Source organism: Quercus lobata, chromosome 3 (genome assembly GCF_001633185.2).
Source record: "Quercus lobata isolate SW786 chromosome 3, ValleyOak3.0 Primary Assembly, whole genome shotgun sequence".
NCBI lineage: Eukaryota > Viridiplantae > Streptophyta > Magnoliopsida > Fagales > Fagaceae > Quercus > Quercus lobata.
In genome coordinates, this window is record NC_044906.1 from 33,199,277 (window position 1) to 33,271,365 (window position 72,089).

Genomic DNA, 72,089 nt, shown 5'->3' on the forward strand with positions numbered 1-72,089 from the left:
GGCAACACATAACCAGTAGAAGAATCCAAGATATTAGAATGTAAAAGTGCAGTAGGAGTACTTACCTCAGGGACATTCTCAAGAGGAGGAGGGTCTTCAGGTACTAAGGAGTGAGGGGACTGAGGGTACTCAGTATTTTCTGGTTCTTCATTTTCAGCTTCTTCATTTTCGGGTTCTTCATTTCTCAACTCAACATATTCAATCTCTGGTGGTACCTCGTCTGGTTCAACCTCTCTATTTCTAGTTCCATGCTCACCCACGAGGGCCATCAACCAATTCGACTCTTCTACTTGAGTCTCCCCCTGAAGGGAAGAATTGGATGCCGGTGAAGGATAGAAATTCTCGGACTCAAGAAATGTAACGTCCATGGTGATATAGGTGCGGTTGGTAGTGGGGTTATAGCACCGGAAGCCTTTTTTATGTAAACCATATCCCAAAAATAAGCACCGAACGGCACATGGGTCCAGTTTGGTACGTTGATTTTTGTGGAGGTGGACAAAAGCAACACACCCAAAAATTCTAGGAGGAAGTATCAATATTGAAGGAAGGGATATATGAGTAGAGAGGACTTGTAAGGGGGTTCTGAAGTGTAAAATTTTAGATGGCATACGGTTGATTAAGTACACGGCAGTAGCCACAGCATCCCCCCAATGGCAACTTGGCACCATTGCTCCAAGGAGTAGGGCACGAGATGTTTCCAAAATATGTCGATTTTTCCTCTCGGCAACACCATTTTGTTGTGGTGTTTGAGAGCATGAGGTCTCATGGAGGAGGCCATGTTGTTGGAAATAGGCCTGAAATCTTTGGTTGATGAATTCGCCACCATTATCGGAACGAAGAATTTTTATCTTGGAAGAGAATTGAGTTTGAACCATGGCATGAAATGCTTGAAAAATGGTGAAAACTTCATCTTTGGTTTTTAAATGATAGAGCCATGTCATTCTAGTACAATCGTCGACAAAAATTACAAACCAACGATGACCAGAGGAAGTAGTTATCGGGGATGGTCCCCACACATCGGAGTGTATCAATGCAAATGGAGTACTAGTATTAGTTTTATTCAAGCTAACTGGATAGGGAACTCGTTGGCTTTTAGCCTTGATACATGTATCACATTTAAAGTCAACATTCTGTAAACGGGCAAATAAAGATGGGAGTAGATGCCGAAGATAGCCAAATGATGGGTGCCCCAAGCGCCTATGCCATAGCCAAATCTGCCGTTCGTGGTTATTAGTTTGATGGTGCGTGTGATTTGCTTTGCCAGGGCTGAAGTCATCAAGGTAGTACAGTCCCCCTCTCTTAGTACCACGCCCAATAATCTCCTTGCTGAGAACATCCTGAAGAAGACAAAAAGTAGAGTATATTAGTACGACACAATTAAGTTCTTCAGTAACTTGACTCACAGACATCAACTTGTTGGAGAGAGATGGAACAAGAAGTGTGTAAGCTAGAGAGAGAGAGGGAGACAGAGGCACGGTTCCAGCCCCTGTGACTGGGTAAGTTGCCCCGTTAGCATTGGCAATGCAAGTCCTCCGTGGCTGAGTTGTGTTGGAGAAGTCATTTGGATCAAATGTCATATGATCTGTCGCTCCGGAGTCGATAATCCAGGCACCATCATTCCAAGTAGTAGAGCTGCAAAAAACTTGACCACAATTACCTTGATCTGAGGTTGAGGTAGAAGGTTCAGCCACGAGAATAAGAGATAGTTGAGGTTCAACTGCGGCCACCGCTGCTCGACCCAGGACGTCTTCAGTTGCAGGAGAATCTCTTTTCTTTCGGGCTTGTAATTCGTGCCACCAGTCTGGGTAGCCATGTAATTTGAAACAGGTTTCTCGAGCATGCTTTGTACTCCCATAGTGAGTGCACTTATTCCCACCAGAATGACCTTTGGATCGCGAGGAGGACCCAGACTTGAACAAAGTTTGTGACTGGCCAGGTTTCACGCCTTTGATGGCCATAACAGCACCACTAGCCACTGTTTCTGCTCCCGATATCATCACAGATTGTCTGAGATCTTCCCTTCGAATGTGAGCATATGCCTGCTCAATTGGGGAAAGGTTTCAGGCGAAGAACATCGCTCCGAACATGATCCAATCGATCATCTAGTCTGTCAAGAAAAGTGTATACACGCTCTTCCTGTAAAATGGAGTTGTAGCTTTGTATGTCAATTGCACATTTCATTGGATTCGGTCGACGAAAATCGATCTCTCGCCACAAACCCTGTAGATCGTTATAGTATTTTTCTATAGATCCGCCTGCTTGTTTCATTCGAGATACACGACGTCTGAGCTCGTATACCTGCGAGGTGTCAGTTCCATCGAAGTATGTTGTGGCAGCAGAATCCCATACCTGCTTAGCCGTTGGGTAGCGAATAAAGTTCACGACCAAGGAGTGGTCCATGGAGTTGATCAACCAGCCTTTCACCATGGCATTCTCAGTGCGCCACTTACGAAAGGAGGGGTCGGTTTCAGGTGGTTGGGGGTAGTCTCCATTGATGTATCCCAGTCTGTCTTTTCCTGAGACGTACATCTCAACAACCTGGGACCATAATCCATAGTTGGAACCATCCAACTTGATGCTGATTGGAACCATCGGGGAATCAGTGATGGGAGAGGAAGAGGTTTGGACCCTTGACAAAACCTCTGTCATTTTTGATGTCAGATTATCAAGGACGGTTTCGGTGGAGTCAGCCATGGAGGCCGAGCAAAGTCTTGACCCTTACCTGATCAAAACACAGGGAACCCAAGATCATGCTCTGATACCATGTCAAACGTAACACCTTTTTTCCTCTGTATCAATTCCATAAAACAGAGTACAAGATATAGAGATACAAGTAACTATTTTAGGAAGCTAATCTTCGTCTATACAATATTTACGGCTACAATCATGTTTATCCCTTGAGTGAAGGGATTCCTAAATCTAAGATTTCCATAACTGGCTAATTGCGGGACTCACGCCAACAGATTCTACCTGGTTTAGAATAGCAAATTTAGATTAATAAAATCTAATCAGCAGCCAATCTAATAACTGTATTTAAAAAAAAAAAATTTAAATTATGTTGTTTATCTTTCATAACACCAGAAGAAGTTAACATAACAAACGTTATTTTGCATAACACTACACCAGCAGCCAATCTAATTCTATAATCTAGGTGCAAAATCACATTACAATATAAAAACTGTATATGCAAACTGTTAACTAGCTCTACTTCAAAGCCTGTATATGCTATATATGGATAAACAAATAAATGCAAACTGTTACAACTTACGAGTAACTCAGTATACAACAAATAAGATCTATGCCGACTAAATGTTTTGTTGCCAATTACATTTGGCGACAAACATTTTCTTTGCCTGTGTTGTCGCCTAATGTTTGTCGTCCATTGTTCTAGCGACAAAGGCAACAAAAACTTTCGTCGTCAATAAGTTTGATTATTAAATAATAATAACATGCAAGACAGTAATTTTATCATCTAATATTTGTTTCACCTAATGTTATAATGGAAAAACAACCTTCAATGTTATCAGCCCTTTTTCTTTTCAGTCAACCTAGTATACAGAAAACTAATAATAAAAAAACTTGCTCTAACTACAGTAACTATAAAAACACAGCATTTATCCTGTTTGCAAAGAAGCTTGCAACTACAGAATTTCCATAATTTGATCACAACAATTTCGTTGTAGATTCACAGCAGTATCACAACTGCCTCTCTATAATCAAACACAACCACAATACAATCTGAATCACCAGAAATACTTGTTGCATTACAATAAAGTTTTCAAAAGCATCAAACACAAGTCACATGCCATTAAATTTCTGATTGTTCAAAAAACTTAAGTTGTTAGAAAATTGTGAATTTTATCATTTTTAACCATAATTCTAACCTAAGTTGCCTTAATATTTTTTTAGAATTCTTAGATCTCTCTCTCTGATTTTTGTATGAAATAAACATTTGGCTGTTGTGACTGTTGGAGTCTTTGGGCGGGTATCTTCACTATTCCACAAATTGGAGACGGTGTCATTTTGAGAGTTAATTCACTGTTATGAGTCTTATGATCGTTGGGCATGACATCATCTTGAGGTGGGCACTCAGCTCTTAAATTTGCAAAAGAACATCGTCTGGTTTTATGCATGTTAATTTAATTACTATTTTTCCTTTTATTTTTCTTTGAATAATAATTTAAAATGATCTTTGGTAATTTACTGTAAAGTAGTAGCCAAAACTCTGAAACTATATCGCTTTTAGGGGTCACTAGTAGTGCAATTTTGCAAAACTAATAGGAGGATTGAATTGAATAAAGTTGAAAGTTAGAAAATTGAATTAAATAAAATTGAAATTAAAGCACTTAATTGAATTTTAGGTTAATTAAGTTATGGTGTCCAAAATATACATATTTGTAGAAAATGCTTCTGTAGTATAAAAATTTTAAGCCAATATTTTATAACGATGATATAGAAAGTATATTGACTTTCAAAAACTTACACAACACCACAAATGAGAGCTTCTATTGTGTATGTATATGTGTATATATATTCTAGAAAATGCTTTTATTGTGCGTGTTTGTATATATTTTAGAAAATGCTAAAATCGAATGCTTTTATAGAGCCAATATAAAAATTGAAAGCTTTTATTGTGCATGTGTATGTATATGTGTATATATTCTAGAAAATGCTAAAACTAATAGCAATTTTACTGCTACGAATTTACATATTATGGTAGTAATGAATGAGATTGTTGTCTATTTATAATATAATAAATAAATGTTTCAATTAGTTACGAATTATACATTGGATATTATAAATTTTACTGCATATAACCTTTGAAAAATTATGTTTTTAACATTTAAACACAACGCAAAAAGTGGGTTCTAGTTAGCTCAAATGATAAAATCTATGATGGTTGAATAAGACATCTGAAATTTAATCTCTATCTACACCAAAAACCAACTGGTGTTTCGCTCTGATAATTAAGAGTTATCATCAAAAGCGAAAGCCATAGATTGAAACTCTCCCAAAAAAATAAAAACACAATGCAAAAAAGTTATTAAGGAATTTATTTATTATGTTGATATCAATGATATGGCAGAAATTACATTTATTATCAGGTTTAATTTTTTGTAATAAAAACTTGGTAGTAGTTTTAATATTTTTGGTGTGCCTTTGTGTTAGAAAATCTTTTTCTCTCCCTTTTGTGTGTGTGTTTGTTTCTAAAAATATATATATATATATATATTTTTTAAATTTTGTTATTAATAATTGTTTATGGGAGAAAAGTAATGTATTGATTTATAAGACTTTGAAATTTATGATACTTAATGTCAAGCATATATATTCAAGGAAAAAAATAATGTCAAACAAAAGATATATAGATGTTGATGTATAGCAAAGTAGAAAAGGCAACAATCATGCATGTACGTGACTTAGGATCCAAGCGTTAGTATTTGTTTAAACGTCACACAGGACCCCAATCGAAGATTCTAATTTCTCTTTTTCGCCCGGGAGGATTCTAATTTCTACGGAGGTTAGTTTGATTTGTTCACATGGTGATTTAGGTCAACCTGCTAATCAAAAGCCAATTAATTCAAATTTGTGGAAAAAAAAAATTCAAAATTGGGTACTGGACTTTGTAATTTGGTAGACCTGGTAAATATTGACTAGATCAATTTAACGCAAGGGAAAGGCATTCAAATTGTCAAACTACAAACATTTAATAAGGGAAAAAAATTATTAGAAATACTATATAGAGCACTCTAAGAGCATTCACATCAAAGAATGCTAAAAAAATATAGCATTTAGCATCTCAAAACACTACTTTATCTATTTTAACATCACATTTTATAATACACCTAACATCAAAAGTTTTATATTTTTTACCATTTCAATAATATATATATATATGAAAGTATGAATAAAAATAATTATATATATATATATATATATATAATTATTTTTATTCATACTTTCATCTCATTTCTTCCATTACCCACAAACCTACTACAAAACCCAACCCACTGCCACTGCCGCCAGCCACCACCGCCCACACCGACACCCACACCCACCACCACCCACAACCTCAATCCCAAACCACCAAAATCAGACAAAAACAAACTCAAAACCAAAACACAAACCCATCTCTCCCTCTCTTCTCTGAACCAAAATCATCAACAAAGTCACCTTTTTTCTTCTCAACCCAGCAAACTCATGACCACTAGCCACCATCACCCACCCACTTGCCACAGCTGTAAATCCTAACCCAAAATCAACCCGCCACTAACCACCATCACTACAAACCACACCCACCTACTATCAACCACTACAAACCAAAACCCACTCACCCACCCACATGCCATCATCGTAAACCCTAACCCAAAATCAACCCACCATTAGCCACCACCACCACAAACCATACCCACCCACCATCAACCACCATAACCCAAAACCCACTCACCCACCCACCACCTGCCACCACTATGAACCCCATCCACAACCGCCATAAATCAATCCATTGAAAAAAAAAAAACATAACCACCACCGTGACTACCACCTATCCACCACCGCCATAGTGCCCACAAGCCAAAATCAAACCAATAACCACCACAAAATCCAACCTTTCAAACCCAAATCAACCAAAAATCATACACACAATAGGAAAAGAGAGATATTTTCCGCCATAGCAAAAGAAGTAGAAAAAAGATAGAAGAAAGGGAAAGGAAGAAGATGATACAGAGAAGAGATAGAGAGAAGATGAGAGGGAGAAGTGAAGTGAGACACGGAGAGGGAGAAAAGCAAAAGAAAGATAAAAAAAAGAGATGGGAATAACTTAATATTGTTTTATTATAACAGCTACAGTGAGATGCTAGATATAACAGCTCACTGTAGCTCAGTGTAAAAATATTTGAAGTATGAGATCTTTGATGTAATGAGTGTTTTTGTGTGTTGGTGCTAAATTTAGCTTTTTAGCATTTTTAGCATCCTTAATGGGAATGCTCTAAGCACAAGACTCTTCTCTGTATTCAGGTTCAATCATGGCTCTCTCCAACATACCAGCTTCTTGCTTTTCTGAAACTCAAAAAATCCAATCTCTTCTCTTCTTCTTTTTGTTGCTACTTCCCCTTGCAATCTCAATTTCCTTCCACTTCACTAGTTCTAGCAAAGATAACATTAGCCTTCAACATGATGCACGCATAGACCCGATAGACCCACAAGGTCGTATCCAGCTCACAGTGCCAAACACCTTCAGTGCTGGTCGTGCTTTATATAATAAAGCAATGCACCTTTTGGATAATAGCACAGGGAGGTGTATAGTTATAGACTTCACTACTCGCCTTTCCTTCATTATTGAAAATACTACTACTACTCCCCCAGCTGATGGGCTTGCCTTCTTCATCACACCATCTGATTATAAGTTTTCTGATGGTCACTAATGATAAAAAAAATCAGCAGTTGAGTTCCTTGTCGTAATGGATGGACAAAGCTGTAATTGGGGTCGTCTCTGTTGGAGGAAAACCTACAAAAAATGAATTGGGTGGAAGAGTAACACGCTAGTGTGGCGTTAGCCAAACCACCTCCGATACTTAAGTCAGTAAGGGAGAAAGATTTTAGAGAGAATTGACTGGAGAGTGATTTTTGTAGAATATTTTGTGTGTACCTTTCAATTCTGTTGCTCTTTCTTTTATAGTTGTATGCCTCATAAATGGGCAATGAATTGCTATATTTATGCCCAACGACTAGTACGTTACAAAATCTTTGTCTAGAGTTCACAGCTCATTCTCTAACCGTTGCTTTGTCCGTTATGCTTTGTTATCAATGAGCGTAATAAATGCGTAACATCGTCTCTTGGTTAGTGACAGTTTCAGCTTAGTGACGACCGTAACTTTCTGACTCATCAGTTGCTCCCTTGTTTGAATTTTCGTTTGTTTAGATGAGATGAGAACACATTCGTCTGACGCTTCGTATTCAGTGTACTATGCATTTATGATGAGTTGATGTTTGACCAGTTGAGTGCCATGTGTACGGTCAGGATGCGTTCGACATGCAGACATTTCTCGGTTTTCATGCGTATGTTTTGTTCACTTATTTCACATTTTTCCCTCCTACTTCCTTTCCTTTGTAATCTTTCTTTGTTCAGTTTTCATTTTAGGGTTTATCTCTCCTTCAAGCTTCCTTTCTCTATTCTGTGTTCCCTGGTAAGTTCTTCATGCTCTTGTTTCTTTTTTTGTTCTTCCATGGTAGATTACTCTTCTGTTAGGGTTGATTGTCCTTCAGTAGCCTTTCTTTTTTCCCACTTAGGTTGTTTGCTTAAGGCTATAAAGGGAGAGTGTCTCAAATGGGCCAGCCTTTTCATGGAAAATTCTGCAAAAAAACAATCTGCATGAGCTTCGATCGATCAAGTCTAATTTTTGATTGATCAAGCCAAGCAGATTTACACAGTAAATCCTACAGTACACTCGATTCCAACTTTACACTTAAACATATTTTGAGCAAGTCTAAAACAAGACTAAACGTTTTGATCATGGTTTGTCAACATTACAAATTGAAGTTCTAATACATTTAAACCTAAAATCTTAGAACCCAACAAACTCCCCCTTTGGCAATCCGTGACAAAACACAAACTAGATAAAGTGCTCAAAGTTACAAAAATAGCTCATTACAAAAGCATTGCCCAGCAAAACAAATTCAACCTAACTACTATCTATCAGTTGCAAGTGTAAACAGCAGCACGACTGAATCAACCTGTATATTCCTGTAACACTTAACAAACACATAAACGCATGTGTGGAAAATACAAGTAAAACAAAAATAACTTCTTGATTTCACATAACATAAAAACAAAGACATATATCATGAATAACCTCATAAATATAAATCAATAAACAATGTGAAACAAGAAACATATATAAATACATCAAAGTATCTCCCCCTATCATAGACAACTCAAATAAAACACAATACATCACGAGCCAAAAAAAAAAAAAAATACAAATAAATGATGAAGCACCTATATACAATCTAAAGCTCCACAACTCCAAGACAACAATAACAAAAAAAAATCTGCCCCTATCAACAAAATCTCCTCTACATATGTACTCCCCCTTTTTGTGACGAATTGCCAAAGGGCACTCACTTATCATCAAAAGGAGGTAATGGAGGTGACCATCTAAAACTTGTCAAATTTGCTCTCAAAGTCTGAAGCTTGGTAAGCACGTCCATCAATAGCTGACCATGAGCCGCCTGAACGGTCATGACAGTGTCCAAATCACGATGAATGCTAGAAACATCCGAAGCAGAAGGTGGAGGAGCAGCAACACGGTCGGATCAACGTAAGCATCTGCAGCCGGATCACCTGAAGTAGAAGGAGGAGGAGGTGCACCTAAAGAGGAAGAATCTACTCTAGGATGTTTAGAGCTAGCTCACATTTGAGCAGCCCTCTGCCTAAGGAAGGTGGCACCTATAGGAGCTATAATATGAACAGGCTCAGACGTTGAAAACTCATCTAATCCTAGATGTAACAAAATCTGATGAATAAAAAGGGGAAAGAAAAGACCATGAGCAGTAGAACTACTCCTATAAACCTCAATCAAAGAACGAATGAAAAGATGAGGAAAACTCATAGAAGCGTCCGTGACAAGTGCATACAAAAATGCACATCTCTCCAAAGGAATGGTGTGCAGATGAGAGATAAGCCAGATGGAATGGCAAGAAATCCGGAAAAAGAGATAATGAATCTTGGTCAACTCATGAGAGGTGATCCGAGGATCAAAACCCCACTGGATAAAAGTCTCAGTAAGATATGACATAATGTCATCAAAGGGAGGAGACTCATCGTAAGGATAAATAGGATGCTGGACCAGTGGTATCCTAAGAGCATCGGCCACTACCGAAGGAGTAATGGTGTACTCTTCACCCGGTATCCAACTTCTCACCAGAGTGTTGGAATCATAGGAGTGGACAGAGAGGTTCGAGTAGAACTCTCTGATCAAGGCAGTCGGAGGGGGATGTGAAATGTCCAACAAAGGAAGCCAACCCCTACGCTCAAAGTTTCTCTGAATCTCACCATCTAACTCATCTAACACAACCTTCCTCTCAACCCATACATTCCTACGAATGTTCAGCTTCTCATAAGTTTCCTGGTTTTTCTCACTAAGGAACCTTTCACTATTAAAGGTGGGGATAGAAGAAGAGGAGGATTTCCCATTAGCTCTAGTCTTCCTATACATGATGCTAAAGATCATAAAGGAAAGACAGATTAGAGACAAAAAAGACAAAAACAAGAAAAACCCAAGGGCAAACTACAAGTTAGAACAGAAATAATATAGAAAATCACAATCTATACGATGCATGAACAATATCTACACATGATGCATGCTCTAATGTAGTGAGAATAAGTTCAATTGCACTTTAAAACCACAAAATTGGCTTGAGCATAGAGTTTATATCAAAAACCCCAAATTTTGAAAACCCACTTTCAAAAAACTCAACAAATTGACCAATTGATCATTGCACAAGTTAGATAACAGAATATAATGATCAAATCAATCAAACAAACAAGCCAATTTCATCAATTAATGCTCAATTGAACAAAATCCCCAATTCGGGTAGTTTCAACCCCTAGAAAAATCAAATTTTCCCAATTCATCAAATTGATCAAATTAAATCACAAAGATCATGTTAATATCATCCCATAACAAAATCCCATTGATCAATTTAGAAAGAAAAGATTGAAATCACCAAAATCCCCAAATTTTCGTAGGTTCAAAATTTCCCCAAAATGCATGAAAAATATGCATGAAACATGAAAATAAATGAAAAAGGAGGGGCAAAAGAGTCTTACTGGCCTTAGAAGACAAAAACCTTGCAAAAAGTTTGAAGGAAAACGACAAAAAATTTCTTTGAATCTTTGACCGGTTGAAGAGAGAGAGAAAGAGTTTTTGAAAATGTTTGAATAGTGATAAAACATGTGAAAACTCAAGATTTTAAAAAACTCTCTATGCGATTTTCGATTGATCGAAAATTGCATTCAATCGATCCAGAAGCAATCGAGCAGCGATCGAACCAGGCAGATTCAAAACAAAATTTTAATTGCAATTTTGATAGGTCGAAAAACAGGTTCGATCGATAAAAAATCTGGAAAAAATAATTTTTTGAAAAACAGAGCAATTTTATGCAAAAACTCCTCAAAGCATAGTATTTTATGAAGAGAATGCATGAGTATGAGATGAAATGCTTTTCAAAAACACTTGTATTGAACCCAGATCTCCCAAAAATAAGACTTTCAATCAATTTTCCTTAAATTCACAAACTTCAAACACATTTGGCATTAAAATCAAGGAATTTTTAATCTTGGATGGCCAAAACAAGATCACACACAATAACATGTACAAAGTTTAGCAAAGAGTAACTTGTGTAGTGTGTGCAACTAGTAAAAACTTGAGATACATGTGAGATGATATGTGAATAGTGATCAAGCACAATTTCTACAAAATTCATCACATAAGTTTGAAAGAGACTATCATCTAAAGAGTTACATCACATAACTCTCACATCTCCTAAAAAACAAGCTTGCAATCATGTAAGTTTATTGATTTGCCTCATATTGTACACACCAATTTTATTTGATCAGAAACTTATTAAAAATAGCCAAAATAATGTACACACTAATTTTAAATGATTGAATTAATTAGAGTCCAATAATGTACACACCGATTTTAGCATTTAAATTGAGGCGACACCTTATGTTCTTTTTGTGCATGTGTTACACTTTCTCGAGCACAAAATCTTATGATATGCACTAAGATGTTCATGATTGGTTAGTAAACAGTGGTGAGATGGTTATTTATACCTTGCTCAATAAGTTCAAGTCCAACAATCAAAGGCATGTGACTTCATGATCAAAACAAAGTGATCAAAAACTATAAACATCTTCCCACACAACATGCACTACAAAGATCAAACTAGTAAAGTGAAATAAATAAGCTCAGCTAAGATAAACATGGTACATAGACTTGTTATGTAAAAATAAAGTGGCTAACCTTGATTTCAAATCCAAGAAAAATAATTCAAAGCACATTTTGCTTTCCTTTTCCCTTTTTTTTTTTTTTTTTTTTTTTTTTTTTAATTGAAAAGAAATAACAAAAACAACCTAGAATGAAGTGCATGAATGTTATGCAATGCAAATCCTAGAAAAACAAAGAGACCAAAAGCAACAAAGAGTAAATTAGATCAAAGTGAGGTGGAGTAATAAGAGAGTGACCGTGTTCCATGACAACAAAGGTCAAGGATCAACTCTTAGATCAAAGGATCTAAACACTAGAGCTAACCCGCTCTGATACCACTTGTACGTTTTTAGACCCCTTAAACACAACCGGATTAGCCTAGTCATTTAGCCAAGTGATTAACTTAGGTAAATTATGCAGATCTAGGTTAACATAGATAAATCATATCATTGAACAGTGCAGAAAATAAAGAACACAATGATATGATAATTCAGGAAAACCAAACCGGTAAAAAACCTGGGGAGGATTTAACCTAGTTATCCTCAAGGTAAAACAGATCCACTATGAAAGAATTGAAATTTACACAATAGCGACTTAGACTACTAACATCCTATTGCTACCTCGAGTAGGAAACTTACTACCACGACCACGTGACAGTTTCGAGTCCATGAATTACTTCTTTCTCAGATCCACAGCAAGTATAAGCACTCCCACATATGTATCTTTAAGCTCTTAATGCAGCAACTGAATGATCATCAAGCTCTTGACATAAATCTTGATTCTTGATAACCCTAAGTATATATGAAGGCAAACACTTCTAGATCTCACAAGAGATTCACATACACAGCATAAATAACAATTACAACAACATAAAAACGTGGCTAGGGTTTTCCTTTTTATACCTAGGGCAAAACATAAAACCCTATACGTCAAACGGGTTTAGACTGAGTTGGAAAATTCTGCAGAAAAACAATCTGTACGAGCTTTGATCGATCAAGTCTAAATTTCGATAGATCGAGCCCGGCAGATTTACACAGTAAATCCTGCTGTACACTCGATTCAAATTTTACACTTAAACATACTTTGAACAAGTCTAAAACAAGGCTAAACGTTTTGATCATGGTTTGCCAACATTACAAATTGAAGTTCTAATACATTTAAACCTAAAGTCTTAGAACTCAACGATTTTCAAATTTGAGGTTTTGTGTTTACAGGCCTCTACTAATAATAACCTCATCTATTTATCAAGTATAACATGCCATTTTGTTGCCTTTGCCAAAGATACTTGTCATTTCAAAAGCAAGGCTTGGAATTGATTAGGTATCGGTGCGAGTTTGAAAATTTGATTTTAGTTTTTATAAGTGAGTGTAACTTTAGAGAATAGACGAAAATGTAAAAAGGGCTTCTGTAATGACCAAAAAGTGGTGAACATCCTTGCAATATCAAAGACACCTTACTAAGAAAGAGAGATATTGCTTCGACCCTCACTAACCTAGGGGTTGGTCAACAAGGCTCCAATGGTTAAGTTACTAAACTAGAGGGTGAAGAATAGAGATAAAACTAGAAGAGTAACAAGATCTATGGTTCCATAGGATAGAGAAGCATCGGGGAAGTTCCTAATATCCCTATTAATATTCTCTAAATTTTAGCTTGGTTTGTATGCAGCCTGGCTTGTGCACAAAACTTTGAGGTGCATGCACAACCTATGCTGAAATCTACATTTCTTAACTTGAAATGGATATATCTCACTCATTTATATTCAAATTGGGTCAAATTTTTGTTCAATTTTGAAGCCCTGAATGTCTACTTTCCAATTAAAAAATTGTACTCAAAAATTTTTCGTGGTTCAAGAAATACTAGCAAAATGGTGAGAAAATGTCATTTTTCAGCATCATTTTCAAAGTAGTTTTGAATAGTTTTGAGTTTTGATTATCTTCAAACTATCAAGAATACTTCAATTTCCCTCAGTTGACATTTATCAAGCTTCTCTTTAGGGCGAGGCACTAAAGTATTACATTGATGTAGTCTTGATTCAATCACAAGATGTCCTCTACTTGGATTGGAAAGTAGATTGAAGGGTCTTTGGAACGAAATTGTGATGAATCTCTAGCCATGTGCTTGTTAGAGATTTCTTATTTTTTGAGTTATTCGTGTTCTTCATTTGTTCTTCAAATGTTCTTGCTCTTTGAAGATTTTGTCGTAGATGTTCTTTGGGACTTTAAAGCTTGAATTCAATGAAACTTCTATGGATCAAAATCTTTGAAGTTCTAGAGGTTTTGAAACTTGATTCTAGTAGAACTTTGAGACTTGGAAGAATGATTTGGATGAATGTTCTTTGCACTCAAGGATTTGTGTCAAAAGTTCTTCAGGACTTTAGAGGCTTGAATCTGTAGAGTTTCACTAATTTGTAGTCTCTTGGATTTTCTAGAGGCTTTTGAGCTTGATTGTAGTGAACTTTGAGATCTAGAAAGATGATTTGAAAGATTTTTGCTTTAAATGTTCTTCGTATTTGAAGGTTGAAGTTCTTTGGAAGCTTTAGAGCTTGATTCTAGCAGAGTTTCAAGACTTCTGGATGTGTTTGAGGTGTCTTGAGGAGATTTGAAGACAAGCTATTGGCTTTCATTGGCAACATGTGTCATGATTAAATGGAGGGACTTTATGTCTTGTTCTCTAAGGAAAACATAGCATTTTTTTTTTATTAGCCAAAGAATTCTAATTTAAAATAACACAAGACTGTTTTTAATTAGACTGCTTATATCATTTAAATTAACACGTGTTGACGTGTGATAGGCTCTTAAATATTCTTTGTAATTTTTATTTAAAAAGACTTGGAATATTTCCATTGGTATCTAAATAATGTCACCGAGACCCACCAAATAGCACATGACACTTTGTGATTGATTGCAAAAGTTCCATTACAAGGCCTATTTGATTTGAGTGCAGCATGCACACCTTGTGATTTTAATAACTCCAATAAAACACACTTTTGTGTATATAAGAGTGTGTTTGGTTAGAATGCTACTCATATAAAGGGATAAAATAATAATTTGCTACAAATCATTGTTTCATTCCTCCCATTTTTCTTTCCTAACAAGAAAAGGAAAGAAACAAAGAAACAACTATTATATCCTCTCAATTTTCTATCTTTCTACTCAAAAAAAAAAAAAAAGTATGGAAACTTAATCTTCTCCATCCTCTCATTTTCCATCATTCCACCAAACAGCCAAACAGGTGAACAATAACAGTGTGAAACGAATAATTAGATGGTTATACATCAAGATTAAAATGGATAAATTTTCATTCCGCCATCTAAGATTCTAAGTAAATTGTCCACAATAATTAGCGATTACAAGATAATCTACAATATGGCTGGCAAGAGGGTGCATAGGGTATATTTTTAACCTATACCTATGCTTCCATAGTTCCATTCCATGCCCTAGAAGATAGAATTTCCACGACCGGTCACATCTCTTACCATTTTTGCTTAAAAGTGAAAAACAAAATGTATTTTAATAATAGTGAAGGAAAAATTATTAAGTTATGTAGAATGATAAAAATTATCGGTTCATTGTGGACCTCCTCTTGGCAGTGGCACCCTTGCTTTGAAGCTTCCTCTCATACAAAGTCACTTGAGTCGACTTGTGTTTTTTTGTTCATGTGGTGTTGATCACTTTTTCTAACTTTATCAAAAGTATCTAACGCATAAAAGCTCTTTTAACAAAGGAAAAAACATGTGCACGAAGGTAGGTAGGAATAGGATGATAGAAATTACAGCTCCTTGTAGGGCTCATTTTGACACGCCTGCTTTGAAGCCTTCCCTTGTACAACGTTAATAGTAACGCAAACACAAACACAGAGAGAAAACAAAATGAATTTACATCTCTTAAATAGAAATCAAGGTCTAAAAGAAGACCACCACAAAAAAAGTAGATGCATCAGGACAAGATACACACAAAAAATAATAAATAAATAACCCGACAAGAAAGAAGAAGAAGAAAAAAGAAAGGGGTCTAAAAGAAGACTATAAAATAGTAAAATTAATCTACCATTTCTACCAAGATATGAATGAATCACGTGCTAATTAGGTACAATATATGGTCCCTAAATTCAAAGATGCGTGCATGATTATCTTTAACGAAAAATAATTCATAAACATATAATACAGGTCAGGTGTCCTAACTTTTCCTTTTCAAGATAATGAGATGCCACTTTTTTTTTTTTTTTTTTTTGGTGCTGAAAAGAAAGATTTTATTAAATAAAAAAATTACAAAGCATCCACTTATCATGCCCCGAACTTTGTTGTTTATAAGGATCTACCAAACTTTGTGTTTGTACAGATCTCTTAATCCTCCATTTAGTTGATGAGGTTGTGATATTCTTCTCCCTCTAATGAGGGTAAAGAGTTGGGGCTCTTGCTTTCATCCATCTACTTAATACTTCAATATTCTCTACTAGCTAGTAAAGATAACTCATATGGCACATGAAGATTTTTTTTTTTTTTTTTTTTTATTCTTTTAATTCATTTCTTCTAGCAAATCTTCAGTGTTTCGGTTTTGATTTGCTGTTGGTGTGTAGCTAATTGGTAAGAGAGTAACAAATAACCTTTTACCATCTATTACCATGAAATGTTTATGGGTTTGTTCCTTTAATTCTTTTGCTCTGTCAGACAAAAAAAAATAGGCTTTATATGTCCAATAATTTGATTCATGCACATAAGCTAATTTCTATAAATTAACCAGTCTATCTTCAGGAAATTTTCTACCTCTATTGCCTTTTAAGTACCAAATTTCCTTCTCAAAAAAAAAAAAAAAAAAGAGTTTTTCTCCATCCTACTAAACTGATTATCCAAAGGGTGAAATATTTTTCCCTAATTTAATTCTCTTGCTAAATAAGAGAGTAATGTTTTAGTCATGGCGGAGAATTATTGGCATTGACTTTGTGCTAGATCTTGAAAAAACACTTTTTAGTCTCATTCTTTTTTTCTTTTTTCATTTTTTGAGAAAAAGAGTAATTCCTCATTCTGAATCTTAATTATACCATTCTTCATGATTAATATTGATGGATATGAGTTTCGGTATTCATCTCGAAGATTAATATATTTGTGACTTTAAAATAAGATTTTTCTAATCCTTGTTCCTTGATTTCTTTTTTTTCTTTTTTTTTTTTCCTTTTGACTTGAAATTTATGATATTTCTAACGTCAAACATATAAAGATGTGGGGAATAGCAGTATAGAAAAGTAGAAAAAAAAGTAACAATAGTTCAAAAAAGAAAAAAAAGAAAAGGCAACAATCATTTAAATTTGTTTCAAGCCAGTGCGTCATGGGTTCATTCTAAGAAAATAAGATCTACCACTGGACGTGTGTGTGTCAGACTGTCAGTGTGTATTTGTGGTGCAACAACATAGAAGGGTTTGGTCCTGTGGCAAGAGGGTGTTGTGTCCGCCGGTCAATACCAAATTTAATTAAACGAAAATTGAAAGTTCAAATAGTGTGTAAAACACCAATGAACGATTAGACCTCCAAATATAAAATTACCAACACGAGCTTATAATTAAACAATATATGTGCGGAAAATGAAATATAAGTTATAACCAAATTGGTAACACACTCTAAACCAAAATTAATAACCAACACAGTAGTAATTAAAAGGTAAAGAGAAAGGGAAGAAGATGCAAACACAAAGATAACACGATGATGTGTTATCGAAGAGGAAATTGAAGTACTCGGCAAAAAACCTCTTCGCCACCCTCCAAGCGGTCAATAATCTACTAGAGAATGAAGTTGGGATACATGAATAGCAAAAGACCCTCCAATTCTAATCTACCCAATGCACCTAAACCCTCCAAGCTTCTTGCTCCAATAGGGTTATGCCGAACCTTATCTTCTCTAGCTTACCGAATCCCGCAATAGCCCATTGCATCAACCAAAATGAATTGGTCCCTTCTGAACTGCTTCCCAAGCACCAAAATACCTCTTCACTAATATGGGTATAGTGAGATAAAGATTTGACTAAATGTACCTCTCAAGGATATGTCAATGAAGAGGGTGAGGATAAAGAAATTTGGAGAATCAAATGATGAAGATTGTGAATGAGTCAATCTTGTTTTTCTCTAGGGTTTCTCTCTCAAAATTCTCTCTAGAAGTTTTCTACATTTCGTGGGTATAAGAGTATTTATAGTAAGGTGTATGAGGAATGCGAAAGGTTAGTTTTCAACAAACAGGGCATTCTGGAGACTCGAGCTCGCGACTGGAACGAGTCGCGAGTTTGAGTTGCGAGTTAACTGTCTGGCCAGACTAGAAATTTTGTCTTATAGTACTCCAGCTATCGAGACGCTTCAACTCCCCCTGCATGCTTCACACGTGTGCCATTCTAGTGACTTGCCAGTCATGAGATCCAACTGCGAGACTCCTTTGAATTGCACACATCTTGTGTTTTCTTCACACTCTTTCACACACTACCCTTACATAATTCCCACCTAAATACAGGGTATCTAATTGCTAAATTACAAGTAAATTTGGTACGAAATAAAGCTAACACATGATTGAATAAATTTAACCTTACAAAAATTTACCAATATACCCTTCAAACCCTAGGTATATAAACTTATTAGTTGTTTTGGTTTATTTTCTTTGACATATTGTGATTAATTATTTGTGGTATTGAGATATGATTTAGTTTTGAATGATTATTTGTGATACAATTACTCATTAGTTCTGAATTTTATATTAAAAATATTTATTTGTTTGTTTTTTCATTTTAAAAAAATCTAATAAACAAGTCAACACGATTGATCCGTTTAATAAATGAATTGTGTTAGGATTGAAGAATCTTGATCCATTTAATAAATATATCAAATTAGTGTTGACCTATATAGTCAGATATACCTCATGAGTTTACATGACACGAACTCAACAAACGAACACGAATTGTCACCCTAAATATAGTCATAATAACCAATTCAATAAATTCAAATTTGGGTGCTAGACTTTGTAATTGTTCTTTTTTTTTTTTTGAAAAAAAGATTGTAATTGAGTAATATTACAGTCATAACATTTTCATAATAATTTTACAATAACTCTTAGATAATAATTTATTATTAGTTTTCTTTGAACCATCAATTACATTAGTTTTTTACCTACCATTGGCATTATATAACTTTATACTTTATGTGGACCTAGCAAATATTGACTTAGGACAATTTAACGTGAGGCCATTCAATCATCAAACTACAAACATTTTTTTTTTCTGAAAAAAAAGAAAAAGAAAAATATATATATAAAGGATTAGAAATAGCACACGGCTCTTCCCTGTATTCAACTTCAGTCATGGCTCTCTCCAACAAACTACCTTCTTGCCATTTTCAAAGTCAAAAACTCCAATCTCTTCTCAAACAGCTTCTCTTCTTCTTCTTGTTGCTACTTCCCCTTGCAATGTCAATTTCCTTCAACTTCACTAGTTTCAACAAAGAAAACATTACCGTTAAACGTGATGCATCCATAAAACCAGATGGTACTATCCAGCTCGCAGAGCCCAGCTACTTTAGTGCTGGTCGTGCCTATTATAATAAACCAGTGCACCTTTGGGATAATAGCACAGGGAGGCTTACAGTTATGGACTTCACCACTCACTTCTACTTCATCATTCAACCTGTTAATAAAGGAGTGTCCGCTGATGGGATCGCCTTATTCATCGCACCATTTGATTATGAGTTTTCTGATAACCACAATTCAAGTGGCGCATTTCTTGGACTGTTTATTAATGAATCCGCTCTCGATGTCACTCAAAATCAAATTGTAGCAGTTGAGTTTGACACTTTCAAAAACACTGAATTTCGTGATCATCCAAGTGATAATCATGTAGGAATCGATGTCAATTCCATTGTCTCAAACACAAGTGTCACATGGCCATCTAGCATTAAGAATGGGTCAACAGTGTATGCATGGGTAAGTTATAACTCAAAAACTCAAAATCTTAGCGTGTTCCTTAATGATGCTGATAATCTAGTCTTTGGCGAGAATTCTAGCGTTTCAGTTATTGTTTGTTAAATATTAGCAACGCGATGTGTTATATCATGTTGTGTATGCTAGAATAGATGCGGAAGAGGAAGCATAGAAGAGGAACACTGAGAACACGAGGGTTACGTGGTTCAGCCTTGACGGCCTACATCCACGGAGGAATCCCTTAAGGGCTACATCTTTATTATGTATAAAAGTATAGTACAATAACTTCCTGTGTTACAATGAACCCTAACATGAGTATATATAGGCGACTAAACCCTAGACTAATAGTACAAGCAGGAATGGGTTGGGCCTATTACATTGGGCTAATATGTCTAATATATATCTCTAACACCCTCCCTCAAACTCTAGGCGGAAGCTTGATGAAGGCTTGAGATTGGATAAGCATGAGAAGATCACTTGGAGATGCCTTGAATAATGCCTTTGAAGAAACCACAATGAAGAATGTGCCAATTGACTAATTTCGGAGTCTCAAATGCAGAAATGGAGCCCAAAATCGGAATCTACGCGAAAAACTGAGCAAGATAAGCCCTTTTGGAAATTTTGACTTTTGATCAAAAGTCAACGCAAAAGTCAAAGTCAAAGTCAAAGTCAACTATTCCAGAGTCAAAGTCAACAGTCAAATTGCTCACGGGTCAGATCCGGGTGGTCCGGGTCGGGTCGATCCGGGTCAACGGTCAGCCAGGTGACGTGGTGCTGACGAGACGACACTGCTGACGTGGACGTGCTTGTGTGGCTGCTGACGTGGAGTGATGACGTCATCCGATGACGTCAGCTGTAGTTTCCGGCGTGTGTATGGCGCGTGAAGGCGTCGCCGGCGCGTGAAGCATATGCCAAAATCATGACGGCGCGTGAGGGCGCGTGTAATCTCGGATGCGGGCCGGAATCGCAGGTTTCGTAGATCGGCGGACAAGGAGGCCGATAGGGTGGCGCGTGAGCCCAGCAGACGATCTAGAAGTCAGGAATCAATGGCGGCGCGTGGGAGATTTTCCTTAGGCTTCTGTTGCGCGTGGAGGCGCGTGGCAAGGCTTCGGGTGACCGGATTTCTGGGTTTTGGTCGCGGGAGATCTTGGAGCACGTCTGTGGTGTTGGTTTCATCAGGCGAGGCTTTGATTTGCGCAGATCTGGTAGGGAGAGACGCTGATTGCTTGGGTTTGAAGATCTGGACACAGCAGTGAGAGCCATAGTGGCTGCGATATGCCGTGGTGTCTAGATCCAGCCGACAAGCATATGACTGTTGATGGCAGTGTGCACATAAGAATCTTCTTTGTCTGTTAGAGATATTTGTTTGATGCCAAGAACGAAGTTTGGCTCTGATACCATGTTAAATATTAGCAACGCGATGTGTTATATCATGTTGTGTATGCTAGAATAGATGCGGAAGAGGAAGCATAGAAGAGGAACACTGAGAACACGAGGGTTACGTGGTTCAGCCTTGACGGCCTACATCCACGGAGGAATCCCTTAAGGGCTACATCTTTATTATGTATAAAAGTATAGTACAATAACTTCTTGTGTTACAATGAACCCTAACATGAGTATATATAGGCGACTAAACCCTAGACTACTAGTACAAGCAGGAATGGGTTGGGCCTATTACATTGGGCTAATATGTCTAATATATATCTCTAACATTGTTAATTTGACAACAATTTTACCAGAATGGGTAGGTGTTGGTTTCTCCGCGAGTACAGGTAATTTTACAGAGACAAATTTAATATGTTCTTGGTCATTCAATTCAACTTTGGAAGTTGGGCTTACACAACCAAACAACAAGGGAGGTGGGAACAGGGAAAAAAAAATTGGGTTTGGGGATTGGGTTAGCTGTGAGGTTGGGTGTAGTGAGTTGTTCTTTAGATCTACTTTGGTTTATTTGTTGGAGAAAAAAGGCCGAGGGGAATGCAGAAAATTTTGATGTTGATGACTATATAGATGACGAATATGAAAAAGGAACTGGGCCAAGGAGGTTCATTTTCCGTGAACTTCTTCATGCAACAAACTACTTTGCTGAAGGAGGGAAGCTCGGGGCACTACAAAAAACATGACTTGTTTCAACCCACTTTTTCCAAGGGTTCACTGAAAATGATTGCAACAAACGCTAACAAACTGGCGCGTTAATTAAAATCTGACTAATCTTGTTACCATGGTCATTAAAACCCTTGAAATAAACTAAAAAACTAAAATCCCGTGTAATTGCTGCCTCCAAATTTTTACATTTTTCAACGAAATTCTAACACAACCCTTAATAAAAGATATCCAAATATTTCAACCCTCGAAATAAAGTCTCTGTGTCTCCCTCAAACTCAGAATTCAGAAAACCAATTTTCAAATAAAGTCTTTGCTCACTCTCTTAGAAAATTCTCTCTCTCTCTCTCTCTCTCTCTCTCTCTCTCACTTTCAAAAACTTTCATGGAGTCCAACAACAACAAAAACACAGAGACCATCAAATTGCTCTACAGTTATGGCGGGAAAATCCTCCCTCGCTACACTGATGGCACTCTTCATTACGCCGGTGGCCTGACACGGGTCCTCACCGTCGATCGCTCTATTTCTTTCACAGGTTTGTGTGCTCTTCCATTTTCAGATTCGATTTTTGTGAATTCGTTTGGTTTTTTGTGAATAATTAATCAAAAATTTTTTTTTTCTTGTTGTTCTTATTGAGTTAATAGTGAAGCTCGGAGAGTTTTGTGGCTCATCGGTGAATATTCGGTGTCAATTGCCGATCGGCAACTTGGAAACCCTAATTTCTATCACGTCTGACGATAGGTTGAGGCGCAATGGTCGACGATCCTATCTCCGACGAGGACCTGCCGTTGATAGTCAGAGCTTTCTCCTCCGCCCTTTTGTCCGATTACAGGTTTCTCTCTCTCTCTATTTGTTTCTCGAGAAAAAAAAATTGAATTTGGAAATTACCTAGTAGAACTTTGCAAAGAATTTTTTGGTATTCTCTCTTGTTTTCTCTCTCTCATTCTCTCCACTGATATTTCTCTTCCTCGCCAATAATATAATTTGGGGCTAGGGGTTGGATACTTTGGAAATGGAATTACATACCAGTCCTTTGGAATCTGAATTATGGTTTGAACATATTATATTGAAGAAATGCTTAAAAAGGAGTTGGTAAGTGTTAATGGTGTAGTATTTCACTAATATCAATTTAAGTATGGGTTGGATCTATGAGGTTTTTTTGTGTTGCTGTGTTTGTTAATTTTAGGTTTCCTGTGGAAACGAGCATTGGTTTATCAATAGTATCAATTTAATTTTTACTTGGTTTGGGTCATTGCAATTCAATGCTCTGTTCAGCTTCTTTACATTGCAGAGATTTTTTACACTCATTTTGTTTATAAAACTTACTAGAGCTTATGAAGTTTATAAATTCATTTTCAAGTTATGTAGCTTGGAATTGGCAATCTATTTTTCCCTTATATTTGTTATTGTTCTGTTCCATTGAATACAGAGCCTGCATTTTTGATAAGATGTTTATGTCTGACTTGAAAGTATTAACTCAGTGTAGTTATGGCATGGTGTCAATGCATCATATTGATGGATTATAAACTTGTAAAACTTCCTGTAGTGCTAGAAAATTCACCATTTGAGTATGTTGGTAACAGGAATAAGACCTTCCATCTGAGTTAAAATTTTGATTGCAGATATGGGCAATTTGACATTTAAATGATGACTTCCAAGTTTTCGTGAAGCATTCCTTTACCTTAACATTAAAATTAATTACTATGGATTAATGCCGTACAAAAATGTACTTACAAGTATGCGGTCAATGATACAAATGATTTTAATGTCTTTTACAATCATGCAAATTCTAATTACTTTTCTTCTATTATCTATTGTTTTAGCAGTGTGGAAATTCTAAAATTCCATTTGGTGTTTACAACTAGGTTTACCATCATGTTGCTACCAGGATCCCTGACACATCTGCTTTCCTTCGTGAATTGACTCTTAAATCCATGCTTACTCTGGCTCCTAAGGTTTGTGCATCATATTTTCTGGTTTTAGGACTCCTGTTTCCTTTGTTTTCTGTGTAATGGATTTATTGATAAAAACCAATGTTGATTTTGATGAGAGCCCTTTAATATATGAGGCATATACTATAGTAATTCTGGTAGTTAGTGTTGAATTTTTTGAGAAGGAATAATGAATTGCATTTAAAAAGTGCAGAAATAATAAGTGTTGATTTGTTACATTAGTCTAATTAGTTTGTTGAAGATTCGAAGCTGAGTTTTGGGACTAAGGCTTTGTTGCTGTACAAAACATGTTGTAGGTTTTGAACCCACAACTTCACTCTCCTTCCATTCTTGTGAGAGGTAGTGTCATTTGAATTATAGCTTATTGGCATACCTATTTTAATGACTCTTAGGCTTCTGTCTTTTTCTTGGTGGGGCACCATACAGTTTGGCCACCCTTTGCAAGCTGTCTTGCACCATGTCTTACAAGATGAATGTCCTCTAACTTGCTTGGTTCATGCCTAAATTAGAGTGGTTTGAATTAAGTTGAATTCACTTCAAGGATGAGAAAGAATACAGAGAAAGAAAGGTCAAGGAACTAAAAAGACATGATACTTTGTGATTTGATGGAGAATATGACCCTAAATGGAAGCCAAAATGGCAGAGGATGTTCAGTATTTCTTACCCATGCTCAACGAATTGTTGTTTCAAGCTAATTATTTGTGTTTTTTTAACTCCTTTCTAAATGGTGTTCCTATTTCACTTGTCATTGCAGCTTTCTCAACGTACTATTTCAGGGTCATTATTAAAGTATCTCTCAAAGTTGCAGGTAATAGTTTCAACCATTTGTTTGGAGAAGTGGAGCCTATAAAGAGCTGGTTATTCACTCATATTTTAGACTTCCTGTTTAATGACTTAAGTTGGTTTTATTGATCATTAAATGCCTATATTGATTTAGAGTACGTTTGGATTGCGCTAATTTCCAGCGCGTCTGTGTTTTTCCTTTTTTTTTTATCCACGCGTTTTTGAGACTTGCGGCTACTGTTCATGCACTGTTCAATGAACAGTAGCCACAAAGTTTGACTTTTCTAACTTTTTCCAACCAATTAGTGCACATCGTGTACTGTTCACAGACCCACAAATTAACTTTTTAGCAATTTTTTCATTAAAAATGGGTCCTACGATACTATTCACACATTTAAAAATTATTTTGCTATAGTGTTTTTCAGTTTTCAGATTTCAGTTGTATCCAAACGGACCCTTAGTTGTCGATGACTTCTTTTTCTTTTTCTTTTATGTTCAATAGGTTTCTCAGTTTTGTAAATCTTACAGGTTGATGAAGAGCTAGCAATCAGAACAAATACTACCATTTTACTTGGGAATATTGCAAGTCACCTAAATGAAGGGGTTAGTATCAGCAATTTCGGATTCTATTGATTCATTGGCATCCTGAGTAACTTGATATTCTTGTTTGATATGCTTGTTCTCAAATGTCATGCTTTCTTCCTTTTTTCATTATGGCCTAATTGGTCATCATAAGCATATTTTGCTAAATGTTCCTTTTGTGAGTTTCAACTGATGGGTTCATATCTACAATGCAAACAAGGAAGAGAGTTTTGATTAATGCATTTACTGTTCATGCATTGCGTGATACTTTCTCGCCTGCCTGAGGAGCAGGTATCAGAACTCTATGATATTTGTCTGTGGCAACTCTTTCACCTCATTATTCATGAAGTTCTTGGCATTAAAAATATTTCTATGTTTTGTTAATAAAAAATTATGCATTTTATCTTCCATCTTCAATTCTTTAAATGTTGGATGTTGATTAACTCCAATGTTGTTGTACCAATTAGTTTATGGACCAATTCAAAATTTTATTGTGCCAGGGACCATGGCTCTATGAGCCACCAATGCTTATTATGACGTCACTGAGATTGCAACTCGGATTCTACCGAATGTCGTTGTACTTACCATTGATCCTGACAGGTTAACTATTCTTCAAATGATTTGCCTATTATTATTTTAGCCATTTTCCTGGTGTAAATGTTTGGGGCTGTGCTTTTTTAACACTCATTTCCTTTTACTTAACTGTTTTTGCCTGTCCTATTTTATTTCTTATGCTGATTAAGTCTTCCCCTTTCCAACTAACTGTCCAGTGGCCTGTCAATCCTAAGAAAATATTTTTTGTAGGTATTTGGTTATTGTCTGTTTAGGGCCCTTGCATGTTTGCATAAGCAGGTAAGATACTCCTACAATTGTACATTTGGAGAAGTCTCAAAAAATGCCTAGCTGTAAAGGTCTTTATTTTGTAATTGCATTGAGTGGTTCACAGAGATGTTAAGCTTGGGAACTTCATCTTCTCTTGAAAGCTAAATAAAGGCTATCTCATTGATTTAAATCTTGCCATGGTTGAGTTGCTTATCCTGAGAGTGCTGCCATACTAAATGTGAATTTTTAAAGAAATCATTTCATTGAATTAAAAGTTAAAAGATCAAAATAATCTGATAGTGTCTCTGTCTTCATTTTTCTTTTTCACAGGATTTGCAAAGCAAGTACACTATTGGAAGTAAGCTCTGCCATTTTAATCCTTATAAGTTGTCCTACATGAATCTTTGTCCACTGTATGAGTAATTTCTCTTATTGGCTACTTAGTTATGTTCTTAAGTTCCACCGTATGAGTCAGCTTATATCTTCTTAAATGACTATATTTTATTGTTGTTTTGTTCCTTGGTTAACTGTGCTGTTATCATAAATTTTTAGTTTCTTCGAAATTTCTATCCTTAATTGGCCAATACATGTATCTGTGCAGGTAAATCAAAATCAAGTCATAATGTTTCTTGCTTTGGAGATGATGATGAAGAATAAAATGTATCAAAACTTTTTACTCTTGGATAGATTTGGTCTTTGTACAAATTGTGGTTGTTGATATCTTTTCTCTTAAACAATAATTGACATATTGGCAGTTTGTATGCAGCCCCTAATCTGTTAATTTGCAGGTTTGAGTTTAGAGATCAAAGAAAGTGTAATTGTAGCGATATACTACTTTTACTATACAACAATATCATAGCATATCATCTCAATAATTGTGAATTTTTGTGTGTAATTGTAGCAATATATATATATATATATATATATTTGCTTTTTTTTGCATGATTGTGGTTTTTTTTTTTTTTAATAAAATAAAATCTTATTTTGAGGGTCAAGGGACCCCTTAAATGACCTTATTTATCAAGGGTGGTAAATATAAATCTTTTAAACCTTGGTAAAAGGTTATTTAAGGGTCTCTTGACCCTCAAAATAAGATTAGAGCACTTGTTTTAAGGGCCACGAAGGCCATCAAAATTTCTTTTTCGACGGTATATGTTTCAAAGGTCATCAAGGGTCAGTTGGACTCTTGAAATAATTTTTTTCAAGGCATTTTAATACTTTTTTTAAGGGTTACTTTTTTTAAGGGTTTTGACCCTTGAAAAAAGTTAGATTTGTTGTAGTGGGGAGGGAGGATTCGGAGGCGTTTACAAGGGTTTTTTAAGTGAGTCCAATATAGAAATTGCGGTTAAGAGGGTTTCAAAAGAGTCAAAGCAGGGAAAAAAGGAGTACATGTCAGAAGTGAAGATCATTAGTCGTTTAAGACATAGGAATTTGGTTCAACTCATTGGTTGGTGCCATGAACAGCATGAGTTACTTCTTGTGTATGAGTACATGCCAAATGGAAGCCTTGATTCTCATCTGTTTGGAAAAAAGACTACACTAACATGGCCAATAAGGTATAAAATAGCCCAAGGATTGGCATTGTTATACCTTCACGAAGAGTGGGAACAATGTGTCATGCACAGAGATATAAAGTCTAGCAATATCATGTTGGATTCAAATTTCAATGCCAAACTTGATGATTTTGGTCTTGCAAGACTTGTAGACCATGAGTTGGGCTCACAAACTACTGTCTTGGCAAGCACCATGGGCTACCTAGCTCCAGAGTGTTTTATCACTGGAAAAGCTTCTAAGGATCTGATTGTTATAGTTTTGGGGTGGTTTCCCTTGAAATCGCATGTGGAAGAAAGCCAATCCAACCACAAGCAGAGACCAGCAAGGTAAGTCTTATAGAGTGGGTGTGGGACCTCTATGGAAAAGGCCAACTCCCTGAAGCCGTTGATAAGGGATTGAGTATGGAATTTGATGCTGGGCAAGTAAAGCGTTTGATGGTAATTGGATTATGGTGTTGTCATCCTGATCCCACTATTAGGCCCTCTACAAGGCAAATAATACAGGTTCTTAAGTTTGAAGCTCCTTTGCCCAACCTTCCATCAAAGTTACCAGTGCCGATGTATTTTGGGCCTCCAATGCATCAATGTAAATTCACCAATACATCATCTAGTCTCATGTGGTCAAAAGATCATAAGCAATGTTCATGTAGTAATTGCTCTACTAATCCGTCTTTGTCAACTGGCCCAAGCATACCTCTTTCACATATAGGCAATGCTAATGTGGAGTTAGCTTCAGTTATAGTTTAATATGTATGATTATTCAAAAAATTTAATGAATTTGAAAGCATGTGTGCATCATTAATGTAAGCTTTTGAAAAGGGTTTATACGATTTTAATATATGTTGGCTAATTCAATGAAAGTTTTTATTTTAGGTATTGTACTTTGTGATATGAATGGTTGTAATGAGGCTTGGTGGCTAAAACTTTTGTTCACTGTGCAAGACTGAAGACTTTGGTCATGTGAGAATGGTGATCTAAGCATAACCCCTGGTAGACTCTCAGTAAACCGAGACCATGTTGTGGAAATTCTATTATTTTCTTCAAAGGTTGTGTTTGTAGCCATCTCAAGCCCAAACCGTATTTGTAATTTTGTATTTAAAACTTATTTCAACCCTAATCTCATGAGAAGGAAGAAGACAATGGTGAACAAAGAAAACATTTAGAATTCTTTATTTTGTTTTCCTAGCTCTTCCATTGATTATCATTAAGAGGTTCTTTATTTCAAAACACATATATCATCACTAGTGTTGTTTGAGACCGTAGAGATCAAGATAATCTTCATGAAGCCTTGGAGTGACCAAGAGATCAGTTTTGTGGTCGGCAGATTGACTTGAAACAACAAGTAACTTTAAAGACACAAAGAAGGAGCTTGCAATTTCTAGCAAACGCAAGGTGCTCTAGCTAGTAGTTAGGTTGACTACATGTATAGGACGTAGTGTGAGTATAGTTAATAACCTTCAATAGTGGACTTATTGAGCTGGGTTTCACCCTGGATTGTTTCTACCATTTGTCTTTTCACTCTATGAACATGTCTATTAATTTGTTTTTTACTGTTTTGTCTATTTTATCCTTGTTCCATATTATGATTGAATATTGACTAGGTAACTAGCCGGTTGAGTAATTGAATAATTTATTGGTAGCTAAGTTGATTAGGGGTCTAAACATCATTTTGCAATTGGGATTGGAGTCTTGGTTCACTCATGTAGGGTTTATTTTACTTGTGTAGTCCTTGATCCCAATGTAATGGATAAACTAGAGAGTCATTATACTCTTGATTGTGAATTTGTGATCATTTAGTTCAAAACAATTATATAGGTGATCTTAAAATTGTTGGTATCAAGCTCTTTAGAGAAATAATGAAATCCAAGAAACACTCTAAGAAAACCTTAGAGAAATTGAGTGAGATTGAACTTGAAAAAGAAGTTTTAACTGTAAAATTAGATAAATCTAATCAGTTGGTTGAAAACACTCTAAGAAAACTATAGAAAAATTGTTGAAAAGTCATTGGAAAAATAAAGATTGAATGTTGATGCTATGCAGAATAGATCAAAACTTGTAGCTGACAGATCAAAGTATGCTTGGAGGACGCAACATATGAAGCCAAAGACCTTTGCTTTTTGTGTATTTCTATTTTTATACTAATAAGCTAATTAATGCTGCATCTCAGTGTCTGTTAATGGGGTTAAGTTCTTGTGGTTTTGAAAGTTTGTTCCTTGGGCATAAGGCCTTGAGTTTGGATTGTTGTAATGTTTGAAGTTTAATATAGTCTTGTTTTTCCAAGTGGGTTAGATTTAAAGTTAAACTCTAACCGCTAGGCCATGCTTGCATGCTAACGTTCTTAAGTGGAAAAGAAATATATTTGAAGTAAACTTGACACAATTCCATGCTACTAAATTAAATAAACTTTTATTGCTTCTTTTATTTTATATTATAACTAATATTCATTTATCATAATATTTTATTATATTATATATTTTAATTAGCCATCTCTAAAGGAAATATATGAAGTATATTCGTACTTTTAAACTTCAAAAATTAATTTTAACTTAAAAAAAAAAAAAATTCATGCCTTATTATTTTATTTTTATTAACTTTCTTATTTAATTTGTAAAGATATGCTTGAAAATCATTTAATTTCCCCCATATTATTTTATTAGCCATAAAAAAAACCACCTCAAAGTTTCAAACTACCTAGTCAAACCACTTAGTCTTGCAAGTTCTCTAAAAACTCAATACATCTCTCATACTAGGTGGTAAGGTAATTCTGTAGCTCATACCTTAGTTAGGAGAGTTAAGTTGTCTTTTCTTTTATTAGTCTGGATGAAATTTGTTCCATCAGACATTTTTCTTTTTGTTGTCTTTAATTTTCCTATTAATTGAATAATACTACTCTGTCTCTTTTCTAAAATTTAAAAAAATAAAATAAAAAAAAATAAAATAAAAAATAAAAACTTAGTCTTAACTCATTTATTTTCAAACAAAATTCCATTGACGTTTCCTCAAAGTCCCTATCCATGAAGCCATCATCACAATCCACCTAAAATAGCCGCCATCCATTGCAGTTCACAACCCAAAAACCCTCAAACACCCGCCACTTACGACCAAAATTACTCACTCCTAGGCCTAATCCCACAAAACCCAATTGACAAACCCATCAAACCATGCCAATTGGGAAACCACCCTTGGGCCAACCACATTCCTAAAACCCCACAACACCACCACGAATCAAATACCAAGGCTAGGAATGGGCTCAAATAATGTCAAATACACCTTCAAATTCAATCGACAAATATTGAGTCACATGTTTAGTGATAAATTGATAATAGCTTAATTTTTGTCTATTAATATTATTGTTAGAGAGTATTATTGTGCTTATTTTGTGTTAAATTATGCATGTTATATTTGATTTTAAATAATATTAAATATTTAATTTTGTGCTTAAAGTGAATTTATATTCATGAAGGGACCGGTTTGGGTCTAGTGCACATGTCACTTGCCTATTCATGAAAATGTTTTTTTAGGAAAATAGAATTAATTCTAGCAAGATTTATCAAGAAAGGTGTGAGCCAATTTCTGTAAAGAAGAAAGCTAATGACTAAATTTTTACAAGGTTGGTAATGAAGTTAAATAAAATAAGCCCAATCCAATTCAAGCCCTAATTGAAGAAGAAATCTAAATAAATTTGTACTAAATCCAAGTCAAATTCATATTAGGATTTAGGATTCTAGTCTATGCAATCCTTAGTGTTTTCCCAAATTTTTTATTGTCTAAAATTTAATTTAAAATATATACCATTTTAATTGAAAATAATAATTAAAACAAATCATATTATCATATTATTATATATAATAAAAGTTGAGCTTAGACATCATGGTTGTGCCACGTAACTTCACCAAATTGCAGAAATTTTATTAATTTTTTAGATTTTTAAAGAACTAAAAATGAATAGTGTAGGGGCGGTTTTTGGGGCCCAGGCCCAGCAAGTAAGTAGTTCTGGCTCAAAAGTCCCCAAACAATGAATTTGTAGAGAGCGGGTTGCAGAACTAGGGCTAGACAAAGTGAACGTCAGTTAGATGTATGTCATGCAGCATATTAAACGTGAGAATATTCCATTTTAGTTCACAGGATATCCATCCGAGGAGACGTATAAGTGCACCTCTTGCTCTGGTTACAGACTACATAATTCTTTCACTTCTCTTTCTCTCTCTCTTTTTCCTCAATTCTCCGATCTCCTCTTCATCGAGATCTCCTTCTCTTATATAGCACCCTCAAATTGATAAGGGTCTTACACTGGTTAACCATCTGGACTTTCACTTGAGTACCTGTCCCATCGGACATCCACCTTATCTTTCTGTGAGTTGCACTGGCCAAGATAACACTATTCACCTGTCTTCTCCACATTAATGTGGCTGGAAAAGTAGCTTCCTTGCATTTAATATGGCAGCTGTGGTTGCCTCCTGGACGTCTAACATTTTCCTCTTGTTTGGGATGGTTCCTCACTGTGTGCAGGGTGTACGTTGGACTCCCATTTGGTGTGTCCGAGGAGGCACTCCTCCTTGGACGCCCCTTAAATAAGTCCGGCCCAACAAGATTGGGCTGGACATCTTCTGGCCCCGTTTTCCCTTCTTGTCATGGCTAGACTCCGCGCGGGGCCCAAACCCCATTGTTGACTTGTAAATTTCACCACTACAATAGCCCCTCAAAATTCCGGCTCCTTCTTTCTCATCCGAGGAGGAAAGGCGGGATTTTGACATTCATAGGACTATTTACTGTGGATTCCTGCTTCACCCGTGCAGCGGTATGCTTCTCACGTGACTCATTATTGACGGAGGTGTATAATGACCTAGGAGGCGCTAATTATTGCTTTTAGCGGTTTTATATCTTTTTAATCCGACGGCTGGATGTTAGATCGACAGTTGGGATCATTTCTGTTTCCCTAGGCGGGAGTATGTCTGTCCATCTTCTCCCGGATACATAAGATTTTCGAAGGCATTTCCTTCTCATTTTTGGACAAGCATCCAAGCACTCAGAGCACTCCCGCACTTTCCCTTTCAAAGCGTTCAAGCCTTCGCAATCGTCCCCTTGAAGATTTCCTGCAAGTTCCTCACCCATAAGTGCGCACTCCTTTTTCCATTGCCTTTTCCGGCGTTATTCCTTAAGTAAATCGTCTTCGCGTCACCTAGGATTAGGGGGATGGGTAAGCTTGACAAATTGGTAGATTCCCCGGCCGGTATGGAAGGCTTCAGGGCCAAATACCGTATTCCGTCGGAGGTAGGTCTAGAGTATTATCCTCTAGAGGAGGTCTTAATCAAGAGAAGAACGGGGCAGGTTGCCATTCCGGTGATAGCCTTTGTGGAAGGAGGAATGACCATCCCTATGGGGAGGATAACTAGGGATTATTTGCGTGGTCATAGGTTGGCCCTTCACCAATGCATCGCGAATATGTTCCGGATCCTGGGGTGCATAGAGGTCCTAAACAATCAGATGAACCTCAGTCTTACATGGCATGACGTGGTTCATCTATATGAACTGCACAGCCTCGGCGACTCATATTACTTGAAGTCCAGGTCCAATGAGGTGAGGTTGATATCCTGCCTTCCCAAGTCCAACAAAGGCTTGAAGGACGACCTTTTGATCGTCTCCGGACAGTGGCACGACGGTCTTCACTGCCCAATCAAGGCAGGAAAACCAGGTGGGGCACCATAGAGTTAGATCCTTTGGAAAGGATCTTAGTTTTGATCTTTCCCTCTTTTTTTTTATTGTTTCGATTCTGACTTTGCTTGTTTGCCTCCTCAGACTAACATAACCCTCTCTTCGGACCTTGCAGACAAAGCGCATACGACTCCTCGGCTAAGTTTGGTCAACGTCTAGGCACTCAATTTCCTTCTAAGGTCTGAGATTTACGTGAGTGCAGATGGGCAATTGCGGGCTGGGCCTCTGATTTTGGACTACGTGCCCCTTACTCGTGCTCTAGTGGAGCCCGGCCAAGCAATCAGGGCTGGTAGTCCGCGATTGGCACGGATCGACATCTCCATACAAGGTTTTCTCGCCTCGAGAGATTTACCTCCCGTCCAACTGCCTGCTCAGCGTGCCTTTCCCGCAGTGGTTGTCCTAGAGGAAGAAGCCGGTTCCTCGCACTCGTCTTTGGAGGAACAGATAGACCAGTTCCGCTTCGCCGAGGAGGGAGAGGTGTCGACCAAGCCAGTAGAGCTCTCGGATTCTGAGTCAGATTTAGACCGCGCCTCGGCAGCCCTTGATCTTGGTTTAGTAACCGCACAAGTTGGTACCAACCAAGAGCTTGAAGAAGAAGGAATGGACCTGAAACAAAGGTCTAGTCTCAGGGGCCTCCTTGCCAATAGAAACAAGGGGCAATCATCCAAGGATGCCCCAAAGGAGCAGCCGACCACCAAGGCTCCTCCTCCTCCTCCTCCCACATCGGATGCGGCACTGCAGCCTATGCCCAATTTGAGGCGAAAGAGGCCTGTGGGGGAATTGGAGGAGGGCAAGGTTGGCCAAGAAAAAACCAAGCCTCAGAAGAAAGGCAAAGAGACCAAAGAGCCCAAAGAGAAGAGGACCAAGTCCATTGATAGCCGAGACGAGGCGGCTATTCGAAGGGAGCAACGAATATGGTCGCCGCGGCTCAAACTGGATGGCGCTCCAATTTCTTGCGATGCAACCCTGTGGGAATCCCAACGACGGGAGGCGTCATTCTTGGCTGAGGCCCTGTAGCAGCCTCTTCTTTTGCCTCGCGACATGAAGGGGCTCCGGGATACTCGGCAACCAGAACTCTTCATGTCGCTGAAGAGGGACATGGCAATGGTAAGTGAAAACCTTTACTATCTCGTTCTCTTGTAACGCATCCATTTATTCATCATTCTCTTTAATTAAGCCTTTACTTTTCTGGCGCAGGTCACTCAGCAAATTTTCGTTGCTGAGGAGTGGGCCAAAAAGGCACGTGAGGACCTTCATAATGAGGCTCAGTCCCGCTGCGCTACCCAAAGGACTGCTGGCGACCTCAAGAAGGAAAACGATGGCCTGAGCCATGAAGTGAAGGAGGCAAAGAAGGGCTAGGCGAGCACGGAGGCCGGCCTTAAAAACGCTACTAAGCAGGCTGAGGATCTACGCCTACAGCTCCGCCAGTCCGAGGAAAATCTCGTGACAAAGAAGCAGGCGGTTTCAGATCTCAGGGCCGAGCTTGAGAAGGTCAAGGGGGAGGCCCGTCTGGCTAGGGAGGCGGCCGAGAAAGCAGTAGCGGCCTCTTATGATCGCGGGGTCAAGGACACTAAGGTCAGGCTGGCCGAGGAGGTGGCTGCTGTATGCAGGGAATACATTACCCTGTCTTGGGGTGTAGCCTTGGACCGAGCGGCAGTCCCAGCGGATTCCGATCTCAGGAAAGCTGAGAATGTCTTTTTTCCTGAGGACATTCGCGAGATCCCTGACGTGGTTGCGCCTGAAGAGTCTCTCCCAACGAAGGCTTTAACCTCGGACTCTGCTATGCCTGAAACTGAGGATGCGCAGCCGGCCGTAAAAGACAAGTTGCCCGAAGACAGTCTTTCAATCAGGGAGGTTGTCGCACAGGCTAAGGAGACTGTTCCGGGACCCCAGCCAGCAGACGACCAACCCGGGCCTGCTCAGGGATCAGATTTAGGAAAGTAGCGTAGGATTTCACTTGTTAAACCCCTCATATTTTGTTCTGTTTAATCGTTGTAAAAGAATCACTTTTGGGGATTTTAATGAAAGGAGTCGTTTATTTTATTCTTGTTGTTTTACTTTCTCCTTTGTTTTCATCATGAATGGATGTTTATTCTGCCATTAACTGTTGAAAACCAAGCATGAGTGGATGAATGCGCAAAACAATGATAGTCGATAATCAGACAAAATTGCTGCGAGGTTAATTTCCCCCAAGTCTGTGGTCCGAGAAGCCAGGCAGGACTTGGGTTATGTTTACCACTTAGTGAGAGTCGCTACGAGGTTAATTTCCCCCAAGTCTGTGGTCCGAGGAGCCAGGCAAGACTTAGGTTCTGTTTAACTCTTAGTGAGAATCGCTGCGAGGTTAATTTCCCCCAAGTCTGTGGTCCGAGGAGCCAGGCAGGACTTGGGTTCTGTTTAACACTTAGTGAGAATCGCTGCGAGATTAATTTCCCCCAAGTCTGTGGTTCGAAGAGCCAGGCAGGACTTAGGTTTTGTTTAACTCTTAGTGAGAATTGCTGCGACGTTAATTTCCCCCAAGTCTGTGGTCCGAGGAGCCAGACAGGACTTGGGTTCTGTTTAACACTTAGTAAGAATCGCTGCGAGGTTAATTTCCCCCAAGTCTGTGGTTCGAAGAGCCAGGCAGGACTTGGGTTCTGTTTAAACTTAGTAAGAATCGTTGCGAGGTTAATTTCCCCCAAGTCTGTGGTCCGAGGAGCCAGGCAAGACTTGGGTTCTGTTTAACACTTAGTAAGAATCACTGCGAGGTTCAATTTCCCCAAAGTCTGTGGTCCGAGGAGCCAGGCAGGACTTGGGTTCTGTTTAACACTTAGTAAAAATCGTTGCGAGGTTAATTTCCCCCAAGTCTGTGGTCCGAGGAGCCAGGCAGGACTTGGGTTCTGTTTAACACTTAGTAAGAATCACTGCGAGGTTAATTTCCCTCAAGTCTGTGGTTCGAAGAGCCAGGCAGGACTTGGGTTCTGTTTAACTCTTAGTGAAAATTGCTACGACGTTAATTTCCCCCAAGTCTGTGGTCCGAGGAGCCAGACAGGACTTGGGTTCTGTTTAACACTTAGTAAGAATCGCTACGAGGTTAATTTCCCCCAAGTCTGTGGTCCGAGGAGCCAGGCAGGACTTGGGTTCTGTTTAACACTTAGTAAGAATCGCTGCGAGGTTAATTTCCCCCAAGTCTGTGGTTCGAAGAGCCAGGCAGGACTTGGGTTCTGTTTAACTCTTAGTAAGAGTCGCTGCGAGGTTAATTTCCCCCAAGTCTGTGGTTCGAAGAGCCAGGCAAGACTTGGATTCTGTTTAACACTTAGTAAGAGTCGATGCGAGGTTAATTTCCCCCAAGTCTGTGGTCCGAGGAGCCAGGCAGGACTTGGGTTCTGTTTAACACTTAGTGAGAATCGCAGCGAGGTTAATTTCCCCCAAGTCTGTGGTCCGAGGAGCCAGGCAGGACTTGGGTTCTGTTTAACACTTAGTCCAAGTAACTGTATAGTAAGCGTCAAGAATGATGTCTTTCATTAATAACAGTACCTTTTCAGATTATTTACATTCCATGGGCGTGGCACCACATGTTCATCCAAATCTTCCAAAAAGTATACCCCTATGCCGGCTACGGAAGTGATACAGTATGGGCCCTCCCAGTTTGGTCCAAGCCTTCCCCATGCAGGGTTCCTCGCGGTGCCCAGGACTTTCCTCAGCACTAGATCCTCGGGCGCCAATGGCCTTGACTTCACCTTGGCGTCGTAGCCCCGTTTGAGCTTTTGCTGATAGTATGGTAGGTGGACCATTGCACTTTCCCTTTTTTCTTCGAGGAGATCCAAGCTTTTTTCCAGAAGGCTGTTATTAGCAATGGGGTTGAAGGCAGTTGTTCTCCAGTGGGATAACAGCCTCGGCTCCGTAGGTTAATGAAAAGGGGGTTTCTCCCGTGGACCTGCGAGACGTGGTGCGGTATGTCCACAAGACGTGGGCTAACTCTTCAACCCACCTCCCTTTCGCATCGTCCAACCTCTTTTTCAGTCCATTCACTATGGTTTTATTGATGGCTTCCGCCTGTCCATTACCCTGTGGGTAGGCCGGTGTGGAGTATCAATTGATAATTCCCAGCTCATTACAATATTCTCTGAAGGCTTTGCTGTCAAACTGGAGGCCGTTGCCCAAGATCAGGGTGTGCGGGGTCTCGAACCTAGTGATAATATTTTTCCAAACAAACTTCTTGACATCGACGTCCATGATGTTTGCCAGCGCCTCAGCTTCGACCCACTTTGTGAAGTAATCGGTGCCGACGAGAAGAAACTTCTTGTTCCCAGCCGCTTTGTGGAACGCTCCTAATATGTCTAGGCCCCATTGCGCGAATGGCCAAGGGCTGGATAGCGGGTTAAGTTCTCCTTCCGGTTGATGTATGTTCGGGGTGAACCTTTGGCATTGGTCGCACTTCTTCACATATTCCAGAGCCTCTTTATGCATGCTCGGCCACCAGTAACCCAACGTCATGGCCCTGTGGGAGAGGGACCTGCCCCCTGTATGGCTTCCACAAATCCCTTCATGTAACTCCTCCAGGATAAGTTCTGTAGCCTCTGGGTGCACACACAACAGGTATGGCCCCGAGAATGAGCGTCTGTAAAGTTTGGAGTCCTCGGACAGCCAGAATCGAGAAGCTTTCCTCCTGATTTTGTCAGCCTCAACCTTATCGTCCGGCAAGGTGTCGTGCTTTAAGAACAGCACCAGAGGGTCCATCCAGCTAGGTCCTGCCCCGACGTTGTGTACTCGAATTCCGTTGGCCTTCTCTGTTGTTGGGCGGCAGAGATCTTCAACTAAAATAACCCGTGGAAGGGGCTGAGCCGAGAAGGTGGCCAGCGTTGCGAGAGAATCAGCATGGGTGTTCCCACTCCTGGGTGTATGTGTTAAGCGAAAGTGATAGAAATGGGTCTGCAGGTGTTTAGCCCGGGCAAGGTACTCTTGCATTCTTTCATCCTTCGCCTCCAATTCCCTGTTCACTTGTCCCATGATGAGTCTCGAATCCGAGAATATACTTACGCACTTTCCACCCAATTTCTGGATCATTGACATCCCTTCCAACAGAGCCTCATACTCGGCCTCGTTATTCGTGACAGAGAATCCGAGCCTCAACGACTTTTCTATGGTTATCCTTTCGGGAGAGACTAGAACGAGGCCCACCCCTGAGCCCCTTTGGTTCACTGCTCCATCGATGTGTACTTTCCACCAACTATGTTCATGCTAAGAGACTGTGCTGATCAGTTTCTTATCAGCACTTGATGATCCTGACATTTCCATTCCTTCTAGGGTGGGCTCTGTAAATTCAGCTACTAGATCAGCGGGGACCTGACCTTTTATGGCGGTGCGAGGCATGTATCTAATGTCGAAGGCGCCCAGGATTGTTCCCCACTTAGCAATTCTACCTGTGTAGTCGGCGCTGCGGAGGACGGATTTCAGCGGAAGTTGAGTTAGCACAACTATTGTATGTGCCTGAAAATAGTAGGGGAGCTTCCGTGTGGCTTGTACAACGGCCAAGATAGCTTTTTCAAGGGGGAGATACCGGGTCTCTGCCTCCTGCAGCGATTTGCTCACGTAATACATGGGTCGCTGCGTGCCGTTGTCTTCTCGGATTAGCACTAAGCTCACTGCATGAGAGGCTACTGCGATGTATGCGAACAACACCTCGTCGGCATCGGGACTGGACATGATCGGTGGTCGGGCAAGGTATTCCTTGAGCTGCTAGAAAGCTAAAGCACACTCCTCAGTCCACTCGAAGCCCTTCCACTTGTGCAATAGGAGGAAGAAAGGTCTGCATCTGTCCGCTGAGCGGGAGATGAAACGGTTTAAAGCAGCTATCATGCCGGTAAGCTTCTGGACCTCTTTGGGATTCCGAGGGGGCTACAGGCTATGAATGGCTCTTATTTAGTCAGGGTTGACTTCTATTCCCCTGTGGGTCACCATATAGCTTAAGAACTTCCCTGATCCCACCCCAAATGAACATTTGGATGCGTTCAAACGTAGCTTGTACTTTCTCAGAACTTGAAAGACTTCACCGAGGTCTCTGATGTGGTCGGCCACCAATTTTCTCTTTACTACCATGTCATCTATATACACTTCAACGGTCTTACCCATCTGCTGTTTAAACATCCTAGTCATCATCCTCTGATAGGTCGACCCGGCATTCTTCAAGCCAAATGGCATCACCTTATAATGATAGTTTCCAACTGGGGTGACAAAAGCGGTTTTTTCTTGGTCTTCGGCAGCCAGGGATATCTGATGGTAGCCCTGGAAAGCGTCCAAAAACCTCATTCGGGGGTGTCCGACAGTCGCATCTACCAATCGGTCTATCCACGGCATTGGGAAAGGATCCTACGGGCAGGCCTTGTTTAAGTCCGTGAAGTCTATGCAGACCCGCCATTTCCCGCTCTTCTTCTTTACCACGACTGTGTTGGCTAACCATTCGGGGTAGAATACTTCCTTGATAGCCCCAGCTTTCTTCAATTTTGCGACCTCTTCTCTCACAGCGTCTGCATGTTCTTTTAACGGCCGCCGAGGAGGTTGCTTCTTTAGTGTTATAGCTGGGTTAACATTGAGGTGATGGCATATGAGATCTTAGTCAACCCCGGGGGCCTTATAGGGATCCCAGGCGAATACGTCCTCATTCTGTCGAAGAAAATCAATTAGCGTTGACTTCTCCTGTGGTGGTAATTCCGAGCCGATCTGAAAAAACCTCTCAGGGTCTGATCCGACGAGTACTTTCTCCAGCTCCTCACAGCTCACCTCCATGGCCGGTCCTCCATTACCCGTAGTTGGGACAGGGGTCATTGATTGCTATAAGCCGCTCTCGGCTGAAGTGGAAAGTTCACTATTTGGTCGTCGTGAGATTGTCGACACCATGCATTGTCTAGCCATTCCTTGGTTCCCTATTATTTCTTTGACTTGACCTTCTGACGGATACTTCACTTTTTGGTGCAAGGTTGATGGCACAGCCCCTAGTGCATGAAGCCACGGCCGGGCCACAATAGCTGTGTAGGGGGAGTATGCATCTACGACAATGAAGTTCACCTCTACCACGTCTGAGTCTGTTTGCATAGGCAGCCTACATGCCTTTCGAGATGATGATTTTTCCTTCAAAGCTGACCAGAGGGGAATCGTATGGCGACAGGTCTTCTGGCTTCAAGTTCAACCCCTTATACAAATCAGGGTACATCACCTCCATGGCGCTGCCTTGATCAACTAACACCCTTTTCACGTCATAACCTCCTATTCTGAGCATAACGACTAGGGCATCGTCGTGGGGTTGAAGGGTTCCTTGCTTGTCTTCCTCTGTGAACCCGATCAACGGTGTGGCACTCACTTTGGCTCTCTTGGATTCCCTTTTGTTTGGCTCAGTCGGGAACCTGCCCACTGACATTACTCTGAAAGGGTTGGAACCGGTCCTCCCAGGTGCGGCAAGAATGACATTTATTGTGCCAATGGGTGGCCTCAATATGCCTTGTCTGGTTTTGACATTTGACTGTTCCTGCCATCCTTTAAGGCGGTGCAATAGATGCCTCAACTTCCCTTCTCGGACAAACCGATCCAAATGGTTTTTCAGATTCCTGCAATCGTCGGTGATGTGACCTGGCTCCTGGTGGTACGCGCAGTACAGATTCTGATTGCGTTTTAAGGGGTCGCCGGCCATCCTGTTCGGCCACTGAAAGAAGGGTTCGCACTTCACCTTCTCCAGGATCTTGTGCAATGGTTCTCGGAACACAGCATGGATTGCCTGAGCCCCAGTAGGTCCGTACTATTCCACGTAGTCTCTTCTCAGCCTGTTACTACTGTTAAAGCGGTCCGACCTGAAGTCCCTCCTCTCCTGAGGGACAACCTTCGCTTTACCCTTCCCCATCTGCTGGTCCTCCTCGACCCTTTTGTACTTGTCAATTCTGTCCATGAGTTGGCGCACGCTAGTGACTGGCTTCCCAGTGAGGGACTTTCTTAAGCCATGTTCTGTCGGCAAGCCCCTTTTGAACGTACTTATGGCGACGTCATCGTAATTTCCTTCTATCTCGTTATACATTTCCCAGTACCTATCCGAGTAGGCCTTTAGCGTCTCTCCTTCCCGCATGGACAAGGATAGGAGGGAGTCGAGGGGCCGAGGGACTCTAGTGCTAGTGATGAAACGGGAACCAAAAATCTGCGTCAGCTATTTAAAGGAATCTATGGAATTCGGCTGGAGGGAATCAAACCATCTCATCGCCATGGGTCCCAAGCTGGATGGAAACACCTTACACATTAATGCCTCATCCCTGGAGTGGACGGCCATCCTCTGATTGAATTGGTTTACATGCTCTACTAGGTCGGTCCGACCATTGTATATGGCAAACGTTGGTTGATGGAACCGCCAAGGAAGCACTGCCCTCTCTATTTTATGCGTGAACGGCGACTGGGAGATGCGATCCAGGGCCTTGCTCATGGCATCGTTGGGAAGGCCATGGTAAGATGGGCTTTTGTGGCTGCGTTTGCAAGGTCGCTCTTCCTCGTAGGAAAAGGTCTCGCTTGGAGGGGTTCTTGATCTTCGCCGGTATTCGTTATCCTCATCACTGCTAGTGCCCGAGCCGGGTGAAGGACGTTTCTGCTGCGCTCAGCGCAGCTTCTTCTTCAAATTATCAATCTCTTGTTGTAGAGCCTTTCGATCGTTTTGCTTATGGGATGCATGATCCTTCCCTTTTGAGCGGCTTCTACTCGTGTGAGAGGTGTTTACACTGCCCTCTCGTTGATTATCTTGGTCCTTCCCTCGTTCGAGATTTAAAAAATTGTCATGCCGTTGAGAATCTGCACGTCCGGTTTGGCGCGGACCTGGTCCTTCCATTTCTTACTGTTTCACTTGTTGAGACACAAGTTCTCCCCACAGACGACGCCAATTGTAGGGGCGGTTTTTGTGGCCCAGGCCCAGCAAGTAAGTGGTTCTGGCCCAAAAGTCCCCAGACAATGAATTTGTAGAGAGCGGGTTGCAGAACTAGGGCTAGACGAAGTGAACGTCAGTTAGATGTATGTCATGCAGCATATTGAACGTGAGAATATTCCATTTTAGTTCACAGGATATCCATCCGATGAGACGTATAAGTGCACCTCTTGCTCTGGTTACAGACTACAAAATTCTTTCACTTCTCTTTCTCTCTCTCTTTTTCCTCAATTCTTCGATCCCCTCTTCATGGGGATCTCCTTCTCTTATATAGCACCCTCAAATTGATAAGGGCCTTACACTTGTTAACCATCTGGACTTTCACTTGAGTGTCTGTCCCATCGGACATCCACCTTATCTTTCTGTGAGTTGCACTGGCCAAGATAACACTATTCACCTGTCTTCTCCACATTAATGCGGCTGGAAAAGTAGCTTCCTTGCATTTAATGCGGCAGCTGTGGTTGCCTCCTGGACGTCTAACATTTTCCTCTTGTTTGGGATGGTTCCTCACTGTGTGCAGGGTGTACGTTGGACTCCCATTTGGTGTGTTCGAGGAGGCACTCCTCTTCGGACGCCCCTTAAATAAGTCCGGCCCAACAGGATTGGGCTGGACATCTTCTGGCCCCGTTTTCCCTTCTTGTCATGGCTAGACTTCGCACGGGGCCCAAAGCCTACTGTTGACTTGTAAATTTTACCCCTACAAATAGTATACTACTAGGACTCTAATTCAATCTTATCATTAAATAAAATAATATTAACATTATTTTTTTATTTGTTAGGATATATTTCTTAAATTAAGGGATAATATTTAACATACAAAAACTTAATTTAGATAATATTTATCATCTAATTAACATTATTTTTTTATTTGTTAGGATATATTTCTTAAATTAGGAGATAATATTTAACATACAAAAATTTAAATTAGATAATATTTATCATCTAAATTTTCAAAATTTTAATATTATTAAATTTATATTATTTTATCAGAATATCAAGCTACAAAAATTTATTATTAAGGGATAAGCACAATTCAAATTCTTGAAGAGGTGATTAATATAAATCTATCCCAAGAAACAGTATATATCTTCAATAATTTGATAATCTTTAACTATTCCAAAAAAAAAAAAAAAAAAACAGTATATATCTCCATTAATTTGATAATTTCTACGTTGATGACATTTAATATATATATATATATATATATCAAAATTCCTTATAGCTATCAATCACGTTCTCTTTCACTCTCTTTTTTTTAATTTTTTATATGTTACGTTATGTTGAATCAACTCTTTTTTCTTTTTCTTTTTTCATTCTATTCATATGACCTTTTTTTAATTCCAATTTTTATGGGATAAAAACAAACACATTGATTAGATATCTTTAATTTCAATAAGATTTAAATGAATTATATTTCAAATGGAACCCTACCAATATATATAACCCTATATATCCTTTTTGGAGTGAAACTTATTTCAATATGTGAATGCCTAAATCCCATGACAATGTAGGTATGCATTCTTTCTTCTTTTATTATTATTATTTTCATTTTGTTTATTTTCTTTAGTGTTATTATTGGTTTTTTGTCTTCGTGTGATTTTAATTAATGAATTCAAAACATTCAAAAACATTGTCAAGTTTCTAAAGACTTCTTCTTTGTTTTTGTATTTTGTTTTTATTAAATTGATTAGGTTTTGTGTATTGGTTGCCTTTTGTTTAAACTAATTTTCTTAGCTTTGATCTAATTTATATGCTTAGGGTTAGGGCCTTAGAATTAATGATTAAATATGGTTAGAATAAATAGATTAATTTTAAAAATTTTCTTATTTGATTTTTATGTTATATCAAATTATCAAGATGTTCTACACGTGTATTCTTGAATTACCAACTTTAATTTTAATTTATAATATTATCAAGATTATGTTAATTTTAGATTTATCAATTGTTTAGTATGTTTATTTTTTAAATAATTATCGATTTAAAATTCAATTTGGAATTATCAATTTAATTTAGTTTTAGGAAGAAATCTTACCCCTTATTTTAGTGAGATAATTATTTATACTTGATAATTTTTTCTTTTATCTTTATTGAATCTATTAAAATATATAATTATTTATACATTTATTTTATAATCTTTTTCATAAAACCGTGCAACGCATGAGCCTATAACTAGTAAAAATAGAAAAACTAGGACGCAAAGCTAGCTAATTAATTATTTTTGGCTTCGGTGTCTAATTACAAACATTGGCACAAAAGGATTTGTAGCGTTGACAACATAGGACCACTATAAAGTCCAATTCCAAAGTTAATCGATCTCATACCACGTAACAAGGTTTTCAAGGGTTCACCTATGTCTTTAAATCGGGCCCAAATCTAAATCGAAGAAAATTTCAATTTTGAAGAGAGAGAGAGAGAGAGAGAGAGATTCCAAAACTGTTTCCTTTTTTTTTCCATGCAGTTGCTTCTTTCTTCTTCTTTTTTTTTCTTTTTTTTTTTAGAAAGTTTCAACTTATGGCGTCCACTCCTGATGATAACTATGCAGTTGCTTAGCTTTGAAGTTAGGAGTTGGGACCAGCCAAAGTGGCTTTATCCAACTCCCACTCCCACCTTATCCAAAATCCATAAGTGGCATTAATATCAATTTCACAAGCTTTAAAACTACATAATAATAAGGATATTGATTTTGTTATGAGTGACAATTTTCTTTTTCTTTTTTTTTTTGAAGAAGATAGTACGTCAAAGTTAATACTTAAGAATATACCTTATACTTATCATTTAATTACTATTGTTAAACATTTCGGAATGAAAATCTGTACTTCATTGTAGGGACGAATCCAAAATTTTAAGCTAACAAGGGCTGGAGTAAAAAAAAAAAAAAAAAAACTCCAAATAGGTATCCATATAGGATTCGTTTGGATTGAACTTATTGTTGCTGAAACTGAAAACTGAAAACTGAAAATTGAAAATACTATAACAAAATAATTTTTAAATGTGTGAATAGTACCGTGGGACCCATTTTTAATATTTTTTAGTGCATGAATAGTGCTGAACAGTGCGTGAACAGTGATTTTTGTCCCCTACACAATGAACCCATGTGATGTTACTGTTCACGTGCAGGTAAAAAAAAAAAAAAATCTGAAAACGCAGAATCTGAAAATGCAAACGCCCACTCCAAACGGCATCATAGTATCAAAAACTTACAAATACTCAAAATCGTTATTTCTTAATACATTAAGATATATGTAACCATTTACCAGCAAAAACAAAATAATGTTTTTTTAATACTAGGCTAGCTAGGTTTTTCTTTTCTTTTTTGGTTGAAGTTAGAGCATTCACAGTAGTTGTGTTAAAAATTTTAGCTTTTAGTACCTAAAAAAGTTACTTTATCTATTTTATCACCTCACTTTACAATACACTCAATATCAAATGTTCTATTTTTTTATCACTTCATTTAAAATAATATAAACAACTCATTAAAATAATAAAGGAAGTGAGAAAATTTGAGTTTTTAATTGAAGGAAGAGATAGAATCTTAATAAAATATTGTATTTTATTTTATTTTATTTTTAATAACTTGCTACAATTAACTAGTATTTATACCAGTTTACTATAGTTGCAAAAAAATTAACTTTAACTTCTCTAATAACACATGATTTTTTGGTTCTTTGGTACTAAAATAGTTTTTTTTTTGGCTAAAATGCAATCACCATTGTAAATGTTTTTATTGTTTTTGTTAAGTTTTTTGGTTTGATAGTTGCTATTTAGGTGAGGTTAGTTAGGCTTATTAAGAAGAATGAGGACATTTTGGAAGGAGAGCCAACTACAAAAATGAAATTTATTATAACAATATAAAAAATAAAAATTGGACCCAGGGGGGCTCGAGCCCCTTTAATTAGGCCCCCACCTGGGTCCATCCCTGCTTCATTGCAAGAGCAACTTAGGTTTTTCCTTTTTAATATATATATATATATATATATAGAGAGAGAGAGAGAGAGAGAGAGAGAGAGAGAGAGAGAGAAGAGAGAGAGAGAGAGAGAGAGAGAGAGAGAGAGAGAGAGAGAGAGAGAGAGAACTTAGGTACAGTATTGTAGTGGGCCTTTTTTACAATATTGGACTGGGCTGCCTCTTGCGGGTAGGGCTGTCCAAGCAATCCGGAGACCCGACCAAACTGACCGGACCCGACCCGTCACGGCCAAATCCGACACCTCCGGCGGTCGATGACGGTTCCTATTCTCTGAAACCCGACTTCAGCGGGTCGAGTGGCCGGTTTCAGTCTCTGAAACCCAAGCCACCCGATCCGACCGACAAATGCTAAAAAAATGCCAAAATTTCCTAGATCCGGTGACTTTCTGGTGTTCCTTAGCTCTGATCCGGCCACCCTTGGTCTTCCTTTGCTCAGATCCGGTGGTATTTGCTCAGATTCACTCAAATCCGGCCAAGATCTACTCTCCTCCTTCGTCAGATTTTCTCAAATCCGACGATATATGGTTAGATCTGACTCAGATCAGCGAAGATAGGCTCAGATCGACGAAGATAGACTCAGATATTTGGTTAAATCCGGCTATTTTTACTAAGATCGGCGAAGATAGACTCCGATCTACTCGAATCCGGCGCCTTCAACTCAGATCGGCGAAGAAAGAACTTCTCCTCCACCCGCCGACACTCATCATCGGACTTGACCGACCCGACCACTCGCCCCCCGAGCCCGACCAATCCGACCCGTGGTGGTCGGCGGTCGGTTGCGGGTGTGTTTTTGTTCCACCCGATCTGAGCGGGTCGAGTCCGAGTTGGGCACAAACCCGACCCGACCCGACCAGTGGACACCCCTACCTGCGGGAACTTAGGTACAGTATTGTAGTGGGCCTTTTTTACAATATTGGGCTGGGCTGCCTCCTGTGGTACTGGACCCAAGTATTTTGAGAAAAAGAGTTGAGACCGGTCCAACTGTAACTTACTTTGATCTGGCTTGTGCACAAACTATGCCCCTTTTGCTAGTTTTTGATCGCATATCCATGGCAAGCAGAGCTATTACAAGGAGTTATGGCAGGCAGGTATAACAAAGGTAACACAAGAGGAAAGCTAAATAAATAAATAAATAAAAGAGCGGCAGGAAGTACCCTCCGTATAAAAACAGATAATAAAAAATAATAATAATGGATTTCTTGGATTAAGAAGAGGGGAAAGTTAGTCTGCCACACCGAGTGACACTATGGAGCTTGAAACCGAGAAAGGAAACCACTTCGTCAATGCAAATAATCTCCTCAGGGAGTGAAATTAATTTATTTGAGAGAATGGGCCTAAATGGTTTGTGTTCAACAATGGTTCTTTTCCTTTGATAGAGAGTAGGACTTTGAGAGGGAGAGAGTGAATCAACCTATTGGTGCATGCCTGTCGATCTAGCTCTCTGTTTTTTCTTTCCTTCTTTTTCTAATTTTTCTTTTATCTTTCTTTTTCCTCTCTTTTCTCAATGCTTGTTTTCTATTTCGTGGTTTTATTTTAAGTTCCTCTCAACCCCTTCATCGTGATCCCTGTGCACGACTAGGGTCTCCTTTTTTATAGTGCTTGCCGTGACCGAATTTTACTATTTTAGCCCTTAACCACCTTTGTCTGGTCTAAGTGTACTTGCCGACCACCACTAGTTTATCTATGTTGGCTGTGCCACTCCTACCACCAGACAAAGAGGACTATTTTGTTTGTTTGTCTGCCGTGGCACCCTTACCTGCTACGATGTGGGTGCTCTCTCTCTATCCTTCATGGCATGCACTTGGTGGTTCCCACTTACCCTTACTTCTTTTGGGCGGTATGTCATCCCAGCAGGACATTTCCCCCAAAAGAGCCTAAGCAGGAACCTCAGAATAGGTTTTTCCTCTCTCCCCACTGCCAAACCATACCCTTTTACCCCTGACCTATGACCACCACATCCTATATTGGCTGGGTACAGGCTGGTAATGCCTGGCTCTTATGCGTGCTTTACTTCTATGTTCGTTTAAAGCTTGTCTGCTGCTCACGCACTTGCCATGATCTGGAGACCTGTCTGCACATTCTGCCAATCATTCTTGGCTTCTTATGGCGTGGCTGTTTGCTGATCTCATATTTTGTGCGCCCTTGCTCCCTTTGGAGCTAGGCTTTGTCGGATTATGGGCTTCCTTTTCTCTAGCCCATCTTTTTACTCTTTTCGATGCGTTGCCATTGTTTCTTGCCATATCACTCTGCTATTCCTGCTATGATGTTATTTGGTCCAAGCCTACTGGACCTTTTTGGGCTTGTTACTGATGACTCAGTATAGTTATTTGGGCCTTTTCGATTGTATTTCTTGCAAGCTCCTGCGTCCCATTTGTTTTCTCTTGGCATCCTTGGCCCATTTGCTTTCCTTGGGCTTCCTTGGCCTTTTTCCTAACTCTGCATTCTCATGGGTTTTTTACTAGCTTCTTTGAGCTTCCCAGCCCAATTACCTTATCCTTCATCCTTGGGGCTCATGGGCCTGCCATCAACCCCTTACTTTCTTTACTTGCATTACTTTGGGCCTGTTGTGGCCCATTCTCACTTTTCCACATTATATACTGCCCATGAGTTTGCTATTCCTCTCTTTCTAGGCATCTTTAAGCCTATTTGTTTTCTCAAGGCCCATTTGTCTATTTCATGGACTTGTAATCCATTATTCTTGCTGCTTGAACTTAATGGTTTTTTTCTATCCATTTACTAATTCTTTTCTGCCCGTGTTGCTAGGCTTTTTTCTATTTGGCTTCCCCAAAATGAACGTCAATAAGTATCTTAGGTGTTATTCCTTAAGTTCCCCTCTTAAGATTTAGCCATGTAGCTACTTAACTAAAAAATATACTTCCATTCCATGAGAAAAAATTCACATGACAGAATTTTAATAAGGGAACCTAAGGAACAGCGTTTAAGTATTGTACCTAAGTCTTGCCCTATACACACACACACACACACACATATATATATATATATATATGGAAATATAGAAATAGGGAACCATAGTTTGTCGGCCCACTTCTAGTCCCCTGAGTTGAAAGCATAATTATTAAACTTGGCAGGTTTATCCACTAATCTAGTAAGTTGATATATAAATCAATCTGGTCATTTAATTGGACCATTTATTCAATTTAACTAGTAAAACTTAGGATAAATTTCAAATTATACCCCTAAAAAGTTTGAGGGTGTTTGGATTTTACACCTTAAAGTTTTAGAATTTAGATTTTACTCTCTAAAATTTGGGATTGTTTGGATTTGACATCCTGACGTTTTAGAATTTAAATTTTAGCATTTAAAGTTTGGAGGTGTTTGAATTTTACACCTCTAAATTTTGAAACTTAAGAGTATAAAATCTAAACACTCCCAAATTTTAGAAAATAAAATCATAAAACCTCTAAAATTTAGGGGGTAAATTCCAAATTCTTAAATGTCAGAGTGTAAAATCCTAACACCTCCAAATTTTATAAAGTAAAATCCAAATTTTGAAATTTTAGAGTATAAAATTCAAATATCCTAAACTTTAGAGGTATAATTTGCAATTTACCCTAAAACTTAATAAAACCCAACAGTTTTTCTACAACTTAAGCAACCCAAACAAGTTGTTCTAACTTCTAACCCAAGCAATTTAGTAATTTTGTTGGTCCCACATGTTGTTAGAGGTTGAGTGGATATACCTGAAACATGATATACCATCTCCCCTGTAACATTGTCACTTGTGTTAAGCTTTACTAATTCTATGGTCAGGGGGGTACTAGTGTGTGCATTTATAAAGGTGAGGTTATTTTGAGTCTTTTGACCCAACCAAGGAGTCTGATTAGGGTAAACGGAAATAGAGTTAGCCTTGTGGTGTTATAGATCATAGTGCCATAGTGGCAACCCTAGAAGACATGTATTGAGATTTCTAAGGAATGACAACGAAATACAAATCTTTTATCTCACTTTTTGTATTTTACTTTATGTTTCCACCAACATTGTATGTCATGTGCTTGGATTTTTTTTTTCCATTTTAAACTTTAGTTAATTTATTAGGAAAATGGAACAAATACATGACAAGTTGGGATTGATGAAGTATTATGTAGAACACAAAATGTGGAAGAGTAGATTTGTATTCATGACAATGAGGGCAAATTTGAGATTGGGTTGGTAAGAAGTGGAGGGCAATGGTTTTGAGGAATTTGGATCCTCTCTATTTCCACTTCTAGGTGAAATGGTGAGGGCCATTTAAGGGTCATGATTTAAGGTGAAGTAAATCTTAGGTCAAGATTGTATCAACTTATTTAAAAAAAAAAAAAAAAAATTATAACTCTAGTTTATTTTAACCATAATTAAATTTAACAATAGTTAAATTTTAAATAGGTTAGCACAATCTTTTTTTTTTTTTTTTTTTTTTTGAGAACAGATTGACATAATCTAAAATCTAAATTTACTCTACTTCAATGAAAAAGGGGATATAGAGAAAGGGGGGGGGGGGGGGTTGTGGGGGTGGGTGGGGTGTTGATGTGGGGAGGGGTGCCATATGTAATTAATGGAGATTCCCGAATTGAGAGTATTAGGGGACAAAGGGTGGAAATTCGGATTTGAATGTACAGAAGCAATTGGATAAAAGCCAATATTGATTGTAGGTTGTTGGAAGTGGTTAGGCACAAATGTTGCTAGGATACCACTGGGACTCATTAGTAAAATTCCTCCCCATCTCTACTTGCAAATGTAGGCCAAAAGTTAAACTACTTAAATTTTTGGTATTATTTTCTTATATGTAGTTGTGTCTATTTTTCTTTCTAGTTTTAAATACTGAACCATTCAAAAAACCGAATATAAAAGAGTTCAAGGTATTAAAGTCGAATTGGGGATCAACGAGTGGCTTAACAGTGATGACATATAAATTATTTTAATAATTAATTAATATGAAAAAAAATTAAATAAATGTTCAGATTTTAGCAATCTTGACTAAAAAAGAAAAATGTCGAAAGAGGTTAAATATATTCTAATTAAAGATAAACTAATAATTTCCACAATTATCTCCAAAGATTAGGAAGCTATTTTCTTATTATTTAAAATATTTTAGTATCTTTGTACATGGAAACGCTTCAAAGATTATATTCAAATATAATTAAAAAATAATAATGCTTTCAAGTTTTAAATTTAAACAAGCACTTCAAAGGGAGAAAAGTTCTCAAAGTCAGCTAATGAGAGCGTGACTTGTTTTAGTTTAGAACAAAAGACTAATATCTCTTCATAAACGCCAATAATTTTGCACATCAATTGGAACTTTTGGGTGTTTCTTTCTCAAATAAGATGCCCTTATGGTGAACAAAGTGACGTGATCCACCATTCCACTAATTTAAAATTGTTGAGTAAAAAAAAAAATTAAAACAAAAACTAATTACTGACTCAGCAATTTTAAACAAGTGAGAGAGTCTTTTAGTAAAATGGTAGATAAGTGACGTGTTCCACCATGAGAATGGTATAATTTCTCTATCAAATGTCCCCTCCCTTGAATTTGAATTATTATTATTATTTTTTTAATCTCTTCGCAAACATATCTATTTTTAATCTCTTTCATGCACTCTTATGTCTCTCCTTTCAATCTCTTTTAAATTCTCTACGTCTCCATCTCTCTCTTTTTCTCTCCCACACTTCAGTCTCTCTTCCCCAACCAAACAGATACGGCAAACAGGAGATGGGCATGGGCTTTCAACAAAGACGAAGGAGAACAACCACTTTCGGCTTCCGACGAACAACAGGCTATTCTCACAACGAAATAGGTTGATTTCAAGATATTTTGTAGCAATTTTTTTTAAGGAAGAAATCAACAAGCCCGCTAAACCAGGTACTTTGACCACAATTCAAGCAGTTTCCAGAAAAAATAAATTTCCAATTTTGTTCGTTTTAAATAGGTAGGTGGTCGGTTACAAGTTAACCCAATCTGACCAGATGACTCGGTCTGGTTTTTAAACAATGGTAACAACAAAGTGGTATTAAAATTTAAAACTAATGTTCACTACCTATAATTTGTTCTCCTTGGAAATTTTGTTCATTGGTTCATGGATCCAAGTATTCGAGAGAAAGATGTCAGATGGGTCCTCTACAAAACCATTGGCTATTAGAACTATGGACTAAATATACTTCCAAATTTGAGGTAGAGAAATTTAATGGAACAAACAAAATTTTGGCATGTGGCAATGCGAAGCTATGGATGTCCTAAATTCCTAATCCAACAAATAATATTGCTTAATTTGGAAAAGAAACATGTAGAGATGCCAACAAAAATTGAGAGAAAATAAGTACATAGGCTTGCAGTTGCAGCACCATCTGTTTGTACTTGACGAAGGATCAAAAGTATTTTTATTTAATATTTTATAAGGGGTACAATGACTAAGGATCAAATGTACACTTACATTTTCTTCCATTTTGTTCGTGAAATTGTTGATGAGAGAAAAATTCTTCTTGGCATTGTTCAATAGATATGATTAATAAGTCAGTCGATTTGCATAAGTTCAAACATTGCTTGAAATTGATTGCTATTTATAGTTTTAGATAGGATAGCTTGGCATGGAAGTGACAAAGAAGCTTCATTTGTGACGTTTAACCAAATTCAAGCGAAAGTTTGTAGTCATGTGGTTTTTTTTTTGGTCAGTAACTTGATCGAATTAAAGTTACATTAAGGATGTGAACTCAACCAAATTTGTATGCGTAGGATTAATGCTATTCCCACATGCCTTTGGAGAGTCTTTGCTGACCCCCCTTTTTTTATGGCATTTGAATCTTTTTGCTTGTGCGGTACTTAACCCAACACTAAAGTGTTATATAAATATTTAGCTAGCGCTTGTTAGTTGTTATAATTTGAAATCCTAATCTTTGTATTTAAGGGAGGTTTTTTTTTTTTTTTTTGGGTGTATTTAGAGTTTAAGTTTTATGAGAGAGCTCTTCTCTTGTTTGTAATTGTGACTAATTTTTTTAGTTCTCTTTACTTGATTGTATTATTTGTTTATAAGATTTTTGTCAAGTCCATAATAATTTTCATTTTCCACGATCAAATCTTGTGCGGAAGTATTTCGGATCTCCTTTTTGGCAAGTGTATATGTTTTCATGATGGTGTGATCCATCATGAAACTGTCTTTCTAAATAATTTTGGATCAGTTTTTTTTTTTTAAATGAATGTCCATTTGGCAAAAATTAATTTTGTCAACTTATTTTACTATCTAGCTTATTATTGCTACTATTCATGGGTCTCACTATACTTTTTTATACTATTCATGAGTCTCACTGTACTATTTTAACTAACTTTTACTTTTATCTAAAGTACTTTTAGCAAAAAGTTTTCAATTTCAAAAAAATAAGTGGATTCCAAACATATATTATAGAACTTAGAATGAAGTTTTTAACTGATCAAAACATGATGTTTTTGGAACACACCTGTACCATCAAAGATATAGTTCGTTCACTTGGAAATTGTTTAAATTTTTTTTTTCCAGCTTTTAAAAAATAAATAATTAAATCTTGCTACTTTTTACAAATTTTAATTAAATATTAAATTATTTATGACACCATCACAATTTGACTTCTAGTTAAATCTTACTTTAAACCTTGAATGCTTCTTTTTCCTAGTTTTATATTTATTTTTTATAATGCAATTTTTAGAATAATGATCTTAATGTAAATATGTCGGGGATACAATCTTAAATTAAATCAAAAGCTAACTACTCACATTGGGCTGTGAATAATCATTGTGTATGACCCTAGACTTCTCTCTAATCCTCATCATCAAAATGATTATGATTCAATACTCTAGAATTTAAAATTTGCACTCATGTCATGTTCCAATATATACTTAGCTTGCAATTTGATCAAATGGTTAGGAATTGTCTCGCATGAGCGAATCTTAAGATTACACTAATAATTATTGACCTGGTATAACCGTATAAGCTTATACCAGGTCAATAATTATTACTTTAAAATTTGGTGCTAGCTAGGCAAATACTCGGGCAACTAATAATTATTGACCTGGTATAATCTTATACCGGGTCAATAATTATTAGTTTAAAATTTGGTGCTAGCTAGGCAAATACTCCCTCGGGCAATTCTGGACAGCCGATTCTTGCCTGGGCAAATACTACCAATGAGGATAGTTGAACATGAGAGAGAGAGAGTATACGAGTTGACCAAATTAAAATTGCTTACCATAATAAAAACACTACAATAAAAACAATGAAAGTAAAATTAAGAAAAAAAGAAGCCTTATAAATTGAAGTAGGACATTCATATAACATGGCTGAAATACTCCAAACCCCTAATAAGCCTGTAACTTGAGACCATTTTTTTTTTCCTCAACGCATTTAACCATGGCTCTCTCCAGCCTTCTTCAAACTCAAAAAATCCATTCTCTTCTTCTCAATCAGCTCTTCATGATCATCTTCTTTTTATTGTCACTTCCCCATACAAATTCAGTTTACTTCAACCTCTCTAGTTTCCAACCAAGTGATAGCAGCATAACCTTTCAGGGTGATGCATACGTGGACTCACAAGGTCTCCAACTCACAAAGAATACACAAACTGCATTACTGAGTTATAGTGTTGGTCGTGCCTTATATTCTGAACAAGTGCGCCTTTGGGATAATAACACGGGGTGGCTAGCAGACTTCACCACTCACTTCTCCTTCATCATTAAAGCTGTTACTGCTGTGCCTGCTGATGGGCTCACCTTCTTCATTGCTCCATTTGGTTCTAAAATGCCCAACAATTCAACCGGCAGGGCTTTTGGACTGTTGAGTAGTGATGATGCTCTCAACGGCACTCATAATCAAATTGTTGCAGTTGAGTTTGACACTTTCAAAAACCAATTTGATCCAAGCAGTAATCATGTTGGAATCGATGTCAATTCCATTGTCTCAAAGGCAAATGTCACATGGAATAGTAGCATTAGCAATGGGTCCACAGCTAACACATGGATAAGTTATAACTCTACAACCAAAATCCTGAGTGTGTTCCTTACATATGCTGATAATCCAGTCTTTAGCGGGAATTCTAGTCTTTCATATAGTGTTGACTTGAGGACTGTTTTACCGGAATGGGTTAGTGTTGGTTTATCTGCGGCAACAGGTGAATACAGTACTTTCTTGGTCATTCAATTCAACCTTAGAGCTTGTAGATGGGGTTTCTCAGACAAACAACACGGGAACAAGGGCTAATGTGAACACAAAAATTGGAACATGAAAAACAAATTGGCGTTGATCATTGGTTTAGCAGTGAGTTTCGGTGGAGTGAGTTGTGCATTAGGTCTACTTTGGTTCATTTGTTGGAGAAAAGGGGCTAATGTGAACACAGAAGATTTTGCTGATGATATTTGTATCGATGATGAATTTGAAAAAGGAACTGGCCCAAGAAGTTTCACTTACCATGAACTTATCCGTGCAACAAACAACTTTGCTGAAGGGGGGAAGCTCGGACAAGGAGGATTCGGATGTGTTTACAAGGGTTTGTTAAGAGAATCCAATACAGAAGTTGCAGTTAAAAGAGTCTCAAAAGGATCAAGGCAAGGTAAAAAGGAGTACACATCAGAAGTGAAGACCATTAGCCATTTAAGACATAGGAATTTGGTTCAACTCATTGGTTGGTGCCATGAACAAGGTGAGTTACTTCTTGTGTACGAGTTCATGGCTAATGGAAGCCTTGATACTCATCTATTTGGAGCAAAGGTTATGCTAACATGGTCTGTGAGGTATAAAATAGCTCTTGGATTGGCTTCTGCACTATTGTACCTTCATGAAGAATGGGAACAATGTGTGGTGCACAGAGATATAAAGTCAAGCAATATTATGTTGGATTCAAATTTCAATGCCAAACTAGGCGATTTTGGGCTTGCAAGGCTTGTAGACCATGAGTTGGGCTCACAAACTACTGTTTTGGCAGGCACTATGGGCTACCTAGCCCCAGAGTGTGCTATCACTGGCAAGGCTTCCAAGGAATCTGATGTCTATAGTTTTGGGGTAGTTTCCCTTGAGATCACATGCGGAAGAAAGCCAATCCAACTACTGGCCGAACCAGGCAAGCTAAGTCTTGTAGAGTGGGTGTGGGACCTCTATGGAAAGCACCAACTCCTTGAAGCTGTTGATAAAAGATTATGTATGGAATTTGATGAGAAGCAAATGGAATGCTTGATGGTAGTTGGCTTGTGGTGTTGCCATCCTGATCCCACTATCCGACCCTCTATAAGGCAAGTGATAAATGTACTTAATTTTGAAGTTCCTTTTCCCATTCTTTCATCAAAATTGCCGGTGCCAATGTATGATGAGCCTTCAATGCACATGTGTAGATTATCGTATACACCAACTAGTCACTTGGGATCAATCAAAGGTCAGCCATTGTGCTCGTGTAGTAGTTGTTCTATTAATTCGTCTACGTCAGCTGGCCTTAGTAAACCTCTTCTAAATTCAGGCAAAGCTGATGTGGAGTTAACTTCAGTTTCATATTAATATGTATGATTATTCATACTTTTGTAATAATTTCTTCTTTTTTAGAATCATATTTTTGTTAATAAACTCGAAAGCATGGGTAAGTTTTTTCAATTATGGAATGCACGATAAGGTCACTAGATTCAAGAATTAGTAAGCATGCGCATAATCTATATCTATATATATCTAAAAACTAAAACATAGTATTTATTGTTACTACGCTCTTATTGAGCCACCTCATCGCAACATCATTAGCCACATAATTAGTCATTTTCATATTTGTTTTTTACCTTTGATTTTTTAATTATATTAAATATATAAATATATTGACTTTACAAATTCATCTTAGGCAGTTTCAACTTTACATATTCATTTACTTTAATTTTTATATTATAATATATATATATAATAAATCAATGGAAAATTAAACAAAAGTATTGTCTATATATATTCACTAGTTAAAGGCTCGTGCGTTGCACGATTTTATCATAAACTTATAGGATATACATTTTATTTGATAAACAATAATCTCTCAAATAATTATTATAATAAAAAATGGAAAAAAAAAATTGGTATAATAATTATCAAATATAAAATGATAACACCAAATAAAATTATTATTTTGTAACCTACCAATTGTGCTCTAATGAGAATTTTGTATCTTTGGGAGATTGTTGAATTCTTCTTTGTACACTATATCCTTGTTCTTGTTTGTCATTGTTCTTTATTATAAAATTTTACGATTGACAAAAAATCATGTCAAACTATATTTAATGATTGATAAAAAAATAAAAATAAAAACTATATGGACAGATAGATCAACGTGTACAACTCTAATAGTTAGCCAAATCTATTTCAATCAGGAAAAAAAATCAAATTGTTATGAAGAATTTATAATCAATTTTTTATCAAAACATGCTTAATTGTAAGCTAAAAAGAAGAATTTTCTCTAAATCAAAATTGAGAGGATGAAAGAAACATATCACCATTAGAACCCATGTCATAAAACAAAAAATAATTTAAAAAATCATGCTGAAGCATATTTAATGATTAATTCTCAAACCATAATCATATAAATTGTATAAATTATAAGCAAATTAGGTTAAACAAAAAACAAAAAAATACACAAAACCTATTCGATTTAATGACAAAAAATTAGAGCAAACAAATACATACCTAAAAGGTTGTAGGTAGAAGAAGAGAAGTATAAAGAAAAAGAACCTTATAATACATATTCATTATAAATTATTTAGTATATATACACTCCACATTGAAGAAATTGATATGAATAAAAAGTTTAATGTTAGTCTAATTTGTGGGAGTGTAAAGTTGAAGTTCAAATCTTAAAAAAAGTGGCAGGAGGAAATTCAAAGAATTTAGTGTTTTATTTAAATACAAAGAGTAGTTGCTATTTTTTTTTTTTTTTTTTTACATGTAGTAATATTAATTTAAATTAAAAAATAAGGATAATTTGAAGATTTCAAAAAAAAAAAAAAAAAAAACTTCTCTACTTTTTCCCTTTGGAATTGTACTCTTGGTTTTTTTTTTTTTTTTTTTTAAAGAAAAAAGAGTTGCAATCTTTTATTTTTATTTTTATTTGTTGAATTGTAGTTTTGTTGAGTTTTATTAATTTTTTAGATAAGTTTCTCGGTGTTTTTTGATTGTATGGTAGAAAATTTCTTGTTTGAGAAAGTTTGTTTAAAACTTAAAGAAATTTTTCAGATTTTATATAATTTTTAATGATACAAAAAATATTATAAATAACTTTTATTAAAAAATTAATATTTTCACTAACTTACCTTTTGAATTCTTGAAAAAAATTATATTGTTTTGATTTGGTACGACAAAAATAATATATATATATATATATATTACATTTGTGATTATCCCTATAATAAATTAAAATATGATTCTAAATTACATTACTATTTATTAAATTAATCTAAAATGAAATAATAAATAAATTTAATAAGATCACGCACAACGCGCAGGTCTGTGACTAATTTAATAATAAAAGAAAAGAGCATGGGTAGTAAATCAAGAGGTGGGTAGTAAATCATGGGTAGTAAAAATTTATCTCAAAATTTTTTGGCATCTCTAGAGATTCCAAAAAAAAAAAAATGAGATAAAATAAGTAGATAGGCTTGCAGTTGCAGCACCATCTGTTTTTGTTTGACAAAGGATCAAAAGGTATTTTTATTTTATAAGGGATGATGGAACACAAATTCGTCAGTAAGAGTGAGCAGATGGAATCCCTTGTGGAATGTGAAGGTTTGCTCGATGAGGGCCACCGGTGTGGTGCCTGCCACAAAGTCTCCGATGCCAAAGTTAGGATAACAATCAAACACAGTAAAGAAGTAAAATATAATTTCAGAGTATTTTTGCATATCCCCCCTTTCCGTTGGTTGTATGAAAGCTTTATACCTGAGGCCTTAGGGGCTAGCCGTTGGGGCTGTTAATGCTCTCTGAAGTAACGCCCCTGGTCCAGTAATGAGACTTTTAAGAGGCTCCCAACGGTCTGCTTGGTCGATTTAGTAACTGCTCAGGTCATTGATTGACTGCATTGAATGACTCCCTGCCTTCGTCAGTGATGATGGCTTTCTTCGTTGTTTCTGATGACCTCGTCATGGATGATTCCTTCGTCATTAATGTTATCTTCGTCAGTGGGATGCAGAATCGTCATTCCTATCAGTTGCCCCCCAGGTTCTGGGGTCGTCGGTGACACGTCATGACGATCACAGAAGATGAAAAGTTTTTCTTGTGACTCTTGGGGTTCTGTTCCGCTTTTAATGCTTAGTGGCGGCGCTACACGCAATCATGGCCACGTGGCGCGTGATGATCTGTGGAATTAATGGCATGACCCTTGGGTTTCCCGCTGGTTTTTCAATCGTTTTTGGCCCACATTTAAAACTTCTCCTCTTTAATTTTTCTTCCACTTCTTAGAGAGCAAAGACAGACCAATTCTTTAGAGCATTTTCTTGGGACTTCCTTTCTTCTCCAAATTACCTTGCGCTGTGCTTCTGCTATTCCACCATTGGAGGTACGTTTCTCTTTCCTTTTTCTTTCTTCTTTTTCTTCTTTTACTGTAGCATAATTTCTGATTTGCTATTCCCTTTTGCTTCTATTCTGTTGTTGGTCCTTGTTTTTCTTTTGGGGTTTTAGTTTCGTACCTTATTTTTCTGCCCTCCGATTTCTGCATTTTCCATGGTTGATAGCTTGGAGGTTAGGATAGCTTGCCCGTTGATCTCCTTTCTTTTTGCGCGTCTAGGGGGGTCTTTGGGTACTTACCCGTTTTTAGAAAATTTTGTGTACGAGGGCAATAGTCTGAGTGTGGTTTTGGGCGAATTGTTGCCTTTGCTCCGTCAATCGCTTAATTGGTTCGAGGGTTTAGGAGGGAGAGGATTAATGTTTGAGGTTAGGTCTAGTGAACTTGAGACTGGGCTATCATCCAGTGGTGACCCGGCTGAAGGAGATACCGCCGTCTCTGGCCCTCGAGAGGTTAGGGCTTTTTATGCCCTTAATGAGATTTGTGGTCTGGATGCCGAGACCGTAAATAGATTCAAGGATAGGTTTCAATTTCCATCTAGGGTTCGTGTTCGTCTACCCAGGGAAGAAGATAGGGCCTATCACTTTTTTCCAGGCGAAATATGCTTTTATGAGTCAACCTTCACCTATGGGCTTAGACTCCCCGTCCACCCGTTCCTGATGGAACTTTTAGATCACTGTATGCAAATATGGTTGGCCTCCAACGGGGATATGATCAGGATAGGCGAGCTCACCTACCTGTATCGTTTGAAAGAGTCTAAGGAGTGGGGGTATTATGAATTAATCCCTTGGGAAAGAAAGACTAGGAACGTCAAGGGATTGCCCTCGTCATTCAGGTATTGGAAGTCGCGCTTTTTCTTTGTGTCTGGGGACGACTTCGAGACTCAATCCAGCAGTGATTGGGGTGATATCCCGAGGTTGCTCCGTCGGTGGGGAACCCGACCTTAGGTGCATCAGTATTTCTCCCCGTCGTTTCAATTTTGCCAATTTTGAGGCTCTGGTCTTACTAACTTCTTTGTTTCTTTGTTTGGTATAGTTAAGAGACGGCCTGGACTGAAGAGCCGGTATAAGGAACGCATAGAGACTGCGATCGGGTACGCTGAGACAATTGAAAGCTGGGACGAGCTGGTTGACCCCCGGTCTCTTGCATTTTACAATCTCGGTCCTGACCCGTCTCCTTTCGTTCTTCGTCAGCTTGGCATTGAAGGCAAAAAGAGTAAGTTTTAACTTCGTCAATGTTTGATTCTTCTTATGTACACTTAAGCAATCTTTGACTGGCATTTTCTTCTTGCAGAGATGACGACAAAATTCAACAAGGATATGTATGCAAAGATGAGATCAAAGAAGGACGAACCACTGTCTAATCTGGGGAAGAAGGCAGTGCGAGTTACCGGGAAAGGTCCTGCTTCCATGCCCCTTAGTATCGTCCCTTCCATAGCTTCCGAAACGACGAGGACTGCCTCCTCGACCGTCTCGATAGAGGAGATTCCTACTCCCGGCTCCAAAAGGCCGCGTGTGGTTGGCAAAGGGAAGGAGAAGACTGATACTCGTTCGTCCACCATTTGGGATGACGAGACGTTGGCCGTAGAAAAGGCTCATGAGGTCGTCACTCCAGCGGACTTGAAGGCTCTTTCTGACATGTCCCTAAACGATGTGGCTTCTCGTCATGTTCACAAACTCGTCCAGGTATGGAGTTCTTCCTTCTACATTTCATCACTTTTTTTGTTTTTTGTTTTTTTTTTTTTTTTTTATAGACGGCTTCATAATTTCCTCCAGGTGTTGGGAGAGAGCCTCCATATTACCGCTGAATACCTCACTCAAGGGGCCAAGGTGGCGTCTCTGACAACCCGGATGGAGGCCTTGGAGAAAGAGAGCTCTGATCTGAGGACGAACCTGATCACCTCCATGGACGAGGCAACGACTTTGAAGGAGAAGGTCAAAGTGCTGGAGGACGACCTTAGAGTTGAGCGCGGGTTGACTCACGAGAAGGACGAGCAGCTTCTTGTAGCCAAGGAGAAGCTTGTGACCATCGATGCTCGATCCGTGGAGGCTTTCCAGACCACTGACGAGTACAATACTGTGCTCTTCAGTTGGTATTTCAAAGGTTTCGAGCTTCTCCGGAGGTATATGATCAAGCATCCTTCTGGAGTCAACCTGGAGAGTCTGGACTTGGAAGAGGTTGACAAGGAAATGGCTCTGGATGAGGTGGCTTCATCTTCTGCCCCTGGTGATGACGCGCCTGAGCCTATTGCTGACGTACCGGCCAGTGAAGGCACAGCCGATGCCTGATTTGGATACTTAGAAATTTTTTGTTTTATGGTGGGTGCCCGTCTTGTTTTGGGCCTTTTCTTTTTGTAAATCTAATTTCAAAACAGTTAATTTTATTTTGAAAACAATGATAGTGGCCCAGTGGTTATGGGCTGGAATGAAGCGTACTTACTTTTCCTCTAGATGTTTTGGCTGATTTACATCCGTCTACAGTTTTGTGCTTTGTTAATTAGTTGTTGCATCCTATTTTGATTTGATGTACTGCACTCTTTTCTCCGTCAACTGACTCCTGCCACTTGTGACTGTCAGGGGGTGCTGCTTGGGCGACTTATGTCCGTCTAGGCGGACTCTTGTCACTTATTTTTTTTTTGTCGTCAGTAACTTACATCCGTCAAGGCGGAATCTTGTTACTTAGTCTTTTAACCATCCTACTATGGTCGTCAGTAACTTACATCCGTCAAGGCGGAATCTTGTTACTGTCTTTTAACCATCCTATGATGGTCGTCAGTAACTTACATCCGTCAAGGCGGAATCTTGTTACTTAGTCTTTTAACCATACTACGATGGTCGTTAGTAACTTACATCCGTCAAGGTGGAATCTTGTTACTTAGTCTTTTAACCATCCTACTATGGTCGTCAGTAACTTACATCCATCAAGGCGGAATCTTGTTACTTTGTCTTTTAACCATCCTATGATGGTCGTCAGTAACTTACATCCGTCAAGGCGGAATCTTGTTACTTAGTCTTTTATAGGCCTCATGGTCGACCAGTACTGCCTGCGCAAAAACATCAGAGGAATAACACTTTTATTAACTTCAATAACGAATGCATTCGTGTATTACATTTACTCATGGTATTTCTTTAAATGCTCAATGTTCCAAGGACGAGGGAGCTTTTGTCCGTCCATAGTTTCCAGATGGTAACTTCCTTGTCTAGAGTAGTGAATGACGCGGTAAGGCCCTTCCCATGTAGGGCCCAGCTTCCCTTGAGTAGGGTCTTTAGTTGCTATAGTGACTTTGCGAAGGACGAGGTCCCCTATGTCCAGACGCCTGAGTTTAACCCTCTTGTTGTAGTATTCGGCCATCTTTTTTTGATACTTTGTCATTCTACCGGACGCATTATCTCTTACTTCATCCAGGCAATCCAGGTTGAACCGCAGTTCCTCGTCATTGAGCCCATCTCTGAAAGTTCCTCGTCTGATGCTTGTTACTCCAACTTCTACTGGGATTACTGCCTCTGTGCCATAGGTAAGCCTGAAGGGTGTCTCTCCTGTTGGGGTTCTGGCTGTAGTCCTGTATGCCCACAGGACACTAGGTAGTTCTTCTGGCCAGGCACCTTTTGCTTCGTCCAGCTTGGTTTTGATTATCTTGAGCAGCGTCCTGTTCGTTACTTCCGTCTGTTCGTTTGCCTGAGGATGTCCCGGGGATGAGAACTGATTCTTGATCCCGAGGTCCGAGCAGAAGTCTCTGAATCCTTGGCTGTCGAACTGCCTCCCATTATCAGATATGATCGTCAAGGGAATCCCGAACCTACAGATTATGTTTTTCCACACAAAGCTCCAGATCCGAGCCTCAGTGATGGTTGCTAAGGCCTCTGCTTCAACCCATTTTGTGAAATAGTCAATAGCAACTAGAAGGAATTTTACCTGACCTTTACCTTGGGGCAGAGGACCGACGATATCGATTCCCCATTGTGCGAATGGCCATGGGGAGGCTATGGTCGTCATTTTCTCCGCTGGAAGCCGTTGCACATTCCCGTACCGCTGGCATCTGTCGCACCTTCTGACGATATCAGCAGCATCCCCCTGCATGGTTGGCCAAAAATACCCCGCTCTTATCACCTTGTTGACTAGGGATCTGGAGCCGGCATGGTCGCCACAGATTCCTCCATGTACTTCTTCCAGGATGTATTTGGCCTCATCCTCGTCGACGCACTTTAGATAAGGCATAGAGAAGCCTCTCTTATACAAGACGTCATTCAGGATCATGAACCTGGCTGCTCTCTTCTTGACCTTTCTGGCTTCGTCAGTATTTTGAGGTAGGTGCCCGTCCTGGAGGAAGGATATTATAGGCGTCATCCAGGTGTCTGTGCTCTGGATGGAGAACACCGCCACCTCTTCAATACTCGGGTGTTTCTGGATCTCTATTGCCATGTCTGTGCTCGTCTTCCCTTCTTCTAATGACGCTAGTTTTGATACTTCGTCGGCCCCAATATTCTGGCTTCTTGGTATCTGGACGAACTCCACTGTGTCGAACTCCTGAGTTAGTTGCCTTGTCAGTTTAAGGTATTTCTGCATCCTTTCTTCCTTTGCCTCGTACTCTCCACTGATCTGTCCGATTACTAGCTTTGAATCACTCTGGATCAGCAAGTTTTTGGCACCAAGAGCTTTCCCAAGCCTCAAGCCCGTCAATATTCCTTCATACTCGGCTTCGTTATTGGTGACTGGGAACTTTAGTTGGACCCCATATTTCATCACTTCTCCGTCGGGGGTGGTTATGACGACCCCTACTCCCCCCCTCTTTTGGGTTGACGAACCATCTGTCTGTATTGTCCATTTATCAACTTCGTCTATAATTCCATCTTCGTCTGGAAGAGTGAATTCAAGGATGAAGTCAGCCAGAGCTTGTGCCTTGATAGCTGTTCTTGGATGGTACTCGATGTCAAATTGGCTGAGTTCGATTGCCCATTGGACCATTCTCCCTGCTGCTTCTGGTTTGTTCATTGATTTCTTAATTGGTTGATCCGTCATCACAAAGATAGGATTTGACTGGAAATACGGCATAAGCTTGCGCGAGGCTACTATAAGTGCAAACGCAATCTTTTCGATCCTTGGGTACCTGAACTCAGCTCCTTGAAAGGCTTGGCTGACGTAGTACACCGGGAGTTGCTTCTTGCCTTCTTCTCTAATCAAGGCTGCGTTTACTGCCGAGGCTGACACCGCCAGGTACAAGTATAGGTTCTCCCCTCCTTTGGACGGGCTCAGGAGAGGTGGACTGCTCAGGTATTGCTTCAGCTCTTGGAACGTTGCTTCGCATTCGTCGGTCCAAGCAAAAACCTGCTTGAGGGTTTTGAAGAAGGGCAGGCATTTGTCTGTGGCCCTAGAGAAGAACCTATTTAGAGCTGCTATCCTTCCTGTAAGTTTTTGTACATCCTTGACGGTCTTGGGTGAGGCCATGTCAATGATAGCTCGTACTTTCTCTAAATTTGCTTCTATTCCTCTCTGGGACACCATGAATCCCAAGAACTTTCCCGAGGCTACCCCAAAAACACATTTGCTTAGATTCAAATTCATCTGGTGTTTTTTCAGGGTTGCAAAAGTCTCCTCCAGGTCGTCCAGATGAGCGAGCTCCTCCTTGCTCTTGACGAGCATATCGTCCACGTATACTTCCATGTTCCTGCCAATCTGTTGGCTGAACATTTTTTTTACCAATCTTTGGTACGTAGCTCCAGCATTTTTCAACCCAAAAGGCATCACCTTGTAACAGTAGAGTCCTTGGCTTGTGATGAAGGCGGTCTTCTCCTGGTCTTCTTCAGCCATCTTTATCTGGTTGTACCCTGAGAAGGCGTCCATGAACATCAGTAGCTTGTGTCCGGCGGTGGAGTCCACGAGCTGGTCTATCCTTGGTAGAGGGAAGCTGTCCTTTGGGCATGCTTTGTTCAGGTCGGTGAAGTCTACACACATTCTCCACTTTCCGTTCGCTTTCTTTACAAGGACGACATTGGCGAGCCATTCTGGATAGTATACTTCCCGGATGAATCCAGCCGTCAAGAGTTTGGTTACTTCCTCTGCTACTGCCTGATCTCGTTCTGGAGCGAAGGTTCTTCGTCGTTGCTGAACGGGCTTCCTGCTGGGGTCCACATTCAGCCTATGCTGGATGATTTCTGGAGATATGCCTGGCATGTCCTCATGACTCCATGCAAAGACATCTAGATTCCCCTTAAGGAATTTTATGAGTCTCGTTCTCATCTCGGGGCTTAGCGTTGTCCCTATCCTGGTCGTCTTGTCCGCATTTCCTTCTACCAACTCCACTGCTTCCAGGGTCTCCATCCCGTCCTCCTCTTTTTCTTCAATCGTCCACGTGTGGTTCTCCATTCTTGCCAGTACGGCCTGATAGCATTCCCTTGTCAGGACTTGGTCACCCTTCACTTCACCCACGCCGTTGTCTGTTGGGAATTTCACCTTCAAACAGTAGGTCGACGTCGCCGCCTTCCACTTGTTTAGGGTGGGCCTCCCAATGATGACATTGTAGGACGAGGGGCAATCTACCACCAGGAAGTCTACTTGTTTGGTCAACTGCAATGGGTAGGTCCCTGCCGTCACCGTCAGAGTCACTATACCCCTGGGGTAGACCCTGTCTCCACTGAAGCTGACGAGCGGAGAGTCAAAAGGGCGGAGCCTTTTTGGATCTAATCTCAACTGCTGGAAGGCTGGGAGGTAGATGATATCCGCTGAGCTCCCGTTATCAATAAGGATCTTTCTGGTATTGAACCCTTCTACATTCAGCACTATGACCAGGGGATCGTTGTGAGGTTGCTTTACTCCCCTGGCGTCTCCTTCATTAAAGGACATGTCTTGGTATGTTCGTCGATGCTTGGACGGAGGCATGGTGTGGACGCTGTTCACCTGTCTGTGGCATGCTTTTTTGAGTGATCTAAATGATCCTCCTGAGGATGGTCCTCCCGTAATCGTGTTTATCTCCCCGATCACTTTGCGCGGAGGCTGGGACGGATGGTCGTCATCCCGAGTGAAGGATTCATGTTGGGTCCTGTTGTCGTCTCTGAACTTGCTATATTCTCCTTTCTTTACATATTTCTGTAACTTTCCTTTCCGTATTAATTCCTCTATTTGTTCCTTCAGGTCTCTGCAATCTTCTGTGTTGTGGCCGTGGTCTCTATGGAACCGGCAATACTTGTTCTTGTCACGTACGTTGGGGGACGAGTGTAATGGTCTGGGTCATTTGAGATAATGCTCGTCCTTGATCTGCGTGAAAACCTTGTCAACAGGCATAACCAAAGGAGTAAATTTTACCTGACGAGGATTTTTGTCGTCTCTCCTTCTATTCCCGTCATTGTTCCGACGTTCTGGTCTGTCTCTCTTTTACCCTCTGCGGTCGTCTTCCCCTTTGGACTTGTCTCCTAGCCTCTCAGTATCTTTTATGGCAGCTAGAGCATCTTCCACGTTCATGTACTTTTATGCCTTCAGGAGCATCTCAGCCATCGTCTTCGGGGGGTTTTTTGCAAGAGAGGCCACAAGGTCTCTGGATCTCAACCCTGCTTTGAAGGTCGTCAGCTGCACCTTGTCATCAGCTTCGTCCACTTCCAGAGTTTCCCGGGTGAATCGCTTGACATATGACCTCAGAGTCTCCTTCTCTCCCTGTCTTATGGTAAGTAAGTAATCTACTGGTCTCCTCGGGCGTTGCCCCCCTATGAAATGGCGCAAGAAAGCACTACTCAGCTGATCGAAATTGTCTATGGACGAGTTTGACAACTTAGTAAACCACTCTCTTGCAGCTCCTTTGAGAGTCGTAGGGAAGGAACGACACAATATCTCGTCAGGTGGTTGCTGAAGACCCAGAGTCGTCTTAAAGGTATTAAGATGATCCTGAGGGTCCTTGAGTCCGTCGAATGGCTCTAATTGAGGCAGGCGAAACTTTGACGGCACGGGGCAATCAAGTACCGCTGCAGTGAAGGGCGAATCCGTAGCCCTTATCATTTTGTCTACGCTCCGGTCTGTCTTTTCTTTGATAGCGCTCCTTAGTTCGTCCATCTCTTTCCTCATTTCCCGAAGAAGATCTGAGTTCTGTTCGTCCGGAGTAGTTGGTCTCTGGGGGGTTTCCCTCCGTTGGCTATCCCCCTCTCCCTCTGTGTTACCCTTGGACCGGTTTTCTTCCTGTTGAGCTTGTTGAACCTGCTGGAGCCGCAGCTTCATTTCCTGGTTCTATCTGGTGAGTTCCTCAATAGTGGCTGCAAGGGCTTGAACTTGCTGGGCCAAGGTTGCTGAATCTGGGTTGGATTCCATCTGGATATGGAGAATTGATGGAAACTACGTTTTCGACTATGAATCTGAAAACTCGTTCCCCACAGACGGCGCCAAACTGATGGAACACAAATTCGTCAGTAAGAGTGAGCAGATGGAATCTCTTGTGGAATGTGAAGGTTTGCTCGATGAGGGCCACTGGTGTGGTGCCTGCCACAAAGTCTCTGATGCCAAAGTTAGGATAACAATCAAACACAGTAAAGAAGTAAAATATAATTTCAGAGTATTTTTGCATATCCCCCCTTTTCGTTGGTTGTATGAAAGCTTTATACCTGAGGCCTTAGGGGCTAGCCGTTGGGACTGTTAATGCTCTCTGAAGTAACGCCCCTGGTCCAGTAATGAGACTTTTAAGAGGCTCCCAACGGTCTGCTTGGTCGATTTAGTAACTGCTCAGGTCATTGATTGACTGCATTGAATGACTCCCTGCCTTCGTCAGTGATGATGGCTTTCTTCGTTGTTTCTGATGACCTCGTCATGGATGATTCCTTCGTCATTAATGTTATCTTCGTCAGTGGGATGCAGAATCGTCATTCCTATCAAGGGATACAATGACCAAGGATCAAATGTACATTTACATTCTGATCCATTTTGTTTGTGAAACTGTTGATTAGAGGAAAATTCTTCTTGGCATTGTTTAATAGACATGATCAATAAGTCAGTCCATTTGCATAAGTTCAAACACTGCTTGAAATTGATTGTTATTTACAGCTTTAGATAGCTTCATTTGTGACGTTTAACCAAATTCAAGCGAAAGTTTGCAGCCATGTAGTTTACTTTATGGTCAGTAACTGTGATCGAATTAAAGTTACATTAAGGATATGAACTCAACCAAATTTTTATGCGTATGAATGTTATTCCCACACGTCTTTGGAGAGTCTTTGCAAAACCCTTTCTCTCTTTTTTTTCTTTTTTTTTTTGGCATTTGAATCTTTTTGCTTGTGCAGTTCTTAACCCAACTAAAGTGTTATATAAACATTTAGCCAGCGCTTGTTACAATTTGAAATCCTAATCTTTGTATTTAAGAGAGCATTCTTTGGGTGTATTTAGTTTCGGTTTTATGTGAAAGTTGCTTGTAATTGTGACTATTTTTTTTAGTTCACTTTACTCGTATTATTTGTTTATAAGATTTTTGTGACATGATGTTTTTCGAACACACCAGTACCAATGAGTTGTTGAATGCTGTTAAGATTGAAAAATCTTCTTTGGTTGAAAAGGTTAAATGAACTAGAAAATGACTTAAGTATCACTAGAGAACAACTTGGTAGGTCTTCTAGCTCTAAACTTGATGAGATGCTGAGTGCTCAAAAATCCTCTTCTAATAAAACTAGTTTAGGGTATATTGAAGGTGGTTTGTCTTCTAAAAATTCTTCTACAAAATTTATCATATCTTCTTCTAATTCTATTCCTAAACCGGCAGAGAGAGCTCATACGGAAGAAATTCTTGCTACTAGAAGAATTAGAGTTGACTTGAGTGATTACAAACCAAAACAGTCTGTTCACCCTATTGCTGAAACGAAAATCAAACCTCATCCTTAATGGTTTTGTCATTTCTGTGGTGGAGCTGGATATACTCACCCAAATTGTTTCAAGTTGCAAGCAAGCAACTAAGCAAACAGTGTCAGTGCCAAAAGCATAAGATCCTATGACACTTATTAAAGAATTGGTAAAGGCACTTAATCTTTTTGCTAATTCTAGAATTGATCGATCTTCAATCCAATCCTTCAAGGAACTCCAACTTCCTTTCTACATCTAAGAAGATGTGTATTCAAAAGGCTTATCTTAATATGAGTGATTTGTTCTTTGTTTTGATCAAAAATCTTGATTTCGACATCACATATTTTGATCGTAAAGACTAAAAAATCTTATGAGAAAAGCATAAATAACCATCTCACCACTAGTGTAGAGCAATTTGTGTGTTTCTTTATAAATTTTTAAAAAAAAAAAATATATATATATATATATATATATGAGATTAAGAGAAATCTCATGCAAAAAATCATTGAACAAAGGTGATGCATTTTTTTTTTTAAATGTGTACAATAGTGGGCTTGAAATAAAAGAAATATATATATGCCCTTGTGATTTGTGACTATGCATTAAGCTCTCAAGCATAAATTTTCATGAAAGCATATGTCAATAGATTGTAACTCTACATTGGGAAATGTGGGAGTTATAATATGTACGTCTTTAGGTGATAGTAACTTTTAAATCAATGTGATTGATAATTTAGAAAATTTGATTGAATTTTATTTACATCTGGGTTAACTAGCCAAAAAAATTACTTTGACTAGTTAATTTCTAATGCATTATTATCCTTTTATCCAAAAAAATAACCAAAGCACATGCTCGCACATACCATGTTCTTTGACCCTGATGCTCATAATATGTATGAGCAAATTTTTATTCTCATTCTATAAATTTATCATCCCTCCTACTCAAAAATATTAATAAAAATACCATGAAAATACCTAAATTCTCTCCCAATTATTCTATAAATTTTCCAAATAAATAATCCTTCATCAAATCCAAGCTTCCCCTTGTGGGTATAATTGATAAATCCTTTTATTTCATTGGTCTTATGCTTCTTGTCTCTATAAGACTATAATGAATACCATGCATGTGTGATTATGAATATTTATAGACACACATAATTAAGCTAAGATTATTTTCAAGCTTATGTTGGTATATTAATTCTCATTATTAAATGAACACATCCATGCATGTATAACATGGGACCTTTTCTTTTTCCTTTTTTAATTAAGAACTTGGATATCACTAGATATAGTGGCGAAGCTAAGGAGCTGACTTTTGAAAAATTCCCCAAATAGTAGTATTAAAATAAATTTTTAATTAAAAAAAAAAAAAAAAACCTTAAAAATTAGGAAAAACTTTTAATCACCGGCCCCCTAAGATTTTTGACCCAAAAAATACATATTAAGAATATCAATTCTAAAAAACTCAGCCCATATTTTTTGGCCCATAAACAATTAAAAAATAAATAAAAAAGTCAAATCCCTTGAAAATTGGGATTCCTACTTCCTAGTCCTAATTAAATTAATAAATTAGGACTCCAAAATCAGAATAAATACACAAAACACAACCCAAACTTCCCAACTTTGAGAATCGATCCAAACTTCACAAAGTCACTGCCGTTTATACATTAAAAAAAAAAAAAAAAAAATTGGTCTTACGTTACGCCGCTTGCTGGTCTCCACACAGCACTGCATCGCCTCCGAGTCCCCTTTTAGCCGGACTTGACGACCAGTGGTATCCCTCTCTCTCAGCTCTGTTTTGTGTTTCTGTCGTTAGTTGAGTTGTATGTTGGTTGTTTATGGCTTAAAAAAAAAATCTGCAATTTTTATTTTTGATAATAGTGGCTGGCTTGTGGTTTATTTGATGTTTATATTTGTTAAGAATTTTTTTATTTAATTTGCCTAATTGCACATAGAGAGAGATTACTAAAAAAAAAAATTCATTATTTATAATTTAATTTGCCTAATATTAATTCCCTTCTAGTTTTTTGTTGCTGCAGCTGCCATGGAGTCCGAGGATTACCTGTTCGACAATGACGCTGACGACTACTATGACTATTACAGTGACAAAGACTACAACAACGAGGATGACAAGGTAGAAGAAGAAGAAGAGAAAAAAATGGATAACATAGCTGTTGGAGACTATGACGGTGAGTCAAGAAGTAACAAGAAGGCAAAACAAAGTTACGTTGTATTGAAAGAATCAGATATTCAACAACGTCAAGAGAACGAAATCGCCGAGGTATCCAATGTTCTTTCCATATCAAAAGCTGCCGCGACGGCGCTTCTACTTCAGTACAAATGGAGTGTGTGTGACGTTCAAGATGAGTGGTTTGCTGATGAAGAGAGAGTTAGAAAAAAAGTAGGTTTGTTTGAAAAACCGGTTTTCTTGCTGCCCAAG

General features: G+C 38.5%; 3 protein-coding genes, 1 long non-coding RNA gene and 2 pseudogenes across 4 annotated transcripts in view; 4 read left to right on the top strand and 2 right to left on the bottom strand.

Annotated features, from left to right (window-relative positions):
- The first annotated feature begins 19,320 nt into the window (after positions 1-19,320).
- Positions 19,321-28,477, top strand: LOC115980785 (annotated as a pseudogene).
- On the top strand, positions 22,758-24,792 carry LOC115982464. Its single transcript, XR_004089627.1, has 3 exons — positions 22,758-22,870; positions 23,904-23,993; positions 24,745-24,792. It is a non-coding gene; the product is annotated as an uncharacterized LOC115982464 (long non-coding RNA).
- Positions 28,478-40,517: 12,040 nt separating the features above from the next.
- Positions 40,518-41,102, bottom strand: LOC115980786. The gene has a single exon (XM_031103000.1). The coding sequence runs from the start codon at positions 41,100-41,102 to the stop codon at positions 40,518-40,520; it is 585 nt and encodes a 194-aa protein (XP_030958860.1).
- Positions 41,103-54,697: 13,595 nt separating this feature from the next.
- Positions 54,698-56,827, top strand: LOC115980787 (annotated as a pseudogene).
- A 10,483-nt stretch (positions 56,828-67,310) lies between these two features.
- Positions 67,311-68,048, bottom strand: LOC115980788. The gene has a single exon (XM_031103002.1). It carries the CDS (start codon positions 68,046-68,048, stop codon positions 67,311-67,313), a length of 738 nt encoding a protein of 245 aa, XP_030958862.1.
- Positions 68,049-71,346: 3,298 nt separating this feature from the next.
- LOC115980789 (probable E3 ubiquitin-protein ligase ARI5) overlaps positions 71,347-72,089 on the top strand; it is a 2,069-nt gene continuing 1,326 nt past the window's right edge. Inside the window, exons 1-2 of the mRNA XM_031103003.1 lie at positions 71,347-71,423; positions 71,673-72,089. The exon at positions 71,673-72,089 is cut by the window's right edge and continues 1,326 nt beyond it. Of these exons, the coding sequence (XP_030958863.1) occupies positions 71,694-72,089 (396 nt within the window). The 5' untranslated portion in view covers positions 71,347-71,423; positions 71,673-71,693. The remainder of the gene's footprint in view (positions 71,424-71,672) is intronic.

Bases quoted from the DNA above. Each gene is read 5' to 3' on its own strand.
- LOC115980786 (XM_031103000.1), bottom strand. From the start codon at position 41,102: ATGGCCGGCGACCCCTTAAAACGCAATCAGAATCTGTACTGCGCGTAC.
- LOC115980788 (XM_031103002.1), bottom strand. From the start codon at position 68,048: ATGAAGCTGCGGCTCCAGCAGGTTCAACAAGCTCAACAGGAAGAAAAC.